We start from the raw sequence: 72,089 nt of genomic DNA on the forward strand, positions 1-72,089 counted from the left end.
TTCGGAGCAAGATATTCTCTAAAGATTTCAACAGATCCATAATTACCTGGATTCTTTGAATATAGGGTATGGTCCTTGTATTTGTCCTTGGTCTCCTTCGTGGTTAGCTCAATCCATTTTCCAGTTCCAACTTTTCTGAGCTTTTCCAACATTCTATTCTTTATCATAAAACTTCCGATGATTAAGGTCGTTTACAGTTTTTGTTGCTTCATTCAACTTTTCAAAATTCAGAGTATTAGTTCGCAGACTGGGTGCTTTTCAGAATTTCAGAATGGAAGATCATTATTCTAAGAGATAAATGTTATACATATAACTGTTGATGTAGATATGCTGTGAGTTTTCAAAGTACTGATTGCCGATTCCTCTACATTTACTGCTACCATATCTGAATCATTGGTTATCGATCTGAGGTGATTTCAAGAGAATTGTGTTTTTAGATGATTAAACGCTGACGGTAATATGGTGGGATATAAAAGGTTCCTCGGTAACAATAAAAGAGCATACATATAAATCAAGGTGATAATAAGGTTGTTTCGAACGAAAAGTCGAAGTTGATTTGCTGGAGCTGTGACAAAATTTGCTACTTTGAAAGGAATTACCAAGTTATTTTGGGTAATAATAACACTAAAGGAATTAGCACAACTATGTGTTAAACGTTTACTCAGTTTCTGAGAGTTTTTCAGATGCATAACTAAATGCATCAATCTTTTCTCCCGTAGATGAAGTGCGGTGGGTTCATCCTCTCGTTTGAGATGTTTTCAAGAATCATGAAAGATTTGAACGTAGATTGTATTTGTCAAGATACAAATGAGGTTTAAGATGAAATCAAGTGGCAAACTTGAAGAATTGTTTAGTTTCATATGTTATAGTCAATATTTTAATTCATTTTAATTGTCCAATGTTATTAGTCCACAGTCGATAGTCCACAGTTGACAATTCAATAATTCATATATAGTTTAATATATAATATTCGAATTAATTAATACGTATCGTGACCCGTATTCGTCTCAGACTCGATCACAACTCAAACTATATATATTATTGTAGAATCAACCTCAACCCTGTATAGAGAACTCGATCATTACTGCATATAGAGTGTCTATGGTGATTCCAAATAATATATATAGATGCGTCGATATGATATGTCAAAACCTTGTATACGTGTCCCGATATTTAAAGTGCGTAAAATGAATAACAGAAAATAAATGACGATAAATAAAGTGCGTAAAGTAAATAACAGAAATTAAATGACGATAAATAAAATTACGAGAATATAAATTGCGATAATTAAATTGCGGTAAATAAACATGTAACCAGTTAGCTAGGAACAGTTAGCTAGGAATAGTTATCGTGGATTCTTAACAATATTTCAATTAGTTAATTCGTTTGTTTCTAACAAATTTTATTTTGTTCACTGTTTTCTTCATTATGCCACTTGTTGGATTCTGAGAAGTCAAAATCCAAATATGAAATTGAATAAAAATGGTTATTCTGTGGTGAACGGATTCGTATATCGGTGGTTGTAAATAGGATAGTAAATGACTGTTGAATCAAATTCGAAGAATGTACAATGTAACTTATTAATATGAAATCTAAATATTCCTCGGGTAAAATATTTTCACCATTAACAGTTTGTACAAAAGAATTTTTAATTACAATCTTTATGAAAACATATATACATATATATTTTCTTCAGACGTAATCATGGATTTAATGAGTCAATGTGATATTAAACTCATCAGATTTACGGCTAAAACTAGAGTACATAATCTCTAAAACATTAAAGATTACATAATTGCCATGAAGGACGAAGATAGTTTATGTAGAACGATTCGTAGAACGATGTTTATATTCGAGGTACCGAATGAGATGTTGAAGCATGGATTGTTGATGGTACTGGTGCTATTACTGATGGTACTGTTGGTGCCAGTGGTGTTGCTGAATCTGGTAAATTTTGCACCGTATTCTCCAAATTGATTATTCGAGCGCGAAGTTCGTTGATTTCTTATATTATCCTAGGATGATTGTCGGTCGGAACGAACGGATGAATAAGGTTTAGAATTATGGATAGAATATAATCGTGTCAAGCTACTCAGGGAATGAGAGAGAAGATGGTATTACGAACAGGTTCGCCGGTAAGTGATTCAGATTTTTCGCCAAGAGGTGAATTCGATTGGTGGAAAGGATTGTCTTCTTCGTGTCTCCATTAATTTAGTAGGCTACGAACCCATCAAATGAATTGGTTGATTCATTCTAGGACACTGCTTTAGAAGCTTAGGTGAATATCCATGTCGGAATAGCTGTCGAAACAACTATCGGAATAGCTATCAGAATCTGAGGGACTCGAACTGGTTGAGGGATTCATCTCGTACGATCAGATGAAGGATTTTCGATAATAAATAGATTATAGGATGTAGATTAGTACCTTACAATACATAGTTTACATATGCATATATAATACTAAAATCCCATAAGTTACAGAGGAATCTACGGAAGCTGTCAGGCAAAGGTAACAATAACAGATACGCTAAGATATGAATTAGCAGATATGCTAAGATATGAATTTTGTCTATACACTAATCATGCAATCAATGCAATAAGATGTGTCTAGACTAAGGATGATAAGCAAGTGATTCTCTAAGAATGATAAGCAGGTAATTTTCGACACGAAATGATAAGCAAAACTTTTGACATGTAGACACGGTCGAAGTACAAACTCACTAATGCATCCTAACGACTTATCAGTTAGACACACTAATGCAGACTTGGTTCGCTAAGACCACCGCTCTGATACCAACTGTAGAGACCCGTCCTAATCCATCCGGACGAAGTCCATATCGATTATAAACGATTCACAACAGTTGATTACATCGCGAGGTACTTGACCTCTATATGATACATTTTACAAACATTGCATTCGTTTTTGAAAAGACAATCTTTCATTACATCGGAAGTTGATGACATGCATATCATTTCATAATAAATCTAACTAAAATTGACTTAATAATAATCTTGATGAACGCAATGACTCGAATGCAACGTCTATTGAAATATGTCATGAATGACTCTAAGTAATATCTCTAAAATGAGCAAATGCACAGCGGAAGATTTCTTTCGTACCTGAGAATAAACATGCTTTTAAGTGTCAACCAAAAAGGTTGGTGAGTTCATTAGTTTATCATAGATAATCATTTCATAATTTTAATAGACCACAAGATTTCATATTCCCAATTCTCATAAATAAACGTCCCATGCATAGAGACAAAAAATATCATTCATATGGATTGAACACCTGGTAACCGACATTAACTAGATGCATATAAGAATATCCCCTATCATTCCGGGATCCTCCTTCGGACATGATATACTGAATTCGAAGTACTAAAGCATCCGGTACTTTGGATGGGGTTCGTTAGGCCCAATAGATCTATCTTTAGGATTCGCGTCAATTAGTAGATCGGTTTACTAATTCTTAGGTTACCAAGCAAAAGGGGCATATTCGGCCTCGATCATTCAACCATATAATGTAGTTTCGATTACTTGTGTCTATTTCATAAAACATTTATAAAAGCAGCGCATGTATTCTCAGTCCCGAAAATATATATTGCAAAAGCATTTAAAAAGGGAGCAAATGAAACTCACCTAATGTATTTTGTAGTAAAAATACATATGACTATATTGAACAAGTGCAGGGTTGGCCTCGGATTCACGAACCTATATCATTTGTATATTTATTAATATACATAGTTATAATCGAACAATATATATTGTAACTTTATATATTGTTTATTTAATTTGTATATGTATATATATATGTTTGAAAATGATTATTATATATATATATATATATATATATATATATATATATATAAATTGTTATATATATATATATATATATATATATATATATATATATATATATATATATATATATATATATATATATATATATATATATATATATATATATATATATAAATTGTTAATATAAGCTATTCATACTTGTGTGTAATATTATTTATGAGTATATTTTTATATACTTAATAATATGGTAATTTAAAGTTGTATTTGATTATAATGCTAATATTAATAATGAAATTATTTATAATAATAATTATAATAAGAATCATAGTAATAATAATAGTGACAATAATAATAATATTAATATCTTAAGATTTTAACAATTTTATGTCTGCATGTACATATATATAAATACTCTGTTTATAAATTTTCATGTTCATAGCTATGTTATTCATATCCTAATCAGTATAAACTTTATAGTTATATACATATTTACTTATTCAATATCATACGATTTTTAGTTCATAAACTTTTAATACTTAACTATAATCTTAATTGTAACAATAATCGTAATAATAATAGTAAATGATCTGATTGATAATAATTTTAATAGTAACAATAATTATAAGGATATTAATAATAGTAATGATATTATTAGTGATTATACTTATGTTAATAATAATCAAAATTTTCATGTTAAGTTTCTAAACTAATAACTAAGGCTTCTATAGCATCAATTTGTAATTTTAATCATAATAATAATGATGATACTTATTTTAATAATAATCATTCTAATAATAATATTTAGTGATATAATGATAATAATAATACTAGTAACTAGTAATAATTTCATTTATAACGATAATAAGAATTATATTAATAATGTTAATAACTAATACTAATGAATATAGTAATAATAATAACAATAATAATAATAATAATAACAATTAATAATAATAATAATAATAATAATAATAATAATAATAATAATAATAATAAGATAAATAAGATAGACTACCTTCAAAGAAATTCGGCCTAAAAAGAAGAATACTGCCTCCCCACAGACTCGAACCCAAGACCTCTCGCTCCCCGACACATGCCTTAACCATCCATCCGTCCTAACATTTCTATTATAAAGCTCAGACTAAAAGTTTATAACCCGAGTTATATTATCATCATCTTCATCGGATTACACAGTCGACCAGGAAACCCAATCGATTTTAAGATTCAGTAGTTAACATCTAACGACTTATCTGTGATTAGTTGAAAAGAAAAGAAAAATTTAACATGACAGAACCCCAACAAACTGTTCGCCGTGACTGTTTACAAAGGAAGATTTGATTTTGAATTTGGTAGTGTTTTAGCCAAAGATTATAATACCAAACCTATTTCAAATCACCTATAAAATGTTTATGGATTATTAACATAACTCAATTTTAAACAGAACAACCGAATTTTACTGATGAACACGAATTTGACTTTTTGAAATTAACCTTGACTTCGAAAATTCAATCTCGATATTAAAAATTGGAAACTGAGATTATGCACTCACATTCACGACATGTTTTAGATCAACTCTGCATTTATGGATTTTGAATTAAAACTTGAATTCCTATTTTGGCTAAAAAGCATGAAGAACAGAGGGGAAAAGCTCGTTTTTTTTAAAAAAAAATACATTCACAGCTACCTCTAATTTTTGGACTGTTATATTTGTTAGTGAGGGTTGAGAGTTAAAAGGTTTTAATTAATAATACTGAGTAATCGATCAATTTGAAAATATGAGATATGATCGACATCTATTATTTGTTTAGTACAGAAATATATATAAAAAAAGAGAGAATCCATAACTAACGGATTTTGTTTGTTTGCTATGATCTTATTTGACTTTGTAGATAGAAACCAAAACTAGTACACTGTGATTTTGACAAAAGCAGATTCCAATTTGTATATAACTGATTCTTTATAATTGGTATACTATAACTAATATTAATAAATAATTAAGTATTAAGTATATTAATAATAATAATCCTAATAATAATAATGATAAATATTAATGATAATGATAGTAATAATAAAAATGTTAACAATAATAAAAGGTATTAGTTCCTAATAATAATATCAGTTAATAATTCTTAATAATAATAATAATATCTAATAATACAAGTGATACAAAAAAAAATATAACAAGTTACATGTATTCTATTTTCATATTAGAATAATGATATTAATAATACTGATATAGATATTAATGTTAATATCAATAAAAGTAATCATAATATTATACAATATATTTCCAACTTATAATTATATTTAATATATTAATATTATAGTTTACTAATTATATCATATTACTAATAACATATATTGAATATTTAGTATTTATATATATATTATAAATGTTATAATATAATAATTACTATTAGAGATCTTATATATATATATATATATATATATATATATATATATATATATATATATATATATATATATATACATATATATATATATATATATATAATAGTAACTTATTAATTCTATTTATTAATTTACATATTAAGTTCTAATGATTAAATTATATCTTATTATTTCCACTACTTACATTTATATTTAAATACATACATATATATATATATATATATATATATATATATATATATATATATATATATATATATATATATATATATATATATATATATATATGTGTGTGTGTGTGTGTGTGTGTGTGTTTATTTATAGTAATTGTTCGTGAATCGTCGGAATTGGTCAAAGGTTAAATGAATCCATGAAAATAGTTCACATGTTTTGAGACTCAACAGTACAGACTCTGCTTATCATGTCGAACTTCATATAAAGATTAAGTTTAAATTTGATCGGAAATTCCCGGGTCATCACAGTTCCCACATGTGTTAGGTGACTCACATGGGCTGCTAAGAGCTAATTATTGGAGTGTATATACCAATAGTACATACATCTAAAAGCTGTGTATTGTACGAGTACGAATACGGGTGCATACGAGTAGAATGGTTGATGAAACTGAACGAGGATGTAATTGTAAGCATTTTTGTTAAGTAGAAGTACTTTGATATGTGTCTTGAAGTCTTTCAAAAGTGTAAGAATACATATCAAAACACAACATGTATATACATTCTAATGGAGTCGTTAAGTCTTCGTTAGTCGTTACATGTAAGTGTTGTTTTGAAACCTTTAAGTTAACGATCTTGATAATGCTAAAAACGAACATATATTTCATAGCATTATTCCTCAAGAAAGACAAGCTTTTAGTTGCAATTGTTCTATTTACAAGTGATATTCATTTAAATAATAAAAGGTGAAGACAAAAGACAGATTCGACGAATTGAAGACGCAAACGACCAAAAAGCTCAAAAGTACATAATACAATCAAAGTAGTTCCAATTATTGATAAGAAACGTCTCGAAATTACAAGAGTACAGGATTCAAATTGCAAAGTACAAGATATTAAATTGTACGCAAGGACGTTCGAAAATCCGGAACCGGGACCAGAGTCAACTCTCAACGCTCGACGCAACGGACTAAAAATTACAAGTTAACCATGTATATAAATATAATATAATATATAATTAATTTTTAAAATTAATATATATATTATAATATATTTATAATTCGTCGGCAAACAAAGAGCCAAAGCTGGGTGAGCTGTAATTTCAAACTTCGCGACTTGCGGAGTTTGAAGAAGGAAAATGCAGTGAGTCGCGGAGTTCCCCTGGACTCAATTCCCTATAAAAGCCAACGCAGTTCGATGAGTTTTAAGATCGAAAAAAATCTCTCTTTCTCTATATGTAAACGTAATATATATATATATATATATATATATATATATATATATATGTATATGTATATATATATATATATATATATATATATATTTATATTTTAATTTTAATTTTAATTCTAATAATAAGGGTATGTTAGCGAATGTTGTAAGGGTGTAAGTCGAAATTCTGTCCGTGTAACGCTACGCTATTTTTAATCATTGTAAGTTATGTTCAACCTTTTTAATTTAATGTCTCGTAGGTAAGTTATTATTATGCTTATTTAAAACTAAGTAATCATGATGTTGGGCTAATTACTAAAATTGGGTAATTGGGCTTTGTACCATAATTGGGGTTTGGACAAAAGAACGACACTTGTGGAAATTAGACTATTGGCTATTAATGGGCTTTATATTTTTTTAACTAAATGATAATTTGTTAATGTTAATATAAAGATTTACAATTGGACGTCCCTATAAATAACCATATACACTCGATCGGATACGATGGGCAGGGTATTTATATGTACGAATAATCGTTCATTTAACCGGACACGGGAATGGATTAATAACCACTAGAATTATTAAAACAGGGGTGAAATTATGTAGAAGGACACTTGGCATAATTGATAACAAAGTATTAAAACCTTGGGTTACACGCAGTCGACATCCTGGTGTAATTATTAAACAAAGTATTAAAATCTTGTTACAGTTTAAGTCCCCAATTAGTTAGAATATTTGACTTCGGGTATAAGGATAATTTGACGAGGACACTCGCACTTTATATTTATGACTGATGGACTGTTATGGACAAAAACCAGACGGACATATTAAATAATCCAGGACAAAGGACAATTAACCCATGGGCATAAAACTAAAATCAACACGTCAAACATCATGATTACGGAAGTTTAAATAAGCATAATTATTTTATTTCATATTTAATTTCCTTTATTTTATATTTAATTTGCACTTCTAATTATCGCACTTTTATTTATTGTTATTGTATTTAATTGCACTTTTAATTATCGTACTTTTTAATTATCGCAAGTTTATTTTATCGCACTTTTATTTATCGCAATTTCATTATCGTTATTTACTTTACATTAAGTCTTGTATTTATTTTTAATTTTGGTTTTAACTGCGACTAAAGTTTTAAAATCGACAAACCGGTCATTAAACGGTAAAACCCCCCCTTTATAATAATAATATTACTTATATATATATTTGTATTTTTATAAATTTAAACTAATATAGCGTTAAGCTTTGTGAAAAAGATTCCCTGTGGAACAAACCGGACTTACTAAAAACTACACTACTGTACGATTAGGTACACTGCCTATAAGTGCTGTAGCAAGGTTTAAGTATATCCATTCTATAAATAAATAAATATCTTGTGTAAAATTGTATCGTATTTAATAGTATTTCCTAGTAAAATTATAAGCTATTTTATATACCCCTAGCGAAAACATCAAGTATTTTTGGCGCCGCTGCCGGGGACAATCTAGCTTAAAAGCTGGAAGCGCAACGCTAATAAATATATAAAAAAAAGATTTTTTTAGTTTACTTTTATAAAAAATACGCTTTTGTAAAAATACGTTTTAAATATTCGAAAACATAAAAAGAAAACAAAAATATAAATATTTTTAAGAGTTTGTTAAATATTTAAGTTTTATAAAGTTTCTTTATTTTTATTTTATAAAAATATAAGTTTTATTTAAATATTTTGTTTTTATTTAAAACATAAAATCAAAGAAAAAAATATATATATATAAATCTATTTTTAAGATTTTTATAAAATTATAGAGTATTTCTATTTTTTTTAGTTTTTAAAACATAAGTTTTTATTTAGTTTTTATAAATATTTTATTTAATTATTAAAACAGAAAATATAATTTAAAAAAAAATATAATTACGTAAAAACGCGTCGAATTTGAAACAGCCTGTCATCTGGAATCTCGAACCCCGCGACTCGCGGAGATTTTTGCCAGGTGGAACCGCGACTCGCGGAGGAACCCTGACACGGGTACACAGAACCCTAATCAGGCATTAATTACAGGTTTTTATTTTTATTATTTAAATTTAACCCTAATTAGGTTTAATTATTTTAATTAATTTAGTTTAGTTTATTTACTATTTTGTATTTTTAGTTAAATTAGTTTAATTAAAATTTAAAATTAATAGTTTTATAAAATAAATAATATAAAAATAATATTTTTATAAAAATTGTAATTTTTACAACTTTTAGTATATTTTTATATTTTGTCCCTTTTTAATTGTTTTAGCGTAATATTTGTGTTTTTCGCTCATATTTAGTTTTAAACATAGTTTTTGCCATAGTTATTTTTACTTCTAGATTTTTAGGCTTTGCCGTAAAATCCCTTAAGTGCCTTTTCTTTAGACTAAGATTTAAGTGCTTTAGAATTTTGTGACACCTTTTTAAGTTTTAGTACCTTTTTAAGATATTGCCATTTGGGATATAGTTTTTCCTATAAGCTTTAATATTTTTAGACGCCTTTTACTATGTATCAATTATCATTCCAATTAGTAATCTCAATTTGCGATTATAATTTTAAGTTAGTAATAGTAATAAGGTTGGGTTAGTCAAGTGTTTTTAAGTTTTATAGTCACTCTTTTTCAATCTTTTTTCTTTTTCGACCTTTTTCGACGCGCTCTTTTTCTTTCTTATTTCTCGCTATTCTAGTTTCAGGACATAGATTTTTATTCTACTTCTTATCTAAATTTCTTAAAATTACGAAAATTTATTTTAAGTGGTTAAATTGATAGACATCAAAATTTTCTGGTTCGTAGTAATAGTTAGATTTGTACGTGGACCGGGTTATTGGAGCTAAACAGTCCTCAATTATATTGAGACCAAACGAATCCTGCCCCTCTGCTGCATCTTTTGGCTATTCGAAACGTGGGCAAAATCAGAAAAGTCTATTGATTGGATAACTTATATAATTTTTCTTTCCTTTTAAAAACTAATAGGATATTCAGTGAATGCACCGAGCAAGACGTTCACCACCTTTTGTACGTTCACCACCTGTAACTAGATCAAGACATCTAGCTAATATTACCGCCGTTAATTTTTCTTTAGAATCGTCATCCAGTCAACCAAGTACTCCAAGTCAAATTTCCGATAATCCATTTTTTGAACCCGACCTCACAATTGAGAATCCGGAGAATATTCAGGGATGATTCATAGATCCTGAACCATTAATTTTTCCTCCGGAACCACCAATCATTCAAACAGAAATTGTTGAGGAACGAACCATTAAATCAGAATCCTCTAGTGATTTAGATTCAACAAATTCAATTATGGAAGTAACAGAACCTTTAAGTATGGAAGACCGAATGAGAGCTAAACGCACTGGCCAAGGTCACGCAATTACTCATCCAGACATTAATGCGCCAGATTATGAAATCAAAGGACAAATTCTACTTATGGTGACTAATCAATGCCAATTTAGTGGTGCGCCGAAGGAAGATCCAAACGAACATCTTCGTACCTTCAAGGAGAAATTGTTGCGTTCACACAGAAACCAAATGAAACTCTATATGAGGCGTGGACAAGATTTGGAAAGTTATTAAGAGGATGTCCGCAACATGGTTTAGACACCTGTCAAACAGTACAAATATTTTACCAAGGATGCGACATCACTACAAGAAAAGACATAGATATAGCAGCTGGTGGTTCTATTATGAAGAAAACCAAAACTGATGCTTACAAAATTATTGATAACACTGCTTCCCACTCACATGAGTGGCACCAAGAAAAAGATATCGTTAGATCATCTAAAGCAGCTAGAGCCGATTCTAGCCATGACTTAGATTCCATTTCAGCAAAGATAGATGCTGTCGAGAGATGAATGGAAAAGATGACTAAAGATATACACTCAATACGAATTAGTTGTGAGCAATGTGGAGGACCACATTTGACAAAAGATTGTCTCAGTATTGAATTAACAATGGAACAAAGAGAGAATGTTTCATATCTAAACCAAAGGCCTGGAAATAATTATCAGAATAATTATCAACCGCCAAGACCAATTTACAATCAAAATCAGAATTATAACCGAAATATTCCATACAACAACCAACAAGGTCCTAGTAATCAACAAGTATCCAATAATACTTACAATCAGCAAAGACCTAATTTTCAAAACAAACCACCACAAACCGATGATAAAAAGCCGAATTTAGAAGATATGATGACAAAGCTAGTTGAAACTCAAACGCAGTTTTTCACATCTCAAAAACAAACTAATGAACAAAATGCTCAAGCATTTAGAAATCAACAAGCTTCTATTCAAAACTTGGAACAAGAAGTAAGTAACCTAGCAAGGTTAATAGGTGAAAGAAAACCGGGAAGTTTACCTAGTGATACAAATGCTAACCCCCGGAATGAAACAGCTAAAGCCATTACCACAAGAAGTGGTACAACACTTAAACCACCTGAAATACCTGTAACTTCTGATGAAGCTATTCCTACTCCACAAGAACCACAACCTGATCAAGATAAGGAAAAAGAACCGGTAGTTGAAAAGGTTAATGAAGATAACACAGTTAAGGATAAACCTTATGTTAAACCATACCAACAACCACTTCCTTACCCAAGTAAAATGAAAAAAGAAAAACTTGAAGCCGAGCAATCCAAATTCTTGGATATGTTTAAACAAATAAATGTCAATCTTCCTTTCATTGATGTTATTTCAGGAATGCCTAGATATGCTAAATTTCTGAAAGATCTAATCACAAATAGAAAGAAAATGGAAGAACTCTCGGCTGTTACTATGAATACTAATTGTTCTGCAGTGCTGTTGAATAAGATACCAGAAAAATTATCTGATCCAGGAAGTTTCACAATTCCATATTTTCTGGGTAGTCTTAGTTCAATAGAAGCATTGGTACACTTAGGTCCTAGTATAAATTTAATGCCGTATTCACTTGTAAGACCCAAATATTTATTGTACATAATGTATTCATGGTGTACGATGCGTATATGAAGTGTACGAAGCATGTACGTGTTGCTTGCTCGAATGTCGAAGAAAACTGGACGTTGTTTGAGGTACAAAGTGTGTACGTATCTTCTCAACCCCAAATAAAGTTTGAATTGATGTTTCCAAGCCTTACCATTGGATAGAATATCTTATTACGTTTCCAACGATATTTGATTCATCGAAAACGGAGTTACGGTCGAAAAGTTATGGCCAAAACAAGTTGCTGAAACCTGTTTTGGGCTCGACCACAATTTCCAGTTATTTGGAGCGGCGCTCCACCTTCTGGCGGGGCGCGCCGATTGCTGCAGAGGCAATTTTCAGCCTTTTTAAAAGGTTTAAATGAGGGGTACTTTGGTCTTTTCAATTAGGGTCGGTTTGGGGTCATCAAAACTGATCTAGAGCTCCATTGGAGCTCATTTTCACTCATCAAACACTCTCATTTTCAAACCCTAGAGTGAGAGGAGAGTTTTAGAGAGAGAGAGCTCCAATTGGAGAAGAAGAAGGGTGTTTCGGGTCAAACCTCGGGTATTAAAGTTGTTCTACTCGTCAACGGCATCATTTTGGCGGTATTGGTAAGTTCAAACTCCGAACTTCATCTTTGTAATTTAATATTCAAGTTTAGAGTTTTGAACTAGTTAGTTATAAAACTCTTTTAGGAGGTGAAATGGGTAATTGTAACTAGTTATTGTTGATGTTGGTGGGTTTAGGATTGGATGATGATATTGTTAGTTTGTAAACTAATTTTATTGATGAAATCACTAGCTAACTTGGATTATTAGTGATTTGGGGTGTAAGTTCACAAATTGGGTGTTTTGACTAGTTTTAGGTCAAAATGGGTTTTTGTGTAAATGTTGGTCTAAAATGCGTTTAAATCCTAAAATAGGTGTATTTAGGTATTTCGGGAACGCGGGAAATGGTCTCGTTAGTTTTGGACTTTCGAGTATCGTTAAAAGTGCAAAAAGGCGTAGATTGCACTTTATGTCAATTTGGGCGGGTCGTGAGTCCAAATGGGGGATTGGTTGATCAAACCTTGTGCAAAATGTATTAGTGGGACATAATCACTATTCGATTGTGATTATGAGTGGTTCGGGTGAGATTTGACTTAGTCAAAGTTGGTCAAGTGTATATAGTCGAAATTACACTTGTGATGTGTTAAGTCGAATAGGCTTAAGTTGTAGCTTATTTGCATGTATGATTTGCGTAGGTGATATACGTGAAGTCGGTGGAAGGAGTTCAAGTTTGTGAGTTGCACTTCTTCAAGTAATCGAGGTGAGTGGAATATTTATACATGTATGTATGTGGTTTATTTACTCGTACGCGATGTGGGCCTTTGGTGCCACATCGTGAGTAGTGGGCGTTATGTCACAAGATGGTGACATATTTGTTGGTATGATGGGATGGGAACTACAAGTCGGTAGTGTCTCGACAGGTTATTCACAAGTCAGTGACACCTCATAGTGGTTCACGGGGCGGTGACCCTTAGTAGTTGGTTGGTGTTTCACAAGTCGGTGTCACCATAAGTCGGGGAAGTGATTCACGAGTCGGTGACACTTCATAGTGTTCACAAGCCGGTGACACTAGGTGGTGCTTCACAAGTCGGTGATGCCACATGGAAGTTCACAAGTCGGTGACCCATATGTATTGATGGGGGTTCACAAGTCGGTGATACCCTTGGGTGAATCACAAGTCGGTGACACCCTATAGTGTTCACAAGTCGGTGACACTTAGTGGCGCTTCACAAGTCGGTGATGTCACATGGCGTTCACAAGTCGGTGACCCATAAATATTGGTGGGTAGTTCACAAGTCGGTGACACCCTTTGATGAGTCACAATTCGGTGACAACATACGAGTGAGACTTGACGTTATTGGTCGTCTACAAGTCGGTAGTGCCATAGCGGGGAACGGTTTGTTATATTTATGCATTATTGTGATTTAGTATATTATTGTGGCGATTTATATACTAACGTTGTTGCTAGTCGTATGTTTGGTGTTGCTAGCTCGTTTATGCATTTTGTTTGCATGGTATTGTAAGTGGATGCGTGTAGGTAAATTACATATGTATATGTATAAGTATTGCATTCACTAAGCGTTAGCTTACCCTCTCGTTGTTGACTTTTTTTTATAGATTGCATGGATGCGGAGGCTCGGGTAAGCGGGGACTAGTGGACTTGCGTAGTTGCTTTAGAAGGCTTGCTTTTGGATTGATTAGGATTGAGTAGCGTAACCCCAATCGCCATGCTCGGCCTTTATTTTGTATTACAAATCATGTGGTTGAAAACTTGTATTTTCGTACGAAAGTCGTAAAACGGCCGATGTGGGCCCGGTCTCGTAAAACTTATTTTATTAATGGAACGTGTTAGTTTTTTATATATGAATATGTTGTGAATAGCGTTTTGTCTAAATACGTCGGGAAGTGGTCAAACATTTTAGCATTTCAAGACTTTTTGGACATGCCACTTTGGCGCGCCGCGCAAGTTTATGGCGCGCCGCGCCACCTGCTGAACAAAGAATTTTTTTTTATTTTGGTAAATTTCACGTGGTCGATTGTATATCGGGTTGGGTTGTTACAAGTGGTATCAGAGCATGGTCTAAGGGATTTAGGTGACTTGAGATAGGCTCCTAGACTTAGACTTTTTGTGTGGACTATTATGCTGGACTTGTAGGATTACGGGTCGGTTCGGGTTTCTAGTTGGTGCCTTTGAGAATAGGTGCTTTAACTATGTGTTGATTATGTGTTACTAATCATGTTGTGTTGTGTTGAACATCTAGCGAGATGATTGTTGTATTCATGAGTTCGGCATGGCGTGTGAGCGTAATAATGCTTCGCGACCATTATTACGGTTGCAAGCCAAGTCATGCAAGTGATGTACAACAAGTGTTGAACTAGATGGGATGTACGAACGGTGGCATATTATATGTTTGTGAACGATTGATCGTGGTGGTGTGTGTAAGTTATTCATGTTGTGTTCCTAACCGAGTTCATTTCTTAGAATGACGACAAGGAGCAAACAAGCCAACGAAGATCAAGACGAAGACATTGAGTTCACGGCTAAGGTTGAGGCCATCTTTAAACATCAAAAAGCGGAGTTTCTCGAGGATGTTAGAAAGGTTTTCCGGGAATCGGTTGATGGGCAAATAACCGATCTAATTGATGAAAGGGTGAAGGTCGCAATCGAGGAAGCGCTTGATGCTAGAAATATTTATCCCCGAGGTGAAGGGAGTGAAGGAAATGGGAGGCGGGACTTCCATTACAAAAACTTCAAGGATGCATAACCTCCTATGTTTAATGGGGTAAGGGATACGTTGAAGAGTACATGTTGGGTTTCCGACATCGAGGGGGCTTTCCGTACTAGTGAATGTCCTCCCGAGAAGAAAACGAGGTACGGTTCTAGTATGTTACGTGAAGAAGCCAAGTTGTGGTGGGATGACAAGATTCAATTGTATGGCGAGGAACAATGTATGAGCTTGTCATGGGATGAGTTCAAAAAGGAGTTCTTTGATGAATACCGAACTTCTTCCGATCTTGATAGAATCCGGGACAAGTTACACAATTTGCGACAGGGTTCGATGGACTTGGTTACTCTCAAGTCTACCTTTTTAGCAAAGACTCGTTTTTGTCCGGAGTACGTTGGTGACGATCACAAGTTGATGAAAGATTTCTACCGTACACTGAATGACGAATTTAAGGGTAAGATTAGTCGGGGAATGGCTAAGTCTTTTGAAGAGTTGTTTGAGTTGGCTCGGGGTTTCGAACCGGAGGTGTCGAAGCCAAGTGTGTCCGATGTTAGTAAACGGAAGTTCGAAGCGACGGCGTTTTCGAACAAGAAGAGTAAAAGCGCTACCGAAGGTGTCGGAAGCGTAAAGATGAGTGACACGGGTGGTTCTAAATTCGCGTGTTATAATTGTGGACAAACGAGGCATAAGTCTCGTGATTGTCCGTTGAGCAAGGTCACATGTTTTAAGTGCCGGAAGGAGGGACACCGGAAGTCGGAATGTCCCGAGTGGAATAGTGACGGGGCGCGAAAATCTGGAGATGCTTGATTCAGGTACTATTCGATTTTAGTACTATCTATGTGCGGGTGATTTGGGTAATGATTGAGTTTATCCATGTGTTGTAGTGACTAGCTAGGTCGAGTTAGTCCATTGCGGTTTGACTAACCAGGTCGGGTTAATCAATTGTTGTTAGGTGTTGACCGTGTCGGGTTGACCAAGGGTATTTGACTAACCAAGCCGGGTTACTCAAATTGTTTTTAGGGGTTTGACCGAGTCGGGTGGACCGAGATAGTTTGACTAACCGAGTCGGGTTAATCGATAAATTGTTAGGAGTGTTGACCGAGTCGGGTTGACCGAGTGCGTTTGACTAATCAAGACGGGTTAATCAATTATTGTTAGGACTTAACCAAGTCGGGTTGACCGTGTGTGTTGACTTAACCAAGTAGGGATAATCGGTTGTTGCTAGGTGTTGACCGAGGCGGGTCGACATAGTGTATTTGACTTGATCGAGTCGGGTTAATTGGGTTGGTGTTGGAGGTTTAACCAAGTCGGGGGTAACCATGGGATGATTAGAGGGTTACTTGTATTGTTCTCCATAAGGGTTAGCGTAGGATGGCATGCCGTTCGAGAGGCGCTTACGTTGATCATGTAGGTGTGCGGGAAGAGTCACGATTGTTGTCTATCTTTGGTGTGTGTAAGTAACCGTGTTAACGGTTGAGAGGATACGAGTTGGGGTGTAAGTCTTGGTGGCACCAAGCATCACCATTGTAAGTGAAAGGATTGCTAGGCTTGCTTTGCGGCCTAGGCGGATAGTGACAAGCAGGCGTCACTAGAAGGTTGTAGGCGTTGAGCCGTAATGTCCATTGGATTTGTGTGACTTCGAATAGTCAAGTGTCATATGACACCGAGGAGGGACCTGAAAGGGTCGAGTGATTGAGACTCGGTGGTAGTAATGGGAGTTGCATAACACTACGTCAGGTGCCCTCCGTATACCTGCAAGTGGAATGCTTCACTCCGGTGTTGTGATTATTTTGTACTTGGGTACCGACGAGAAAACCCGAAGGTACGAAGATGGTTTATTGTCAAGATTAGCGGGCGTCGACGTTTGACCAATTCGAAAGGTCGAGTTTCATGTATCTTTTGGTAACTCCGCTGAAGATTTTAAGTATGACCAACGTTGATACCGGGCGTGTGTGATGTAGAATGTTGAAATTTCGCAAGGTATTATCATCTTGACGGTGATAGTGTGGGGTTAAAACCCTAAGTGGGGGAGTATGTACCCGGAAAGTACGGTGGTCCCTCGGTTTGGCAGGCGTGTTTGGGTCATTTTCCGGTAGTTGCCTCGTTTTGAGAGCCAATTAGAGACGTAGAGTGTTAGTTTGGACTGTCTCATGTAGGGGCGTGTTAGTGTAGAGTGCGTTCGGGAACGAACTCTCTAGAGTATTGGCGGTGGGCGTTAGAACTCTAAGTCGTGAGTTGGAGTACGCTAAGGAAATCCTGAAGGATAGTTGTGCGATTGGAACGTTGCATGGTGGTAAGGCGTGATCGATAGGATGCAATGGCGGCATCAAAGGGGTCCGAGATTGTGTGAGAACTCGAAGACTTGAGGAAAGTGTGTTGTTTTTGTTCGCGATGAGGTTTAGATCGCGAGGACGCGATCAAATTTAAGTGGGGGAGAGTTGTAAGACCCAAATATTTATTGTACATAATGTATTCATGGTGTACGATGCGTATATGAAGTGTACGAAGCATGTACGTGTTGCTTGCTCGAATGTCGAAGAAAACTGGACGTTGTTTGAGGTACAAAGTGTGTACGTATCTTCTCAACCCCAAATAAAGTTTGAATTGATGTTTCCAAGCCGTACCATTGGATAGAATATCTTATTACGTTTCCAACGATATTTGATTCATCGAAAACGGAGTTACGGTCGAAAAGTTATGGCCAAAACAAGTTGCTGAAACCTGTTTTGGGCTCGACCACAATTTCCAGTTATTTGGAGCGGCACTCCACCTTCTGGCGCGGCGCGCCGATTGCTGCAGAGGCAATTTTCAGCCTTTTTAAAAGGTTTAAATGAGGGGTACTTTGGTCTTTTCAATTAGGGTCGGTTTGGGGTCATCAAAACTGATCTAGAGCTCCATTGGAGCTCATTTTCACTCATCAAACACTCTCATTTTCAAACCCTAGAGTGAGAGGAGAGTTTTAGAGAGAGAGAGAGCTCCAATTGGAGAAGAAGAAGGGTGTTTCGGGTCAAACCTCGGGTATTAAAGTTGTTCTACTCCCCAACGGCATCATTCTGGCGGTATTGGTAAGTTCAAACTCCGAACTTCATCTTTGTAATTTGATATTCAAGTTTAGGGTTTTGAACTAGTTAGTTATAAAACTCTTTTAGGAGGTGAAATGGGTAATTGTAACTAGTTATTGTTGATGTTGGTGGGTTTAGGATTGGATGATGAAATTGTTAGTTTGTAAACTAATTTTATTGATGAAATCACTAGCTAACTTGGATTATTAGTGATTTGGGGTGTAAGTTCACAAATTGGGTGTTTTGACTAGTTTTAGGTCAAAATGGGTTTTTGTGTAAATGTTGGTCTAAAATGCATTTAAAGCCTAAAAGAGGTGTATTTAGGTATTTCGGGAACGCGGGAAATGGTCTCGTTAGTTTTGGACTTTCGAGTATCGTTAAAAGTGCAAAAAGGCGTAGATTGCACTTTATGTCAATTTGGGTGGGTCGTGAGTCCAAATGGGGGATTGGTTGATCAAACCTTGTGCAAAATGTATTAGTGGGACATAATCACTATTCGATTGTGATTATGAGTGGTTCGGGTGAGATTTGACTTAGTCAAAGTTGGTCAAGTGTATATAGTCGAAATTACACTTGTGATGTGTTAAGTCGAATAGGCTTAAGTTGTAGCTTATTTGCATGTATGATTTGCGTAGGTGATATACGTGAAGTCGGTGGAAGGAGTTCAAGTTTGCGAGTTGAACTTCTTCAAGTAATCGAGGTGAGTGGAATATTTATACATGTATGTATGTGGTTTATTTACTCGTACGCGATGTGGGCCTTTGGTGCCACATCGTGAGTAGTGGGCGTTATGTCACAAGATGGTGACATATTTGTTGGTATGATGGGATGGGAACTACAAGTCGGTAGTGTCTCGACAGGTTATTCACAAGTCAGTGACACCTCATAGTGGTTCACGGGGCGGTGACCCTTAGTAGTTGGTTGGTGTTTCACAAGTCGGTGTCACCATAAGTCGGGGAAGTGATTCACGAGTCGGTGACACTTCATAGTGTTCACAAGCCGGTGACACTAGGTGGTGCTTCACAAGTCGGTGATGCCACATGGAAGTTCACAAGTCGGTGGCCCATATGTATTGATGGGGGTTCACAAGCCGGTGATACCCTTGGGTGATTCACAAGTCGGTGACACCCTATAGTGTTCACAAGTCGGTGACACTTAGTGGCGCTTCACAAGTCGGTGATGTCACATGGCGTTCACAAGTCGGTGACCCATAAATATTGGTGGGTAGTTCATAAGTCGGTGACACCCTTTGATGAGTCACAAGTCGGTGACAACATACGAGTGAGACTCGACGTTATTGGTCGTCTACAAGTCGGTAGTGCCATAGCGGGGAACGGTTTGTTATATTTATGCATTATTGTGATTTAGTATATTATTGTGGCGATTTATATACTAACGTTGTTGCTAGTCGTATGTTTGGTGTTGCTAGCTCGTTTATGCATTTTGTTTGCATGGTATTGTAAGTGGATGCGTGTAGGTAAATTACATATGTATATGTATAAGTATTGCATTCACTAAGCGTTAGCTTACCCTCTCGTTGTTGACTTTTTTTATAGATTGCATGGATGCGGAGGCTCGGGTAAGCGGGGACTAGTGGACTTGCGTAGTTGCTTTAGAAGGCTTGCTTTTGGATTGATTAGGATTGAGTAGCGTAACCCCAATCGCCATGCTCGGCCTTTATTTTGTATTACAAATCATATGGTTGAAAACTTGTATTTTCGTACGAAAGTCGTAAAACGGCCGATGTGGGCCCGGTCTCGTAAAACTTATTTTATTAATGGAACGTGTTAGTTTTTTATATATGAATATGTTGTGAATAGCGTTTTGTCTAAATACGTCGGGAAGTGGTCAAACATTTTAGCATTTCAAGACTTTTTGGACAGGCCACTTTGGCGCGCCGCGCAAGATTATGGCACGCCGCTCCACCTGCTGAACAAAGAATTTTTTTTTATTTTGGTAAATTTCACGTGGTCGATTGTATATCGGGTTGGGTTGTTACATCACTATACGCTAAACTAGACCTTGGAGAATTGAAACCAACAAGAATAAGTATACAACTAGCCGATCGATCAATAAAATATCCTAGAGGGATAATGGAGAACGTGCTAGTTAAAGTTGGTACTTTAGTATTTCCAGTAGATTTTGTTGTTCTGGACATGGAAGAAGATTCTCAAGTTCCTCTCATATTAGGAAGACCATTCTTAAACACGGCTAAAGCAATGATAGACGTGTTTAGTAAGAAATTGACCCTAAGTATAGAGGACGAGAGTGTTACCTTTTCTGTTGATAGAGCAATGCAACAACCGCAATCTGCAGATGATACATGTTATTATATTCAAACTATAGATTCACATGCAGAATTGTAAGAAGAATTTCCAGAATTACAAGGAACAGGAGAATGTTCTTTAGGAGAAGGAACTGAACCAATTGATGAAGCTGAAATGTTAGCTACACTTATAGCTAATGGATATGAACCAACAACAGAAGAAATTCAAATGCTAAAAGAAGAAGACAGATATCGATATAAATCATCGATAGAAGAACCACCGAAATTAGAGTTAAAGCCACTTCCAAACCATTTGGAATACGCTTATTTACATGGTGAATCTGAATTACCTGTAATAATATCGTCTTCTCTTACTGAAAATGAGAAATCACAACTCATTTCTGTGTTGAAAGCTCATAAACCAGCCATTGCATGGAAGATTCATGATATAAAAGGAATAAGTCCTTCGTATTGCACACATAAAATCCTTATGGAAGAAGGTCATAAAAAGTATGTGCAACACCAACGAAGACTAAATCCTAATATGCAAGATGTTGTTAAAAAAGAGATTATTAAACTGCTAGATGCAGGTTTAATTTATCCAATTTCTGATAGTCCATGGGTAAGCCCAGTTCAATGCGTGCCTAAGAAGGGTGGCATGACTGTCATCACAAATGAGAAAAATGAGCTTATTCCTACTAGGACTGTAACAGGATGGCGTGTATGTATTGATTATAGAAAATTAAATGACGCCACCAGAAAAGATCACTTTCCCTTACCTTTTATTGATCAAATATTGGAAAGATTAGCCGGAAACAGTTACTATTGTTTTCTTGATGGATTTTTCGGATATTTCCAAATTCCAATAGCACCCGAAGATAAAGAGAAAACCACATTCACGTGCCCTTATGGTACTTTTGCTTACAAACGCATGCCATTTGGACTTTGCAACGCCCCTGCAACCTTTCAAAGGTGCATGATGGCGATTTTTCACGACATGATAGAAGAATGCATGGAAGTTTTCATGGATGACTTTTCAGTCTTCGGTGATACTTTTGAATCATGTCTAGTTAATTTGGAATTAATGCTTATTAGATGCGAACAATCAAATCTAGTACTTAATTGGGAGAAATGCCATTTCATGGTTAAAAAAGGCATCGTTCTTGGACATAAAATTTCAAAAGAAGGAATAGAAGTGGAAAGAGCTAAAGTAGATGTAATTGCTAAACTTCCACATCCCACCAATGTTAGAGGAGTTAGGAGTTTTCTAGGGCATGCCGGTTTTTACCGACATTTCATAAAAGATTTTTCTAAAATTGCCACTCCTATGAATAAACTCCTAGAAAAGGATGCTCCGTTCATCTTTTCAGATGAATGCATTAAATCTTTTAATATTCTTAAAGAGAAACTCACTAATGCGCCAATCATGATAACACCAAATTGGAATCTGCCATTCGAACTAATGTGCGATGCAAGTGATTTTGCAATGGGAGCCGTTTTAGGACAAAGGATTGAAAAACGATTTCAACCTATATATTATGCTAGTAAGACATTACAAGGAGCACAAACAAATTACACAACTACTGAAAAAGAACTCCTTGCTATTGTCTTTGCTTTTGACAAATTTCGTTCATATCTCGTTCTAGCAAAAACGGTGGTCTATACCGACCATTCTGCTCTTAGATACCTATTTTTGAAATAAGATGCCAAACCAAGATTAATCCGTTGGATCTTACTCTTACAAGAGTTCGATATTGAAATCCGAGATAAAAGAGGAGCAGAAAATCTCGCCGCTGATCATCTTTCTCGTCTTGAAAATCCCGAATTAGAAGTTCTAAATGAATCGGCCATACAAGACAACTTTCCTGATGAATATCTATTGAAGATAGATTATAATGAAATTCTATGGTTTGCAGACTATGCAAACTACTTAGTATGTGGATTCCTTGAAAAAGGATTATCGTACCAAAAACGAAAGAAATTCTTCAGTGATATAAAACACTATTTCTGGGAAGATCCACATTTGTTTAAAAGTTGTCCAGATGGAATAATACGCCGATGTGTATTCGGAGATGAAGCTAGTAAAATTTTAAACCATTGTCACACAGGATCAACAGGAGGGCATTATGGGCCTCAACTAACGGCAAGAAAAGTTTATGATGCTGTATTCTATTGGCCTACAATTTACAAAGACGCACACCTTCTTTGCAAATCCTGTGATGCTTTTCAAAGGGCCGGAAAAATAACTCAACGTGATGAAATGCCACAAAATGTCATTCAAGTATGTGAAGTATTTGACATTTGGGGTATTGACTTTATGGGTCCATTTTCAAAATCTCATAATAATCTCTATATTCTCGTAGCCATTGATTATGTATTTAAATGGGCGGAAACACAAGCTCTCCCAACTAACGATGCACGAGTTGTAGTCAACTTTTTAAAACGTCTTTTTGCAAGGTTTGGAACACCGAAAGCTTTAATAAGTGATCGGGGAACTCATTTTTGTAATAATCAACTTGAGAAAGTTCTTAAAAGATATAGAGTAACTCATAAAATCTCCACTGCATATCATCCACAAACAAGTGGACAAGTTGAAAATACCAACCGAGCTTTAAAACGTATTCTAGAGAAAACCGTAGGATCAAATACGAAGGAATGGTCCATTAAGTTGGAGGATGCACTCTGGGCTTTTAGAACAGCCTACAAAACTCCAATTGGATCCACACCTTTTAGACTCATTTACGGAAAAAGCATGTCATCTTCCAGTAGAAATTGAACACAAAGCATTTTGGGCTTTGAAGACATGTAATCTTGATTTACATGAAGCTGGACGTCTACGGTTAAGTCAATTAAACGAATTAGAAGAATTAAGACAAGAAGCATACGAAAATTCGTTAATTTATAAGGAAAGAACGAAGAAATGGCATGACAAAAGAATCAGAAGTTCAAAAGAATTTAAAGAAGGAGACAGAGTTCTTCTTTTCAATTCACGATTCAAGCTATTTCCTGGAAAATTGAAATCAAGATGGTCTAGACCATTCATAGTCAAAAGAGTTTTCCCATACGGAACGATAGAATTAATAAATTCAAATGGAATTGAATTTAAAGTTAATGGTCACAGAGTTAAACACTACATAGATAGTCTGATGGAAGTCAACAACGAAGTTAATCACAATTTCGATACCACAGCTAACTAAGTGTGGGGAGAATCAAGTCTTTAAAGGATATTATGTATTTCTGTTAGAGTTAGATTGTCTGTTTTCGTGTAGTTCTCAAAAATGGAACCCGAATGGTCTTTCCCTAGCAGACCCTAAAGAACTAGTCTTCTCCCCCCATTCTGAATTTTTATTTTTTTTAGGTTTTTACGAAATGAAGACTTCCTGTGAACTAAACCATGGTCTAATGCTACACGCTTTGATCACTAAACGTAATAATGACACACTTCCGAGTGAAATAGTATCAGTAATCAGAGAAAGATTAGACGGAGTAAGAAAAGAATCCAGATGCGAAGATAATAAGTTACAATTTGGTAAAGGAAAATCAAAATCCGCAGCGAAAAGAAGAGCACGACACCTAGAAAGATGTCACAAATGCGGAAAATGGTCACATGGAGGTAAATGTTCAAATAATCAAACCTATTCAAACACCGAATTTGTTACTTTATGAATGGGATATATCATATCACTAAGAATACTATCTCACAGGTAAGTCTGTACAGTTTTTTTTTTTCATTTTTAACCTTTTGATAATAAACGCTAATTTGTTCACTATAAAGTATTAAATTGGTATTCGATGAAATTAGGTTTGGCGACCGAAATTATTGATATCATTTAAAAATTTATTACATCACTGCGAAATTTAACGTTTATTCTTAAGGTATAAATATCTTTAATCAATCAAACCAAAATATTTCAAAAATTCGTCATGAGTTAAATTAGGTCATGGAACCGAAATTACTTTACCGAAAAGAGGGGAGCATATTTTTGATAATATTTGATTGATTAAAGTGGGATAAAAGACCAAAAAGATTTTTAATTTTATTTTTACCATGTTTTTAAAATTAATATATAAATCTTAAATTAATATTGTAAACTTTTTAAATTAATATATTTAAAATTGTAAAAATTTAAACAATTGATATTTTTAAGTTTGTATGTATAAAAACAAAAATATAATATAAGTTTAGTGTGAATTTTTAATATTATGCATTTTTAATTAAGTTTGGTGTAAATTTTTAATTTTATGCATTTTTAAATTTAAGTTGTGTGAATTTAAAAACAAAAATTTACTTTATTTCGTTAAGTTAAAAATATGATTTTTAAAATTCGTCGTAAGTTGAAGACTAGGTCTTTGAACCGAAATTGCTTTACCCGAGGGAGGGACGAGAACTTTTATTATCATTATTTTTAATCTTATTGAACTAAAGTATGCCAAAAACATTAAAAAACCAAAAATCTAAGCTTTTAAAACAATCGCTTGAAAAAGACAAATTTTAAAATTTTGTCGAGGGACGGACTAGGACATCGATCCGAAACGACCTCGTCCTAAAACAAAGGAAAACAAAATTTTAAATTTATTTTATATTTGTTTTATAAGTTAAGGTTTATTTAAAAAAAAAAAAAACACCGCGACTCGCGGTATTTGAAACTGCCAAACGCCGCGACTCGCGGAGAGACCAAAACCCAGAAAAAAATAAAACGAGCTAAACAGCTCAGTTGCACACACCCACCCACTCCAAACTGCGCAAACACCCGAAAAACACACACCAAATTCGCAATTTTTGACCGTTTATCATCAAATCTTTTACTAAAATCATGTTGAGAAGGATGTTATCAAGGAATTACTCAAGAAAAACGGTAAATTTCTATACCTAAACACCATTTAATCAGAAAATTAGTGTTCTTGAGCAATTGTTTATCCAATTCGAGTTTGATGCTTTTTAGTGTAATTATGCTTAAATTGCTTATGTATTGTGCTTGTATAACCTAGATTGATGCTATTTAACATGAATAGAAGCCTTAAACTTCAAATTTTGAGTAATCTAGGGTTTGTGTTCTTGAACAATTTGGGGCTTTTTGATATAAACAGATTATGGCCGATTTTTGTCATGAATTGTTGCTAAATTAAGTAGTGTAACATGTTTAGGTAGTTAAATGATCCAAACTTTGAGCCTAAACATGATTTTGAGAATTAAAGTGGACTTTTTCAAGTCTAAAATTCATGAACTTGATTTTTGAGAAATAATGCCATTTGAAACTTGTTTAGTTGCTAGTAATGATTATTTTGACATGTTATTTGAGTTGAATACTTATGATCTTAACGAACATTCTCGTATATGCTTATTTGAAAAAGTGTAGATTTGATAAAAATATGAAAATGAGCTTAAGTTTGATATAAATTGAACATGTCATTGTAATTATTTTGATTGATGATTTTGCTGACACTAATGCATATTTGGATGCAAAAAAATTGTGTTTGATGTGTTTTGCAGACTGAAAGGGGTGAATCTTCATCCCAAGCTCGCAATGCTCCTGCTGAGAATGCGGAACAACATGAGGTGGATAACTACTACAAACAAGATATACCTCATCCAGTTATGACATTTTCTGATATACACTTGGAAGAGTTGCACCCGAACTTGAGATTTGACAGACGTTGGATAGATTATCCAAAATACCAAAGAGGCTTGCACACTCTTCATTCTAAAGCTGTTGAAGTACCTAGGGTAATAGAATGGAGACCATTAGAAGCTGTAGAATTGGCCGGGCCAATTAGGGAATTACTTACGCAGAGGTATGGTAATTCTACTTTTAACGATTGGGTAAGTTTATTCAACATGCGCAGACCTGTATATAAAGTATGGTGTGAAGAATTGTTGTGTAGTATAGAAATAAATGATCGGGTAGCTAGTTTAACCGATCGATCTTTTATTAGATTTTTGTTAGGAGGTTCGATGCGCCACATGTCTTTACTAGACATGGCTCAGGCCTTACATATATATACGCCTGAGGAGTTAGCATCTGCCGATTGTAGAGGGTTGATATTAAATGGTAGAAAGATTGATGAAAATTTTGATACGCATGGTGTATGGAGTCAAATGACTAGCCATCGCCGATTTAAAGGGGGAAATTACTCTTATTTGAATATAGATAGAGCAGAGTTAAGAGTAATTCATAGGTTTTTAGCTAATTCGATTACACAAAGAGGTAAGAATAAGGAAAAGGTAAATGAACAGGATTTGTTTTACCATATGTGTATTCGAGACCCACAAAGCGCTGTAAGTATACCGTATTATGTGGGTTATTATTTATCAGCTATGGTTAGGGGGATGAGACCGCACAGTATAATAGGAGGTGGTATATTTATTACACTAATTGCTGAGTATCTCAATGTGGATATAAGTCGGGGGGATTATTAGTAGAAGAACCAGAACCCCGCGATACAATAGGTTTAAATGTATACCATGGTGCGAAGGTTTTGAAGAGGCGAAATAACGCTGCAGTACAATACCATGGTAGACATCCACAGGTTGAGAGAAACCAACAGCCAGGTAATGTGGGAGGGGAAATGAAATGACAGAAATGCAAAGGTTTATAGCTTCACAAGAGTATGAAAATGCTAGACATCGAGCATTTGAAGATTGGAAAGTTCATCAAAACCAAATCATAGCTCATTGCCAACATGTAGGTAGAAACTATATTCCTACTCCATCGCCCGTATTTCCTCCCTGGTCTATAGAGATCCAACCACCGTATCCTACGTATAACCTAGCCGAAGCATTTTATAACACATATGGTTATGCATGGAACCCCTACTGGTATCAGTATCATCCCTAGTTTACTTAGTTTTATTTATTTTATAATTTGTAATGTTGATACATTTAATACTTATGTTAATATTGTAATAGTTTTTATAATTTTCTAACTTTTATTATTAAATTTTAATAATTTTTAAATGTGGGGTAATATACCAAACTTCAAAAATATGTATATATGTTTGTAGTTTATCTTATGTACACAACAGGGTAAAACAACGCATTTTCAAAGACTGGCATTAAGTTCAGCAAAAGCAACTAATTTTGACGACAAGATGCAAAATATATGTGAAATAACAACAAGACAGAATGAACAAATGATATGCACCATTTATCATTCAGAAAACAAACGCCAATATGTTTGGAAACTTTGGTAAAATTTAATCATTTCTACGCTAATCACCCTCAATAATTTAAATTGTTACTGATTTCTTGCAAATGAGGGCATTGCAAGATCTTAAGTGTGGGAAGGGGTTAAATTCTTTCGGATTTTTAAAATTTTTAACTTAAAACACTTGGTTACCATTAGAAATACTAGTAAAGTAGTAGTTGTATTAGAATCTAGTGCTCTCTGATAATAAAGAACAGCCCTAGTCTTATATACTGACTACCAAATTCTAGTAAAATTTTTCAAAATTTTCAATTAAATAAACTCAAAATCATGTTTATACATATTTATGAACGATAAAACTAGGTGTTAACACCGAAATTATTGTTACCTCGGAAAGGACATAAATTGAGAAACAAGCCAAAATGTTAAAATTCATTTAAAATGGAATAGAGGACAATAAAAAGGAAAATAAAAGCCAAGTGTGGGAAAAATTACCAAGTTATCTTAAACATATGTCACATATTTCTGTAACAAATAATTGAAGATACTTTTGCTTTGGACTAAACTAAACTGTTTTACCCGATGAAAGAAAAGAAGAGATGGATCTACACGATGAATCAATTCCATCGTTAAAAGGTAGTAAAGTCTTTCGAAAAAGAAACGCGCTTCTTAATTTAGGTCATGAAGTTGTCGTCCAGACCAGCTGTAGATTGACGAAAAATCTAGAAAAGTCATCACTAAAATCAGCAGGAAATCCACGGACCTCAGCATCAAACAGGGTCGCCAAGTGGTCAGATTTATCCTAACCATGAGAAGGATTTATCTCGTACAATGGGGGGCACCGTGCAAATTAGCTTGATAAGACTAATGAATCAGATCCCCAGAAAGGATAATCTCCTTAAAGATCAAAAATCAGCTTTTAAGACTGATATTACTCAATCCTTGAGATTGACCTTAAAGATTGAGAATTCAAACTCATGGAATTCAATGATATCTAAACTCGAGCTTGAACGAGAAAATATTTTGATCAAATTATAAACCGATTTGTTTTCTGAAAACCCATTTTCAATGCATTCATTACCTTTGAACGTAAAATCCTAGGAATTCACCTGGAATTCATTAGGTCACCTGAACCAAATCGGGTGTCAACCGTAAGAACGATGGTTACATAGCATGGTCAAAGATAGGACCTTGTGCCAGACCAAAAAATTATAAGGGTGAGCTTTACTATTGCTCCTACCAAAGATAGTAATTGCGTCCGACACGTTATAAACCATAATTAAAAGCATGTCAGGGGACAATGCCTTAACAGTTGCTTGTTCAACGCTTTCCTTTACAACCGGACGGTAGTTTACCAAAAGGTAATATTCGGAGCAAGTATACTGGACGTGTTGCGTTCCTAATAAAAGGTTAGCAAGTGGGTGACACAAAACCGCAAGTTTTGAGCTAAAATTTTCAAATATGAAACCCACCAAACCCACAAAAATAATTTGCAAACACCGGTGAAGGGTTATTCTGAAAAACTTATCTAGGGTAAAAGCTAGATTTAATTTTCAAAAGATCAAATGTTTTCATAAAGATCCAATTTCCTTAATGGATCTAAATTTTTATAGTCATGTGGGACTGTAAACCATATCGTTACTACCATTGTTTATACCGCCGTATAGAAATCACTGATGTACAAAGTGTGAAGAATAAAGAAGTGATTCTAGTATTTCAAGACTATATTGCTTGAGGACAAGCAACGCTCAAGTGTGGAAATATTTGATAATTCTAAAAACGAACATATATTTCATAGCATTATTCCTCAAGAAAGACAAGCTTTTAGTTGCAATTGTTCTATTTACAAGTGATATTCGTTTAAATAATAAAAGGTGAAGACAAAAGGCAGATTCGACGAATTGAAGACGCAAATGACCAAAAAGCTCAAAAGTACATAATACAATCAAAGTGGTTCCAATTATTGATAAGAAACGTCTCGAAATTACAAGAGTACAAGATTCAAATCGCAAAGTACAAGATATTAAATTGTACGCAAAGACGTTCGAAAATCCGGAACCGGGACCAGAGTCAACTCTCAACGCTCGACGCAACGGACTAAAAATTACAAGTTAACCATGTATATAAATATAATATAATATATAATTAATTCTTAAAATTAATATATATTATAATATATTTATAATTCGTCGGCAAACAAAGAGCCAAAGCTGGGTGAGCTGTAATTTCAAACTCCGCGACTTGCGGAGTTTAAAGAAGGAAAATGCCGCGAGTCGCGGAGTTCCCCTGGACTCAATTCCCTATAAAAGCCAACGCAGTTCGACGAGTTTTAAGATCGATAAAAATCTCTCTTTCTCTATATGTAAACGTAATATATATATATATATATATATATATATATATATATATATATATATATATATATATATATATATATATATTTTAATTTTAATTTTAATTTTAATTTTAATTCTAATAATAAGGGTATGTTAGCGAATGTTGTAAGGGTGTAAGTCGAAATTCTGTCCGTGTAACGCTACGCTATTTTTAATCATTGTAAGTTATGTTCAACCTTTTTAATTTAATGTCTCGTAGCTAAGTTATTATTATGCTTATTTAAAACGAAGTAATCATGATGTTGGGCTAATTACTAAAATTGGGTAATTGGGCTTTGTACCATAATTGGGGTTTGGACAAAAGAACGACACTTATGGAAATTAGACTATTGGCTATTAATGGGCTTTATATTTGTTTAACTAAATGATAATTTGTTAATGTTAATATAAAGATTTACAATTGGACGTCCCTATAAATAACCATATACACTCGATCGGATACGATGGGCAGGGTATTTATATGTACGAATAATCGTTCATTTAACCGGACACGGGAATGGATTAATAACCACTAGAATTATTAAAACAGGGGTGAAATTATGTACAAGGACACTTGGCATAATTGATAACAAAGTATTAAAACCTTGGGTTACACGCAGTCGACATCCTGGTGTAATTATTAAACAAAGTATTAAAATCTTGTTACAGTTTAAGTCCCCAATTAGTTGGAATATTTGACTTCGGGTATAAGGATAATTTGACGAGGACACTCGCACTTTATATTTATGACTGATGAACTGTTATGGACAAAAACTAGACAGACATATTAAATAATCCAGGACAAAGGACAATTAACCCATGGGCATAAAACTAAAATCAACACGTCAAACATCATGATTACGGAAGTTTAAATAAGCATAATTATTTTATTTCATATTTAATTTCCTTTATTTTATATTTAATTGCACTTCTAATTATCGCACTTTTATTTATTGTTATTGTATTTAATTGCACTTTTAATTATCGTACTTTTTAATTATCGCAAGTTTATTTTATCGCACTTTTATTTATCGCAATTTCATTATCGTTATTTACTTTACATTAAGTCTTGTACTTATTTTTAATTTTGGTTTTAACTGCGACTAAAGTTTTAAAATAGACAAACCGGTCATTAAACGGTAAAAACCCCCCTTTATAATAATAATATTACTTATATATATATATATTTGTATTTTTATAAATTTAAACTAATATAGCGTTAAGCTTTGTTTAAAGACTTTCCCTGTGGAACGAACCGGACTTACTAAAAACTACACTACTGTACGATTAGGTACACTGCCTATAAGTGTTGTAGCAAGGTTTAAGTATATCCATTCTATAAATAAATAAATATCTTGTGTAAAATTGTATCGTATTTAATAGTATTTCCTAGTAAAATTATAAGCTATTTTATATACCCCTAGCGAAAACATCAGATCTCAATTAATGTTGTTAACCCAATGTTTATTATATCAAATGAGATGTTAAATTATTATGTTATCATGATATTATGATGTATGAATATCTCTTAATATGATATATACATTAAAATATCGTTAAAACGATAATCGTTACATATAAGTCTCGTTTTGTAATTCTTGAGTTAGTAGTCTTGTTTTTACATATGTAGTTCATTGTTAACACACTTAATGATATATTTAAATATCATTTTATCATGTTAAATATAGTGTATCAATATCTTAGTATGATACATATGTATTTAGTAGACGTTATCATAACGATAATCGTTATATATATCATTTCGAGTTTCTTAACTTAGTAATCTCATTTCTTATGTATATCACACATTGTTAATATACTTAGTGAGACACTTACTTATCATAATCTCATGTCAACCATATATATATGTCTATATATACCACAACATGTAGTTTTTACAAATTTGTAACGTTCGTGAATCCCCGGTCAACTTGGGTGATCAATTGTCTATATGAAACTTATTTCATTTAATCAAGTCTTAACAAGTTTGATTGCTTAACACGTTGGAAACATTTAGTCATGTAAATATCAATCTCAATTAATATATATAAACATGGAAAAGTTCGGGTCACTACAAGTGACGACCCCATCAAAACACTTAACGGATCCGTCAGTTGGTCCCATAGCTTGATCGGACTTAAATGAATTAAATAAACAAAGTTGCATTATTTTATTTCAAAAGTTTCCCAAATAGGAAACAAACCAAAATATGTAGTTTCAAAACAACCAACCATAATAATGAACCAAAAGTTGACAAAAAACCTTGCCAACAAACCCACAAGTTTAAATTATCCAAAAATAGAATGGAAGCTTAAGTTTCATAAGTTGTTTCATAAAATCTGCCCAAATGCATGCAGACTCTTCTAAATACAGCGGAAGCATCACAAAACTCAAGTACCTGTGAAAACATGCAAGTAAACTGTCAACACAAAGGTTGAGTGAATTATAGGTTTAAATAATAAGTAAACTTTAGACCACAAGATTTAAAAATGTTAGAAAATATTAAACATTATTCCATTATCAATGAGCCACCTGGTAACCACTTAACCCTTTATTTACCCTTGCCAAACACAATAAAAATATACACTTGGAAAGTGTATCTACAACAAATTACGAAGTACTAAACATTCCGATTATAAACTGCTAGCGCGACTAGCTCTAAATGGGGTTGTCAAACCCGATAGATCTATCCGTAGGATTCGCGTTCACCGGTAGAAACCAATGATTACAGTTACCAGACTATGGAATATTTTTGTCCAACTCACAATGAATAATTAAATTTAACTGTTACTTGTGTCTAAACGTAAATAAAAATGCATGTAATCACATCCCAAAAATATACTTTGAAAAGTATGTAAAAACGGGACTATAACTCACCTTAAAAGCAACTGAAGAAACCACACAAACAAGCGAACATCAAATAGAGTAAAGTGATCAGGAATGATCACAACGCCGACCTATAAATAAAGCAGGTCGATATAAATAACTAACTTAGGTCAAGTCTTAGTATGATAGCTATTGTGCATGTTGCAAGTAGACATAGAACAATACTCGGCAAGCATCGGTTTGACTGGAACATCGTACGGACACATACTTTCTATTTATAGAAAGTTTCTATTTTTAGCAGGTTTCCATTTTTGGAAAGTTTCTATTTTAGGAAAGTTTCTATTTTTGAAAAGTTTCTATTTTTGGAAAGTTTCTATTTTTGGAAAGTTTCCAAATTTAGAAAGTTCTATTTTTAGAAAGTTTTTAAGTTAGGAAAGTTTCCTTATTTAGAAAGTCAACAAAAGTCAACTGAAAGTCAAAGTCAACCGAAAGTCAACTCAAAAGTTAACCTTGGTCAAACATAGTCAACGTTAATTTGAAAAGTGTGAATTATAATAATAACATAAGTTATAATGTTTATTAAAGTTAAAAGTGTATAATTAAGTCATAACATAAGTTTAATTAAATAAAATGAATTATTAAAGTTAATATAAGTTGAAGTGATATAATTAATATATCATAAGTATTTAATTAATTAATTAAATATTAATCATAATATAAGTATTATTAATTAATAATAAATTTTTAAATCATATCATAAGTATTATTAATTAATAATGAATTATTAACCATATCATAAGTTTCTAATTATAATTATTAAATCATAAGTATTTAATAATTAAATCATAATTAAATAATTAAGTCTTATAATAATTAAATAATTATTTAATCTTTATTATAAGTCTTATAATAATATTCTCATAAAATAAATTTAATACTTATCATAAGTATTTTCCAATAATAATAAAAGTATTATTAACCGTAAGTTAAATTAAAATGTTAATTAAATCATAAATAATAATTAAATGATATAATAAATATTTATATCATAAGTCTTAAATAATAATAATTACTTCTTTTATCATAAGTAATTAATTAATAATGAAATTCATTATTTTTATCATAAGTTTTAGAATTAATCATAAGTTTTAATTCAAAAGTTCCTCGGGTCGTATCTTGAGCCCCGGGTGTCGGTTTCTGGCGAGCCTTATATGCATCTCCGCCTATTTAAACCACCCGACACAGTGGTGCACTCAATAACACACCAAGAACAGTCTACAAGTCGTGGTAATCAGCCATGACACCACTTGGACCTTCAATTTTCTCAAAACCGTGTTTTAGTCATAACGGGTGAACCGTGGCTCGGATTTAGGTGACCCGAACATGAAAGTTCGTCCCACCATCAGTCCTAACACACTAACACACCCTAAAGACTCCAAGGAAGGTCACAAAGTCGGACCAAACTTGGTTTCTGTAGCGACCCGACCAAAATCGTCATTGACGGCGTCGCTAACTGAGGTCCCGAAACGTGGTCGTAGTCCCTATATGAGACTCGTTTGACCAAAATTATGTCGCATTCTTTTGAAACGTATCATGCTTGCAAAGTTTAGTTTACAAAATCGTTCGACAACAATTTTAAGTTTGCAAAAGTATAAATTATAAATGAGGTAACTTGCGACATAATTAGTTTAAAATCGCGGTTGCTATAAATAGCGTAAGTATGTAAACAATATGTTTGAATCCAAAGGTGCTATCACTAGCGTATGTATGTATGTATGTATGCTTGACCCCAAGCAAGAAATCAGAGTGTATGCATGCATGCTTGACTCCAAGCAAGTATGAGTGTACGCGGAAGCATGTATCAAATAGCCAAGTATGAACCTGAGAAACATATAGAAAACTGTCAACGAAAAACGTTGGTGAAATCATAGGTGTTTTAGTAAACGTTGTATTTGAACTACAAGATTTAGTATAAGATGATTATCAAAATCATTTGCATTCCAAAGTTGTTGTTTGTATCGCGGGCACCCAATTATCAAACTTAACTGTTTTGCACCCTTTGCGTAGTGTTAGAACATACACTAGACCCGAAAATATATTTCATCCGCTAACTGTAGCGAACCATTCGAATGAGGCTCGTCAAGCCCATGTGATCACATAATATAAGTTCACATTTACACCCTGCAAGTGTAACTAATGATAATTAAATTGAGGATTTTTGTTCAAACCCGTACGTGGAATGTTCGTTTTCGTACTTGTGTTCAATGTATAAAAGTATGATACGTATATGTTTCTCATCCCATAGTTTAAAGCATAAAAGTTGTTTGAAAGATGGGACTATGATCTCACCTCGAGTGCACGAGTATAAATGTACTTCACAAAGTAAACGTGTGCATGATAGTTGCTTAGCCTTGACCTAAACAAATAAGTTGTATCAATTAACCGGTTACGACACAAGGTCGGGTGAAATGTGTTCAATTAGTCCTATGGCTCGTTACGACTCGATTATGTAGCATGTGAATCAATTTGTCAAGTTTCATGCAAGATACAAGTATAGAAACAAGTTAGGAAGATTACACAATCATTTGGTTAAGTTTGACAAAAAGTCGAACTTCGGTCGGTCAAAGTCAACGAAAAGTCAACACGTTCGGGTCGGGTCCGAACTATTTTTCTGAGGTTTTTAATCATATATGAGCATGTTAGAACAAGTTACATGTGAATCGGAGGTGCGTAGCATAGCAAACATTATTCAAAAATTGACAAAGTTGGACAGACCACTTTGGCGCGCCGCGCGGGTATATGGCGCGCCGCGCCATTACCTGTGCAGAGAATTCTGGCAGTTTTTAAGTTTTATGCACGAACCTAACTTCAACCAATCACCATTTATGACCCGCAAACAACCAAAGCATGTATCTTATATCATCGGAAAGGTATTTTGATAAGGAATACAACTAACCACTTTTCATCAAGCAAAAACATCATTTACAATAGCCGAAATCTCGTCAAGTGGTCATTAAATGTTCAAAACCATCGTTTCAAGTTTACAAAACGCATTTTAAGATTCGGGAATGCAATTCACACATATGATATGCCGTTTTGAAGGTAATGAAACATACAATACAACTAATCACTAACTAATAACATTTCATGGCATTCAAAGCATCAAAATTTCCTTTTAGAGTTCATCAAACCCTAATCAAGAATCACAAAACCAATAATCATGTTAATGATGTTTTCCAAATCAACCTACACATCAAATTGATGCTAAAGATGCTAGTAACACTTTTAAAACATAAACTCTAACAATTTAACAACATTAACTCATCCAAAATTAAGGATTAAGCACACCCATTTCAAATGTTCAAACTAGTTACTCAAAACAACGAATCGAGCAAACAAAACATATATTCATGTTATACACGAGCCATAGACACTAACTAACACCATTTCAAGTCAAAAACACGAATTTAGAGAAATCTAGAGTTTTTAGAAACTTTACCCCAAGCTATGAAATTGGTACCAAATCGAAGAGGATGAAGAGAGGATCACGAAAATGTAATTTGTTTTGATGTTTGCTTCTCCAATCGGATTTAGATGATGAATTTGTGAGTTGGGTGTTTATGGTTCAAAAATGGAAGAGAGAAAGGAGGTAGAAGGAGAAGAGGAAAAATGAATGGATGAGATGGGGAGGTGGTGACTAGTCACCAAACATTTGGCCAAATGCCAAGATTAGTCCCTCAAGTTTGTTGTCGGGTGCGGGAGTTAACCAAACGAATATTTCTTAAAACGCTCGAGTAAACGAGTGATGTTATAATTAAATAACGGGAATATTAAGAACGTTAGTCATCGAAAAATATGAATTTAAATAACGAAAGATATTATTTAAAAAAAAAATAGTGTTAAAAATAAATTTAACGGAAAAACGCGGGATGTTACATTACCTACACCTTAAAAGAAATTTCGTCCCGAAATTTAGTTGGAAGTAGTAGTCGTTGTTTCTTCCTCGAGATCTTGCGTTGTCGGTTCTACAAATAAGTGAAGGTACTCCCTCGGGTATTTCAACGAACTTCGAAAGTCGCGATTTTACGTTGGTTTAAAGTTTGGTTCCACGATTTATAGTTTCAATCGGTCCTTCTTGGAAGTGAGGTTTATCGTTGATAGTAAGTTCATTGAAGAGGATAACAAGTTCTTGTCTCGCAAGACACACCTTTAAGTTTGATACACAGAATGTAGGATGAACGGAATTTGTTTGAGTCGGAAGTTCGAAGCAGTAAGCAACGGGCGCAACACACCCCAAAATTTCAAAAGGACTAAAAATATCTCGGATTTAGCTTTCTACGTTTCCGAAACGGACTACACCTTTTCAAGGTGCGACTTTTAACGTTACGCGGTTTTCCACATGGAATTTGAAAAGTTTACGTCTAACAGTGGCATAGCTCCTTTGGCAACTACGGTCGTCTCGAGCCTTTCTGAAGTTAAAGAAGTTTCTTGGTTGTTCCATGAATTAGCTCGGGTTCGGTGGTTTGATTATCATTAACTTGGTTCTACAAAAGGAGAATGACGTTTCCGGTCACATAAGATTTCAAAAGGTCTGACGTTAAGACTTGAATGATAACCATCGGCGTAAGAGAATTTAGTAAAGGCAATGACTTTTCTCAAGAAATTTTGAAGTCGATAACACGAATTTGTTTTATGATTTCCAAGATTTGAATCGTATGCTTGCTCGGTCCGTCGGGTTGTGGTTGATGTGTTGTACTCATGTTTAAGCGTGGTCCCGAGGCTTTTTGTAAGGCACTCCGAAATCTAGAAGTGAAATGAGAATCTCGATCCAAAACGAGGTACATTTCTTTAAGGTATATTTGAACGGGTACATCAGGACTCGAAAACGTTAGTTAGAACAAATTTCTCAAGAAATTTGCGTCGCGAAAGATTTATCTGTTTCCAAAAACGTTTGTCGAAGCAAGTTCTCATCGGTTTCTGAAAACGTTCATCGGGGCTATTCACCCTCGAGGCGAGTACTAGTATAACGTGAAGAGTCTATCTCTCCATTGAAAATTTAGAATCAAAGATTTCCTTATACGGAAGTACGAGTGTAATACGAGAGAAGTTTTCCACCTCGGTGTGAGCATAACAGGTATATTGTAGTTCGTTGATAAAACTGTGCGAGGACGAGATAGTATTCATGTATAACGTATGTTTGAAGTTGAAAGAATTCGTCATTCATTCGGAAGCATAAATATGGTTCGACAATATTCGAAGGTGTGTCCCCGGTATGGTTGTTGTCAGTACTTTCGGAGTTTTCAAATGTCCAAACATGAATAGATGAAATCATGTACATGGCATATGGTGGTGATTAGGTTGATCGAGTCTAACCACCATCACGTGTCATTAGAACTTTGGTATGTCTTACCGTAATATAACCACGTTGATCGAGTGTCGTTATATTACGCTAACTCATACCTCCATTCCCACATCACTCCATAACATCAAGTTCGTGTAACTGTGAAGATCTAAAATGAACAAAATGTAACGACATCTCAAACGTGACTCGTATTAAATCGAAAGAATTTCTGCAACTCTAAAGAAGCGTTCCCCGAGGGAAGTGTATAAATGATTGTTCACGTCAATGCGGTTCGAGTCAGACAATAATGTATTTAGGTATGAAAAGAGTAACGAGTCATGATAACGAGTAGTACGCAACCGTAGTGATAAATAGTGATGACGATACTCATCTAGAGTGGTGGTGGTAACTTTACAACACTTGTGGATAGTAAGCTGAGACGGGGTGGATAACAACCAAGGAGTCAGAATTCCCGAACTAGAGTGACTAACGAAGTCGTGGTCATCTGTACGCGTATAAACCTTGAATTCACGTGTGTTACCAAAAAGTGGCAGAATACGAGTTCGTATGATGAAGGTTGGGTACCATTAAAAAATTTGCCTAAGAATGATTCAAGTATAATGCACAAGTAGTCAAGTAAGTGCTATCTATAGCAAATGTATGTCAGAATGCAATGGCTAACTTTCCGGTTGTAGTCTGGATTCACTAATGCGTCCCAACGACTCTGTCATACACACTAATGCACATCCTAGTTCCCTACAACCAACGCTCTGATACCATCTGTGGCGACCCGACTAAAATCGTCATTGACGGCGTCGCTAACTGAGGTCCCGAAACGTGGTCGTAGTCCCTATATGAGACTCGTTTGACCAAAATTATGTCGCATTCTTTTGAAACGTATCATGCTCGCAAAGTTTAGTTTACAAAATCGTTCGACAACAATTTTAAGTTTGCAAAAGTATAAATTATAAATGAGGTAACTTGCGACATAATTAGTTTAAAATCGCGGTTGCTATAAATAGTGTAAGTATGTAAACAATATGTTTGAATCCAAAGGTGCTATCACTAGCGTATGTATGTATGTATGCTTGACCCCAAGCAAGAAATCAGAGTGTATGCATGCATGCTTGACTCCAAGCAAGTATGAGTGTACGCGGAAGCATGTATCAAATAGCCAAGTATGAACCTGAGAAACATATAGAAAACTGTCAACGAAAAACGTTGGTGAAATCATAGGTGTTTTAGTAAACGTTGTATTTGAACCACAAGATTTAGTATAAGATGATTATCAAAATCATTTGCATTCCAAAGTTGTTGTTTGTATCGCGGGCACCCAATTATCAAACTTAACTGTTTTGCACCCTTTGCGTAGTGTTAGAACATACACTAGACCCGAAAATATATTTCATCCGCTAACGGTAGCGAACTGTCCGAATGAGGCTCGTCAAGCCCATGTGATCACATAATATAAGTTCACGTTTACACCCTGCAAGTGTAACTAATGATAATTGAATTGAGGATTTTTGTTCAAACCCGTACGTGGAATGTTCGTTTTCGTACTTGTGTTCAATGTATAAAAGTATGATACGTATATGTTTCTCATCCCATAGTTTAAAGCATAAAAGTTGTTTGAAAGATGGGACTATGATCTCACCTCGAGTGCACGAGTATAAAAGTACTTCACAAAGTAAACGTGTGCATGATAGTTGCTTAGCCTTAACCTAAACAAATAAGTTGTATCAATTAACCGGTTACGACACAAGGTCGGGTGAAATGTGTTCAATTAGTCCTATGGCTCGTTACGACTCGATTATGTAGCATGTGAATCAATTTGTCAAGTTTCATGCAAGATACAAGTATAGAAACAAGTTAGTAAGATTGCACAATCATTTGGTTTAGTTTGAAAAAAAGTCGAACTTCGGTCGGTCAAAGTCAACGAAAAGTCAACACGTTCGGGTCGGGTCCCGAACTATTTTTCTGAGGTTTTTAATCATATATGAGCATGTTAGAACAAGTTACATGTGAATCGGAGGTGCGTAGCATAGCAAACATTATTCAAAAATCGACAAAGTTGGACATACCACTTTGGCGCGCCGCGCGGGTATATGGCGCGCCGCGTCATTACCTGTGCAGAGAATTCTGGCAGTTTTTAAGTTTTATGCACGAACCTAACTTCAACCAATCACCATTTATGACCCGCAAACAACCAAAGCATGTATCTTATATCATCGGAAAGGTATTTTGACAAGGAATACAACTAACCACTTTTCATCAAGCAAAAACATCATTTACAATAGCCGAAATCTCGTCAAGTGGTCATTAAATGTTCAAAACCATCGTTTCAAGTTTACAAAACGCATTTTAAGATTCGGGAATGCAATTCACACATATGATATGCCGTTTTGAAGGTAATGAAACATACAATACAACTAATCACTAACTAATAACATTTCATGGCATTCAAAGCATCAAAATTTCCTTTTAGAGTTCATCAAACCCTAATCAAGAATCACAAAACCAATAATCATGTTAATGATGTTTTCCAAATCAACCTACACATCAAATTGATGCTAAAGATGCTAGTAACACTTTTAAAACATAAACTCTAACAATTTAACAACATTAACTCATCCAAAATTAAGGATTAAGCACACCCATTTCAAATGTTCAAACTAGTTACTCAAAACAACGAATCGAGCAAACAAAACATATATTCATGTTATACACGAGCCATAGACACTAACTAACACCATTTCAAGTCAAAAACACGAATTTAGAGAAATCAAGAGTTTTTAGAAACTTTACCCCAAGCTATGAAATTGGTACCAAATCGAAGAGGATGAAGAGAGGATCACGAAAATGTAATTTGTTTTGACGTTTGCTTCTCCAATCGGATTTAGATGATGAATTTGTGAGTTGGATGTTTATGGTTCAAAAATGGAAGAGAGAAAGGAGGTAGAAGGAGAAGAGGAAAAATGAATGGATGAGATGGGGAGGTGGTGACTAGTCACCAAACATTTGGCCAAATGCCAAGATTAGTCGCTCAAGTTTGTTGTCGGGTGCGGGAGTTAACCAAACGGATATTTCTTAAAACGCTCGAGTAAACGAGTGATGTTATAATTAAATAATGGGAATATTAAGAACGTTAGTCATCGAAAAATACGAATTTAAATAACAAAAGATATTATTTAAAAAAAATAGTGTTAAAAATAAATTTAACGGAAAAACACGGGATGTTACAGTTTCATGTCAATCCACATTTCAATTTTAACAAAATAGTAATACGATCATAACTAGGGCTCCGGGAATCGAAACGACATCAATCCGGAGTCTAAAATTAATGTCTTAATAAGAGGAACTCATCTAAATAGTTTATTTTAACATTTATATCAGTCACAAACTCAGAATACAAGAATTAGCTGCTGTCCAGAATTTTACAAACCGAAAACATGTGATTTTGAGTACATTTATGCATACAAACACCATTACAATAATCCACAAACATCATACTACTAAATAAACATCAAAATACAGAAAATAATTGAAAAATTGAAAATTCTAGGGTTAGGGTTTATACCCTAATCGAGAAATAATCTATGTAATCGCGTAGAGAATGAAGGGAGGAACGCGTTTATACTAATCAATCCTTGATCCAAGCTTGAAAAATGATGAAGATGGTGATATTGGTGGTGGATGGCAATGGCCAAAGGGGAAGGGAGAAGGGAGAGCACAAAATAAATCTTTAGGTTTTGATAAAATGAAACAAAAATTGTAAATGGAAAAATGGGAAACAAAATGCAAAGTGGAAAGGGGTTTACCCCTTTGGTTCGGCCGAAAATATTAGTGGGGTGGGCCCCACTTGGTCCATCTTACTCAAATGTAATTTCCTTATGGCCCGAAAGCCCGAACGAGTCCCGAAACGCGAAAACACACTTACGCGATTAAAAATCCGGAAAGATAACAAACGCGCGACGAAAAATAAATATAAATACACTATATAATAATATGATCTTAAAATATCATATTTAAAATATTTAGGATTTAAATGTCCCAAAAACTCGACAATTAGTTTGAAAACCAAAAAGATTCGCCGGATGGAAATTCGCGAGACGTAGAAACGTATAAATTTAAAATATGAATACAAATATTCACATAACACATAATAATTAATATATATATATTATTAAAAAAATAATAATATAGGTCATAGAAATGACGTGGCACACTAACAGTTAACGGCCGTTAAATAATTAACTGAAAAAGATAACGGAAAAAGTAGGGTCGTGATAGTACCTTCCCGTTACGAAAATTTCGTCCCGAAATTTAAGCAGGCGCAGGGGTTGACTCGACATCTGGGAACAAATGCGGGTATTTCTGCTTCATCTGGTCTTCACGCTCCCAAGTGAACTCGGGACCGCGTCTAGCGTTCCATCTGACCCGAACAATAGGAATTCTGCCCTGTTTAAGAGTCTTAACCTCTCGGTCCATGATTTCAACAGGCTCCTCAATAAAATGCAATTGCTTATCAACTTGAAGTTCCTCCAAAGGAATAGTCTGATCAAATTCAGCCAAGCACTTCTTTAAATTCGAAATATGGAAAACATCGTGAACAGCACTGAGTTCTTGTGGCAATTTCAAACGATAAGCCACCGGTCCAACTCTTTCAATGATCTCAAAAGGTCCTACGAAACGAGGACTTAACTTTCCCCTTTTACCAAAACGGATTACGCCCTTCCAAGGCGAAACCTTTAACATAACACGATCACCAACTTGAAATTCAACATCTTTCCTTCCCTTATCGGCATAACTCTTTTGCCGACTTCTAGCAGTTCTCAACCTTTCTTTAATTTGTACAATCTTCTCAGTAGTCTCGTGAATAATCTCTGGACCTGTAAGTTGAGCATTGATAAGGCTAAAAAGGAACATATATTTCATAGCAATATCCCTCCTAAATAATAGGTTTTCATATGTAATTGTATTATATTTTCATTGTAATTGTTTAAATAAATAAGTGCGAAGACAAAAGGCAAAAACGAAGATTTGAAGACACAAACGTCCAAAAAGTTCAAATGTACAAGATACAATTCAAAAGATTCAATTTATTGATGAGAAAAGTCTAAAAATGACAAGAGTACAAGTTGCGAAACGTAAAGTGCACGATATAAAATAGTACGAAAGGACGTTTGAAAATCCGGAACCAGGACATGAGTCAACTCTCAACGCTCGACGCAACGGACTAAAAATTACGAGTCAACTATGCACGAGAATATAATATAATATTTAAATAATTATATTAATTATTTAAATATTATAATTATATAAATAATATGTCGGCAAAGCAAAGTTCCAAACTTGGATGAGCTGTATTCACGATCTCCGCGACTCGCGAAGATCCCAGCCTTTTTCTATCGCGACTCGCGGAGCACAAGATTTCAGAAATGCCTATAAAAGGCTCGAGCATTTGGGCGAGTAAAAGAACATAATAATAATAATACTCCCTAGTATAATATAAATAAATATATATAATATATATATATATATATATATATATATATATATATATATATATATATAAAATATAGATTAGTGTTATATTAGATTAGTTCGGGTTATGTAAAGGTTATTTTACGGGTTTTAAAGTCGGAGCTCTGTCCGTGTAACACTACGCGATAAATAATCAATGTAAGCTATGTTCTCCTTTTTAAATTAATGTCTCGTACTTAAGTTATTATTATGCTTATTTAAGACGAAGTAATCATGATGTTGGGCTAAAAATATTAAAATTGGGTAATTGGGCTTTGTACCATAATTGGGGTTTGGACAAAAGAACGACACTTGTGGAAATTAGATTATGGGCTATTAATGGGCTTTATATTTGTTTAACTAAATGATAGTTTGTTAATTTTAATATAAAGATTTACAATTGGACGTCCCTATAAATAACCATATACACTCGATCGGACACGATGGGCGGGGTATTTATATGTATGAATAATCGTTCATTTAACCGGACACGGGAATGGATTAATAGTCACTAGAATTATTAAAACAGGGGTGAAATTATGTACAAGGACACTTGGCATAATTGATAACAAAGTATTAAAACCTTGGGTTACACGCAGTCGATATCCTGGTGTAATTATTAAACAAAGTAATAAAACCTTGTTACAGTTTAAGTCCCCAATTAGTTGGAATATTTGACTTCGGGTATAAGGATAATTTGACGAGGACACTCGCACTTTAAATTTATGATCGATGAACTGTTATGGACAAAAACCAGACGGACATATTAAATAATCCAGGACAAAGGACAATTAACCCATGGGCATAAAACTAAAATCAACACGTCAAACATCATGATTACGGAAGTTTAAATAAGCATAATATATTTTATTTCATTTTTCCTCGTACTTTTATTTATTGTCATTTTAATTATTGTTATTTATTTTATATTGTTAGTTAAATATCGTCATTTACTATACGCTTCACTTAAAATATAAAATCGACAAACCGGTCATTAAACGGTAAACTCCCCTTTTATATATTATTATATATAATTATATATTTTTGTACAAATATAGTTAATTAAAATATAGTGTGAAATAAGCCAGCTCCCTGTGGAACGAACCGGACTTACTAAAAACTATACTACTCTACGATTAGGTACACTACCTATAGTGTTGTAGCAAGGTTTAGGTATATCCCATCTGTAAATAAATAATTAAAACTTGCGTAATTTGTAACGTATTTCGTAGTAAAATATAGTACTATCACGTACCCCCACGCTATGACATCAAGTTTTTGGCGCCGCTGCCGGGGACTCGGCGAAACTCTATATTTTTAATTCATTTTTGTATAAATATATATTATTTTTAGAAAAACAATATAAAATCCTAAAAAAAAAATATAATAAAAAAAAAATTTAAAAAAAAACCGAAAAAAACATATATATATATAAATTTTTAAGATTTTTATAAAATTATAAAGTATTTCTATTTTTAATTTAGTTTTTTTAAAAAAAAATAAGTTTTTATTTAATTTATATATTTTATTTAACTATTAAAATAGAAAATATAAAACAGAAAAATAAAAAAAATATATATAATAAAAATGACCTGTCGAAACTTGACCTGTTTTTGAACTGGAATTGAACCCTCCGCGACTCGCGGAGATTTTGAACTGGGTCACCGCGACTCGCGGAGCCGCCACCGACAGAAACCCTAAACATCATTAATTACGGGGTATTTATTATTTATTATTATTATTAACCCTATTTACTTATTATTATTATAATTAGTTTTAAGTTTTTAATTTAATTTGTATTTTAAATATTAATTAGTATTATTAAATATATATATAAATTAATACTTTTATAAAATAAATAATATAAAAATAATATTTTTATAAAAATAAATAATTTTTATAACTTTAAGTTTATTTTTATATTTTGTATCTTTTCATTTGTTTTAGCGTAATATTTGTATATTTTTCGTTCGTAGCTAGTTTTAAGACATAGTTTTTGCCGTAGCTTATTTTTATTTTCTAGATTTTTAGGCTTTGCCGTAAAATCTCTTAAGTGCTTTTTCTTTAGACTAAGATTTAGGTGCTTTAGAATTTTGCGACGATTTTAAAATTTTAGTGCCTTTTAAGTCACGACTCGCTACTTTCTTATTTTTATTTTTCGACGTTTGTCGACGCGCACTCTTTTTCTTTCTTATTTCTCGACGCTTTAGTTTTTAGGACTTAGAAATTTTCTCTATTTCTTATCTAATATCTCAAACGGAAAGAAAAATTATTTAAGTGGTTAAATTAATGGACGTTGACAATTTTCTGCTTCGTAGTAATAGTTGGATTTGTTAGTGGCTGAGTTGTGAGCTTCCGATTTAAAGGGTTCTGGCTCCCTGCTGCATCTTTTGACTATTCGAAACGTGGGCAAAAGCAGAAAAGTCTATTAATTGGACAACTTATATAAGTTTTTCTATTTTTATAACTAATAGGATAATTAGTAAATGCACCACATTGTAGCTAAAATTTGGCCATCGCAATAAAATGGAAAATTTTGAAAACAAGGCTATGGAAACTCTTTTTGATATACCAAATCAATTAAATCAATACTCTCAAACGAGTGTTGATGACAATTCGATCAGTCAATCTTGGATCACGAATGACGAAACAATAACTGGTTGTGAAATCTGTGGAGATTATCACTCAACATGGGAATGTTATTATTACGTTCCTATGGAAAATTACGCACCCACGGAACCTGAATGGAATGATTATGAAGAATACAATTCAAATTGGGATTATTCCCAAGAATATATCCAAACTCAACAACCAGTAGACGAGGAAAATTACGTGCCTGAAAATTTATTAGACAATATGAAAATCAAACTCGAAGAACTCAATGCTCAAAATGAACAAATGAGAGAGTTTGTAAACCGGCAAGCTCAAACTCTATCAGACTACACACCTGTTGATCTGAGGAGTATTGTGCAAGAAAATCTCATATCATCGAATTTTGATGAATTCGAGAGCTCCGAAATTGCCAACTATCCCGATGATACTTTTTATTCAGTCTTACCAATTTCACAACATATCGACACATTAGCCTCTACCGACGAAATCATCGATCCATCAATGGATAAAGAAGAAGTAAGGGTGACAAATTGGTACTCTTGGGAAAACGATAACGTTGAAAATTTTACCCCCGAGACCAAAATAGTGAGACCAATAAGTACCGTTAATGAAGAAGAATCTACTCCAATCCCGAAATTCACCATTCCACAACCTTCCAACCCAATATTCTCAATAGACGAGTCATCTACCGGAAATGAACTACGAGCTGTAATAGATAATGACACCTCGGATTTCACCCAATTGGGTAATAGAGGTGAAAACTTTGATCTCGAGAATAAAAGGAAGGAAATGTTAGGAATTGTCCGCCCTATAATATGTATGTCGATGTATATCGATCCATTTGACCAAGAAACAGAAAAGAGACATATCCATTTACTAAAAGCTACACTTAAAAAAGAATTAAGTAGTAATATTCGGGTGGGTCTAAACTTTAAACCCATTGATATATTTTATACCACCCGAGATGTAAATAACTGGCTCACTATTTTAATTCGTGGAACTTATTCTACCGACTTCACATGTCGTCAGCTAAGTGTGGGGAAGTCTAACCCCACTTAACGTTAAATTAGGGGTTCGGTTTAGTGCATAACTCGTTAATAAAAATGCACAATTAGGGTAAAAGACGCATTTTCAAATATTAGCAAACAGTTCAGAAAAGCAACCGTTTTTGAAGAAAAACATGTGTGAAATAACAAAAGAAGGAATGAACGATGAGGCGCGCCATCTATCATTCGACGAGCTTTGTAATTACAAACTGGGTATTTTCAATCACTTTTCTACACTAATCACCCTCATGAATTTACAATTAGAGTCTGATTTCATGCAAATGAGGGCATTGCATGATCTCAAGTGTGAGGAAGGGTTATAAATTCTTTCGGGTTTACACTTGGTTTATTTGCCAAATTTTGTGAAAATTTGAAAATTTTTCAACTAAATGAAGTCAAAATCATGTTTATACATATTTATGAAAGATGAAAACTAGGTGTTAATACCGAAATTATCGTTACCTTGAAAAGGACATAAATTGAGAAACAACCAAAAACGTTTGAATTCATTTAAAATGGAATAAAGGAGAATAAAAAGGTAAAGAAAGAAACTAAGTATGGGGAGAATGTACCAAGTTAATTAAAAACTATCTATCACATGTTTGTGCAAAGTTATTGCAGGTGTTTTTGTTTTGGACTAAATTAACTGTTTTACCCGATGAAAGAAAAGAAAAGATGGATCTACACGATGAATCAATTCCATCATTAAAAGGAAGTAAAGTCTTCCGAAAAAGACACGCGCTTCTTGATTTAGGTCAGGAAGTTGTCGTCCAGACCAGCTGTAGGTTGACGAAAAATCGAGAAAAGTCATCACTAAAATCAGCAGGAAATCCACGGACCTCAGCATCAAACAGGGTCGCCAAGTGGTCAGACTTATCCTAACCATGAGAGGATATGTCTCGTAAAATAGGGAGGGCGCCGTGCAAATTAGCTTGATAAGACTAATGAATCAGACCCCCAGAAAGGATAATCTCCTTAAAGATTAAAAATCAGCTTCTAAGACTAATATTACTCAATCCTTGAGATTGACCTTAAAGATTGAGAATTATAAACTCATGGAATTCAATGATATCTAAATTCGAGCTTGAACGAGAAAATATTTTGATCAAAAATAAAACCGATTTGTTTTCTGAAAATCCATTTTCAATGCGTTCATTACCATTAAACGTAAAATCCTAGGAATTCACCTGGAATTCATTAGGTCACCTGAACCAAATCGGGTGTCAACCGTAAGAACGGTGGTTGCATAGCATGGTCAAAGACAGGACCTTGTGCCAGACCGAAAAATCATAGGATGATCTTTACTATTGCTCCTACAAAGGATAGTAATAGCATCCGACACGTTTTGGGACCATAATCAAATGCATGTCATTAGACATTGCCTTAACAGTTTCTTGTTGATCGCTTTCCCTTACAACCGGACGGTAGTTTGCCGGAAGGTAATATACGGGACAAGTAAACTGGACGTGTTGCTTTCCTAATACAAGGTTAGCAAGTGGGTGACACAAAACCACAAGTGTTGAGCTAAAATTTTCAAATCTGAAACCCACCCAACCCACAAAAATATTTTGCAAACACCGGTAAAGGGTTATTCCGGAAAACTTATCTAGTGTAAAAGCTAGATTGAATTTTCAAAAGATCAAATATTTTCATAAAGATCCAATTTCCTTAAGGATCTACATTTTCATAGTCATGTGGGACTGTAAATCGCCTTTAAAATGTGCACTTTGCTTTGGAAACCGAAAGTAAATCGACTATTTGATTGCAAGTGTCGTTGACCTAAACCCGAGGCAACTGTGGATGACACACCCACCTTTAACCATGGTTCTATCGTTACTATCATTTTTTATACCACCGTATCAAAATCACTGATGTATAAAGTGTGAGAATAAAAAAGTGATTCGAGTGAAGTGTGATTTTATTTCAAGTTATGTATTGCTTGAGGACAAGCAACACTCAAGTGTGGGGATATTTGATAAGGCTAAAAAGGAACATATATTTCATAGCAATATCCCTCCTAAATAATAGGTTTTCATATGTAATTGTATTATATTTTCATTGTAATTGTTTAAATAAATAAGTGCGAAGACAAAAGGCAAAAACGAAGATTTGAAGACACAAACGTCCAAAAAGTTCAAATGTACAAGATACAATTCAAAAGGTTCAATTTATTGATGAGAAAAGTCTAAAAATGACAAGAGTACAAGTTGCGAAATGTAAAGTGCACGATATAAAATAGTACGAAAGGACGTTTGAAAATCCGGAACCAGGACATGAGTCAACTCTCAACGCTCGACGCAACGGACTAAAAATTACGAGTCAACTATGCACGAGAATATAATATAATATTTAAATAATTATATTAATTATTTAAATATTATAATTATATAAATAATATGTCGGCAAAGCAAAGTTCCAAACTTGGATGAGCTGTATTCACGATCTCCGCGACTCGCGGAGATCCCAGCCTTTTTCTATCGTGACTCGCGGAGCACAAGATTTCAGAAATGCCTATAAAAGGCTCGAGCATTTGGCCGAGTAAAAGAACATAATAATAATAATACTCCCTAGTATAATATAAATAAATATATATAATATATATATATATATATATATAATATAGATTAGTGTTATATTAGATTAGTTCGGGTTATGTAAAGGTTATTTTACGGGTTTTAAAGTCGGAGCTCTGTCCGTGTAACACTACGCGATAAATAATCAATGTAAGCTATGTTCTCCTTTTTAAATTAATGTCTCGTAATTAAGTTATTATTATGCTTATTTAAGACGAAGTAATCATGATGTTGGGCTAAAAATATTAAAATTGGGTAATTGGGCTTTGTACCATAATTGGGATTTGGACAAAAGAACGACACTTGTGGAAATTAGACTATGGGCTATTAATGGGCTTTATATTTGTTTAACTAAATGATAGTTTGTTAATTTTAATATAAAGATTTACAATTGGACGTCCCTATAAATAACCATATACACTCGATCAGACACGATGGGCGGGGTATTTATATGTACGAATAATCGTTCATTTAACCAGACACGGGAATGGATTAATAGTCACTAGAATTATTAAAACAGGGGTGAAATTATGTACAAGGACACTTGGCATAATTGATAACAAAGTATTAAAACCTTGGGTTACACGCAGTCGATATCCTGGTGTAATTATTAAACAAAGTAATAAAACCTTGTTACAGTTTAAGTCCCCAATTAGTTGGAATATTTGACTTCGGGTATAAGGATAATTTGACGAGGACACTCGCACTTTAAATTTATGACCGATGAACTGTTATGGACAAAAACCAGACGGACATATTAAATAATCCAGGATAAAGGACAATTAACCCATGGGCATAAAACTAAAATCAACACGTCAAACATCATGATTACGGAAGTTTAAATAAGCATAATATATTTTATTTCATTTTTCCTCGTACTTTTATTTATTGTCATTTATTTTATATTGTTAGTTAAATATCGTCATTTACTATACGCTTCACTTAAAATATAAAATCGATAAACCGGTCATTAAACGGTAAACTCCCCTTTTATATATTATTATATATAATTATATATTTTTGTACAAATATAGTTAATTAAAATATAGTGTGAAATAAGCCAGCTCCCTGTGGAACGAACCGGACTTACTAAAAACTATACTACTCTACGATTAGGTACACTGCCTATAGTGTTGTAGCAAGGTTTAGGTATATCCCATCTGTAAATAAATAATTAAAACTTGCGTAATTTGTAACGTATTTCGTAGTAAAATATAGTACTATCACGTACCCCCACGCTACGACATCAAGCATCCCCAACCTCATTCCAAAAAATAGGAGACCTACATTTCCTACCGTACAAAGCTTCAAACGGTGCGGCTTTAATACTTGCGTGGTAAATGTTGTTATAAGAAAACTCAGCTAGCGGCAAATATTTATCCCACCCATTTCCAAAATCAATGATGCACGCTCGCAACATATCTTCTAATGTCTGAATGGTCCTTTCACTTTGACCATCCGTTTGAGGATGATAATCGGTGCTCATATCCAACCTAGTACCCAAGGCTTCCTGTAAAGATCGCCAAAACCTCGACACAAATCGACTGTCTCGGTCGAAAATAATGGACACGGGGATACCATGCCTAGAAATAATCTCTTTCAAATACAAACGGGTGAGTTTCTCCATCGAATCGGTTTCCCTAATCGGCAAAAAGTGAGCCGACTTAGTGAGTTGACCTACAATCACCCAAATTGCATCATAGCCACCCGAAACTCTTGGTAACTTAGTAATAAAATCCATAGTGATACCTTCCCACTTCCATTCGGGAATTTCTGGTTGCACCAAAAGTCCAGACGGTTTTTGATGTTCCGCTTTGACCTTAGCACAGGTCAAACACTTAGTCACATACTTAGCTACATCACCTTTCAAATTATGCCACCAATACAGCTCCTTAAGATCCTGATACATCTTTCCTGAACCAGGATGAATAGAGTATCTAGACTTATGAGCCTCATCCAAAACAAGTTGTCAAAGACCTCCAAATTTCGGAACCCATAGACGTCCCACAAAATACCTAGTACCATCAGCTCGTACTTCAAACTTCTTAGCTACCTTTTCTACATTCTCCTTCACGAAATTCTCCTCCTTTAAGGCTTCTTGTTGTGCCTCAAGAATATGCCTAACGAGGTTTGATCTAACTGTCATATTCAAGGCCCTAACCCTGTGAGGTTCAGTCCTTTCTTTACGACTCAATGCATCAACCACAACATTGGCCTTACCCGGGTGATACAAAAGGTCACAATTATAATCATTCAACGTCTCAATCCATCTTCGTTGTCTCATGTTCAACTGTTTCTGATCGAGGATATGTTGAAGACTCTTGTGATCGGTGTACACAGTACTCTTAACACCATAAAGATAGTGTCTCCAAATTTTAAGCGCAAAAACAACAGCCCCCAACTCTAAATCATGAGTTGTATAGTTCTGTTCGTGAATCTTCAACTGTCGTGACGCATACGCAATAACCTTCTTTTGTTGCATCAAAACGCAACCATAGCCTTATTGCGATGCATCACAATAAACAACAAAATCGTCATTACCCTCCGGTAGTGACAAAATCGGAGCGGTAGTCAACTTCTTCTTCAAAATCTGAAAAGCATTCTCTTGTTCATCCTTCCACTCATACTTCTTCCCCTTATGCGTTAAAGCAGTCAGAGGTTTCGCAATACGAGAGAAATCCTGAATGAACCTTCGATAGTAACCTGCCAACCCTAAGAACTGATGAATCTGAGTAGGAGTTTTCGGGGTTTCCCACTTTTCAATCGCCTTAATTTTAGCAGGATCAACTTGTATTCCCTGTTTATTAACAATATGACCAAGGAACTGAACTTCTCTTAACCAAAAAGCACACTTAGAGAACTTAGCGTACAACTCTTATTTATTTAACAAATCAAGCACTAACCTCAAGTGTTCTTCGTGCTCTTCATCACTCTTAGAATAGATAAGGATGTCGTCGATGAAAACAATAACGAACTTGTCTAGATAGGGTCTACACACACGGTTCATGAGGTCCATGAACACAGCAGGTGTATTTGTCAATCCGAACGGCATAATAAGAAATTCAAAGTGACCGTAACGGGTGCGAAAAGCAGTTTTTTGAAACATCATATTCTTTAACACGCAACTGATGATAGCCAGAACGAAGATCAATTTTTGAATAAACAGAAGAACCCTGAAGCTGATCGAACAGATCATCGATTCTCGGTAGAGGATAACGATTTTTAACAGTGAGCTTATTCAGTTCATGATAATCAATGCATAAACGAAAAGAACCATCCTTCTTCTTAACAAACAGAACGGGAGCTCCCCAAGGGGATGAACTAGGATGAATAAAACCTTTGTCTAACAACTCACGGAGTTGACTCGACAATTCTTGAAGTTTGGAAGGCGCAAGACGATAAGGAGCACGTGCTACAGGAGCAGCGCAGGGAACAAGATCAATTTGAAATTCTACCGCGCGTTGCGGCGGAAGGCCAGGTAAGTCATCGGGAAACACCTCGGGAAAATCCCTAACAATGTGAACGTCATCAACGTTCTTCACTTCCTTACTAGGATCAACAACATGAGCAAGAATAGCATGACAGCCTTTGCGGAGATGTTTACGAACTTTCATACAGCTAATAAGATTTAACTGTGTGCATTTCTTATCTCCAAAGACCATCAGTGGCTCTCCAATCACATCAGTAATACGAATAGCCTTATCATAACACACGATCTCAGCACGGTTCGCAGATAACCAATCCATACCAATAACAATATCAAAACTACCAAGTTCAATCGGTATCAAGTCTATCTCAAAATCCCTACCACCCAGATTAATGTTACATTTACGATGTACAGCCTTAGCAGTAAGTTCTTTACCATTAGCTACTTCAACAACATAAGTATTGTCTAAGGGAGTTAACGGCGTTTTGATTCTCGGACTTAATTTACTCGACACGAAACTTAAATCAGCCCCTGAATCAAATAATACATAAACTGATAAATCGTTGACTGAGAACGTACCAGTAACTAGCTTAGAATCTTCCTTCGCATCCTTTGCATTAATGTTGAACGCTCGGCCGCGTGCAGTTTCAGCAGTCTTCTTGTTGGGACAAGCATCTCGAAAATGCCCCGGCTTCCCACAATCATAACAAACCCTTTGATTACCTCCATTATTCGATTTCCCATTACCATTGTGACGACCCGAGAATTTTCAACCAAATTTAAACTTTAATCTTAATATGAATTCGACACGATAAGCAAAGTCTGTAAAGTTGAGTCTCAAAATTTTGGAACAGTTTACATGAATGCATTGGCCCTTTGACTATTACCAACAATTCACGAACAATTGTTTGTAAATAAATCTGTATATATATGTGTAAATATAGGGATGTATAATAATTAGAGGTAATGAAACATAACTCAAATAATATGTAAACTAAAATACAATTTAATCAATTGTGTTGAATATGTAAAGTAGTATATAAAACAACGAAGTTGCTTTTAAAATAAATATTTATATATACATGAATCTATATATTTCTATATTACTATATTTATATTATTACTAACATACATGAACTTGAATTAAAAAAAAACCAGACAAAACCAAATTTTGCAAGTTGTAAAGTGAAGATTGATAAATTGTTTCTTTCAAACATTCAAATCTTATTACTATTACATATCTCTATCTGTGAGCTGTAAACCCGTTTGAAATATTATGTAATTCATGAAACTATAGTGTGTTTATTTTTTCAACTTAATAATATTACATATACAACCATCTTTAATTATCATCAAACACCACTGTATACGATTGATGAAAACTGTTTTAAATTGATACTTTGATCATTATATTTGTTTTACTAATTTATACATTAAACAACATTTCCATCACCATTATCTAAACCCGCACACCATCCTTGGAATTTCTCTCTTTACTTCTTCTTTGTTTGTCCAAAAACCACCATTTCATCATTCCACTTTTATTCTCTATTTTTCTGCTCGATGAAACTACGATATACCATCTCTAGTTTCTTTCTGTTTGTTCGAAAACCAAACTAAACCCACCTCACTGCCGACATCGTCTCCTTGTTGATCGATACCATGAATCACCACCATCGAAACCATTTAACTGACCACCACCCTCAATCTCCTTCTACTACTCATTCGGTTTCAACCAAGACCATTGAAACTTTTCTTCCTTTGTTGTAGCTATCTCATCGATCACCAACAAGAGACCACATCACTACTAAGTCAGGACCACAACTTTTGAAGAAAATCTTTAGTCCAATAAATCAATAATGGCAATAACAACCATTGAAACCCATGCTTTCTAGGCTCGATCGTCTAGATAATATGGTAAGTTCACAAATTCCTTTCTTGCTTTTGAATCATTGAACAACCCATCTAATTCTATTTCATTTTTTCCACCTGCTACTACTCGCATTTTATTTCCGTTTTGATCGTATAAATAAACCAAACCCTTTCCAATAGTGAACTGCTACTTGAAGCTGGAAAACAACCCACACAAAACCATTTTTATTTAATTATATGTTCCTGCTGTTAATTCACCATGAACCCATCTTAAAACAAAATCCACAAACTACCTTTGATTCCTGTTTGCTGCCTCAAATGAAAACACAACCCAAATATTTAACCGTGATCCCATGAACACCATACCTGCTTGTTTGCTACTGCCATCCACTTGCTATATACCATCTGTGTTCCTATTTTCTTTATTGAGAATAACCACTTATCACCTTTGAATTCTTTTGTTTTCGTTTGCTGTACTAGTGAATACACCGCCCATCAAACACTTCTGTTACTATTTTGCAGTTCAACTATCATCTAAAACGCCACCCATCGATGCTGCTATCCTGTTATCTGTTTCTATTTAATTCGAAAGCCAAGGACACCTTACAGCTCCTTCTGCATTTATTTTTTTTTATCACTGTAACCACTATGGTGATATTATAATAATTAGATGTTGAAGATAATGGTGGAGATGTTATCAATAAAGATGATTACTTGAAAATTATAAAAAGAAAAGAGTTTACATTAAAATCTTGTAGGTCTCACACAATTTGATAATATGTTGAAGGCATGGACATTTTTTTTAATATCATTTACTTTATTATGATTGAGATGTGGGACATGCACATGAGGAGAAGAGGTGTACAGCTTTTTATCCTGTTCGGTTTAAAAAAAAAACAAAAAAAAAAAAAACAAATGGGGCGGCTGTGTTGATTCTAATTGAGCAAAACCGACACCCCATGATGTTATTTTGGGCTTCAATTTGTAACTAGGCTTTGATTAAACCATTTCAAGTATTGGGCCGAGTTCCTTTGTTTAATTGGGCCGTGATCCATTTTTGATGATTTTCGGGTGGACTAAAAATAAAGGATAAAAGAATTTAAACCCGTGGTATGTAAGAAGAGGTTAAGCAGAGCAGTTGGTTTGGGTGTGTGGTTGTTGAGCGGGAGGTTGTGGGTTCAAGTCTCGGCGATGGCATTTTTTTAAGCCTTTTCTTTTGGAGGTTTGTGAATCCGAGGCCATCCCTGCATTGTTCAGTATCGTCGTATGCATATTTTTACTACAAAATATCGTATTGTGAGTTTCATTTGCCTTTTTACCCTTTATATTTTTGGGCTGAGAATACATGCGCAATTTTTATAAATGTTTTACGAAATAGACACAAGTAATCGAAACTACATTATGAAATGTCCCGTTCTTATTGATTAAAAACGTTCCATATTAATTGATTTCGTTGCGAGGTTTTGACCTCTATATGAGACGTTTTTCAAAGACTGCATTCATTTTAAAACAAACCATAACCTTTATTTCATCAATAAAGGTTTAAAAAGCTTTACGTAGATTATCAAATAATGATAATCTAAAATATCATGTTTACACACGACCATTACATAATGGTTTACAATACAAATATGTTACAACAAAATAAGTTTCTTGAATGCAGTTTTTACACAATATCATACAAGCATGGACTCCAAATCTCGTCCTTATTTAAGTATGCCACAGCGGAAGCTCTTAATAATCACCTGAGAATAAACATGCTTAAAACGTCAACAAAAATGTTTGTGAGTTATAGGTTTAACCTATATATATCAAATCGTAACAATAGACCACAAGATTTCATATTTCAATATACATCCCATACATAGAGATAAAAATCATTCATATGGTGAACACCTGGTAACCGACATTAACAAGATGCATATATAAGAATATCCCCATCATTCCGGGACACCCTTCGGATATGATATAAATTTCGAAGTACTAAAGCATCCGGTACTTTGGATGGGGTTTGTTAGGCCCAATAGATCTATCTTTAGGATTCGCGTCAATTAGGGTGTCTGTTCCCTAATTCTTAGATTACCAGACTTAATAAAAAGGGGCATATTCGATTTCGATAATTCAACCATAGAATGTAGTTTCACGTACTTGTGTATATTTTGTAAATCATTTATAAAACCTGCATGTATTCTCATCCCAAAAATATTAGATTTTAAAAGTGGGACTATAACTCACTTTCACAGATTTTAACTTCGTCGGGAAGTAAGACTTGGCCACTGGTTGATTCACGAACCTATAACAATATATACATATATATCAAAGTATGTTCAAAATATATTTATAACACTTTTAATATATTTTGATGTTTTAGGTTTATTAAGTCAGCTGTCCTCGTTAGTAACCTACAACTAGTTGTCCACAGTTAGATGTACAGAAATAAATCGATAAATATTATCTTGAATCAATCCACGACCCAGTGTATACGTATCTCAGTATTGATCACAACTCAAACTATATATATTTTGGAATCAACCTCAACCCTGTATAGCTAACTCCAACATTCACATATAGAGTGTCTATGGTTGTTCCGAAATATATATAGATGTGTCGACATGATAGGTCAAAACATTGTATACGTGTCTACGGTATCTCAAGATTACATAATATACAATACAAGTTGATTAAGTTATGGTTGGAATAGATTTGTTACCAATTTTCACGTTGCTAAAATGAGAAAAATTATCCAATCTTGTTTTACCCATAACTTCTTCATTTTAAATCCGTTTTGAGTGAATCAAATTGCTATGGTTTCATATTGAACTCTATTTTATGAATCTAAACAGAAAAATTATAGGTTTATAGTCGGAAAAATAAGTTACAAGCCGTTTTTGTAAAGGTAGTCATTTCAGTCGAAAGAACGACGTCTAGATGACCATTTTAGAAAACATACTTCCACTTTGAGTTTAACCATAATTTTTGGATATAGTTTCATGTTCATAATAAAAATCATTTTCTCATAATAACAACTTTTAAATCAAAGTTTATCATAGTTTTTAATTAACTAACCCAAAACAGCCCGTGGTGTTACTACGACGGCGTAAATCCGGTTTTACGGTGTTTTTCGTGTTTCCAGATTTTAAATCATTAAGTTAGCATATAATATAGATATAGAACATGTGTTTAGTTGATTTTAAAAGTCAAGTTAGAAGGATTAACTTTTATTTGCGAACAAGTTTAGAATTAACTAAACTATGTTCTAGTGATTACAAGTTTAAACCTTCGAATAAAATAGCTTTATATGTATGAATCGAATGATGTTATGAACATCATTACTACCTTAAGTTCCTTGGATAAACCTACTGGAAAAGAGAAAAGTGGATCTAGCTTCAACGGATCCTTGGATGGCTCGAAGTTCTTGAAGCAGAATCATGACACGAAAACAAGTTCAAGTAAGATCATCACTTGAAATAAGATTGTTATAGTTATAGAAATTGAACCAAAGTTTGAATATGATTATTACCTTGTATTAGAATGATAACCTACTGTAAGAAACAAAGATTTCTTGAGGTTGGATGATCACCTTACAAGATTGGAAGTGAGCTAGCAAACTTGAAAGTATTCTTGATTTTATGAAACTAGAACTTTTGGAATTTATGAAGAACACTTAGAACTTGAAGATATAACTTGAGAAAGATCAATAAGATGAATAAAATTGAAGAATAAAAGTGTTTGTAGGTGTTTTTGGTCGTTGGTGTATGGATTAGATATAAAGGATATGTAATTTTGTTTTCATGTAAATAAGTCATGAATGATTACTCATATTTTTGTAATTTTATGAGATATTTCATGCTAGTTGCCAAATGATGGTTCCCACATGTGTTAGGTGACTCACATGGGCTGCTAAGAGCTGATCATTGGAGTGTATATACCAATAGTACATACATCTAAAAGCTGTGTATTGTACGAGTACGAATACGGATGCATACGAGTAGAATTGTTGATGAAATTGAACGAGGATGTAATTGTAAGCATTTTTGTTAAGTAGAAGTATTTTGATAAGTGTCTTGAAGTCTTTCAAAAGTGTATGAATACATATTAAAACACTACATGTATATACATTTTAACTGAGTCGTTAAGTCATCGTTAGCCGTTACATGTAAGTGTTGTTTTGAAACCTTTAGGTTAACGATCTTGTTAAATGTTGTTAACCCAATGTTTATAATATCAAATGAGATTTTAAATTATTATATTATCATGATATTATGATGTACAAATATCTCTTAATATGATATATATACATTAAATGTCGTTACAACGATAATCGTTACATATATGTCTCGTTTAAAAATCATTAAGTTAGTAGTCTTGTTTTTACATATGTAGTTCATTGTTAATATACTTAATGATATGTTTACTTATCATAGTATCATGTTAACTATATATATATCCATATATATGTCCTCATATAGTTTTTACAAGTTTTAACGTTCGTGAATCACCGGTCAACTTGGGTGGTCAATTGTCTATATGAAACATATTTCAATTAATCAAGTCTTAAAAAGTTTGATTGCTTAGCATGTTGGAAACATTTAATCATGTAAATATCAATCTCAATTAATATATATAAACATGGAAAAGTTCGGGTCACTACAGTACCTACCCGTTAAATAAATTTCGTCCCGAAATTTTAAGCTGTTGAAGGTGTTGACGAATCTTCTGGAAATAGATGCGGGTATTTCTTCTTCATCTGATCTTCACGCTCCCAGGTGAACTCGGGTCCTCTACGAGCATTCCATCGAACCTTAACAATTGGTATCTTGTTTTGCTTAAGTCTTTTAACCTCACGATCCATTATTTCGACGGGTTCTTCGATGAATTGAAGTTTTTCATTGATTTGGATTTGGTCCATCGGAATAGTGAGATCTTCTTTAGCAAAACATTTCTTCAAATTTGAGACGTGGAAAGTGTTATGTACAGCCGCGAGTTGTTGAGGTAACTCAAGTCGGTAAGCTACTGGTCCGACACGATCAATAATCTTGAATGGTCCAATATACCTTGGATTTAATTTCCCTCGTTTACCAAATCGAACAACGCCTTTCCAAGGAGCAACTTTAAGCATGACCATCTCTCCAATTTCAAATTCTATATCTTTTCTTTTAATGTCAGCGTAGCTCTTTTGTCGACTTTGGGCGGTTTTCAACCGTTGTTGAATTTGGATGATCTTCTCGGTAGTTTCTTGTATAATCTCCGGACCCGTAATCTGTCTATCCCCCACTTCACTCCAACAAATCGGAGACCTGCACTTTCTACCATAAAGTGCTTCAAACGGCGCCATCTCAATGCTTGAATGGTAGCTGTTGTTGTAGGAAAATTCTGCTAACGGTAGATGTCGATCCCAACTGTTTCCGAAATCAATAACACATGCTCGTAGCATGTCTTCAAGCGTTTGTATCATCCTTTCGCTCTGCCCATCAGTTTGTGGATGATAGGCAGTACTCATGTCTAGACGAGTTCCTAATGCTTGCTGTAATGTCTGCTAGAATCTTGAAATAATCTGCCATCCCTATCAGAGATAATAGAGATTGGTATTCCATGTCTGGAGACGACTTCCTTCAAATACAGTCGTGCTAACTTCTCCATCTTGTCATCTTCTCTTATTGGCAGGAAGTGTGCTGATTTGGTGAGACGATCAACTATTACCCAAATAGTATCAAAACCACTTGCAGTCCTTGGCAATTTAGTGATGAAATCCATGATAATGTTTTCCCATTTCCATTCCGGGATTTTGGGTTGTTGAAGTAGACCTGATGGTTTTTGATGCTCAGCTTTGACCTTAGAACACGTCAAACATTCTCCTACGTATTTAGCAACATCGGCTTTCATACCCGGCCACCAAAAATGTTTCTTGAGATCCTTGTACATCTTCCCCGTTCCAGGATGTATTGAGTATCTGGTTTTATGAGCTTCTCTAAGTACCATTTCTCTCATATCTCCAAATTTTGGTACCCAAATTCTTTCAGCCCTATACCGGGTTCCGTCTTCCCGAATATTAAGATGCTTCTCCGATCCTTTGGGTATTTCATCCTTTAAATTTCCCTCTTTCAAAACTCCTTGTTGCGCCTCCTTTATTTGAGTAGTAAGGTTAGTGTGAATCATTATATTCATAGATTTTACTCGAATGGGTTCTCTGTCCTTTCTGCTCAAGGCGTCGGCTACCACATTTGCCTTCCTCGGGTGGTAACGAATCTCAAAGTCGTAATCATTCAACAATTCTATCCACCTACGCTGCCTCATATTCAGTTGTTTCTGATTAAATATGTGTTGAAGACTTTTATGGTCGGTATATATAATACTTTTGACCCCATATAAGTAGTGCCTCCAAGTCTTTAATGCAAAAACAACCGCGCCTAATTCCAAATCATGCGTAGTATAATTTTGTTCGTGAATCTTCAATTGTCTAGACGCATAAGCAATCACCTTCGTTCGTTGCATTAATACACAACCGAGACCTTGCTTTGATGCGTCACAATAAATCACAAAAATCATCATTCCCTTCAGGCAATGACAATATAGGTGCCGTAGTTAGCTTTTTCTTCAATAACTGAAACGCTTTCTCTTGTTCATCATTCCATTCAAATTTCTTCCCTTTATGCGTTAATGCAGTCAAGGGTTTTGCTATTATGGAAAAGTCTTGGATGAACCTTCTGTAGTAACCAGCTAGTCCTAAAAACTGGCGTATGTGTTTCGGAGTTTTCGGGGTTTCACACTTTTCAACAGTTTCTATCTTTGCCGGATCCACCTTAATACCTTCTTTGTTCACTATGTGACCGAGGAATTGAACTTCTTCCAACCAAAATACACACTTTGAAAACTTAGCGTACAATTCTTCCTTCCTCAATACTTCTAACACCTTTCTCAAATGTTCACCATGTTCTTGGTCATTCTTTGAGTAAATAAGTATGTCATCAATGAAAACAATGACAAACTTGTCAAGGTATGGTCCACACACTCGGTTCATAAGGTCCATGAACACAGCTGGTGCATTAGTTAAACCAAACGGCATGACCATAAACTCGTAATGACCGTAACGTGTTCTGAAAGCAGTCTTTGGAATATCATCTTCTTTCACCCGCATTTGATGATACCCGGAACGTAAGTCAATCTTTGAATAAACAGACGAGCCTTGTAGTTGATCAAATAAGTCGTCGATTCTCGATAGTGGGTAGCGGTTCTTGATGGTAAGTTTGTTCAACTCTCGGTAGTCGATACACAACCTGAATGCACCATCTTTCTTCTTGACAAACAAAACAGGAGCTCCCCACGGTGATGTGCTTGGTCGAATGAAACCACGCTCTAAAAGTTCTTGTAATTGGCTTTGCAGTTCTTTGATCTCGCTGGGTGCGAGTCTGTAAGGAGCACGAGCTATTGGTGCAGCTCCTGGTACAAGATCTATTTGAAATTCTACTGATCGATGTGGGGGTAATCCCGGTAATTCTTTTGGAAATACATCGGGAAATTCTTTTGCAACGGGAACATCATTGATGCTCTTTTCTTCAGTTTGTACTTTCTCGACGTGTGCTAGAACAGCATAACAATCTTTTCTTATTAGTTTTTGTGCCTTCAAATTACTAATAAGATGTAGCTTCGTGTTGCCCTTTTCTCCGTACACCATTAAGGGTTTTCCTTTTTCTCGTATAATGCGAATTGCATTTTTGTAACAAACGATCTCTGCTTTCACTTCTTTCAACCATTCCATACCGATTATCACATCAAAACTCCGTAACTCTACTGGTATCAAATCAATCTTAAATGTTTCGCTAACCAGTTTAATTTCTCGATTCCGACATATATTATCTGCTGAAATTAATTTACCATTTGCTAATTCGAGTAAAAATTTACTATCCAAAGGCGTCAATGGACAATTTAATTTAGCACAAAAATCTCTACTCATATAGCTTCTATCCGCACCCGAATCAAATAAAACGTAAGCAGATTTATTGTCAATAAGAAACGTACCCGTAACAAGCTCCGGGTCTTCCTGTGCCTCTGCCGCATTAATATTGAAAACTCTTCCGCGGCCTTGTCCATTCGTGTTCTCCTGGTTCGGGCAATTTCTAATAATGTGGCCTGCTTTTCCACATTTATAACAAACTACATTGGCATAACTTGCTCCGACACTACTTGCTCCGCCATTACTCGTTCCGACACCATTTGTTCCTTTCGTTCTATTAACCCCTGGTCCGTAGACCTCACACTTCGCCGCGCTATGACCATTTCTTTTACACTTGTTGCAAAATTTGGTGCAGAACCCCGAGTGATTCTTTTCACACCTTTGGCATAGCTGCTTCTGATTGTTGTTGTTGTTACGGTTATTATTGTTGTTGGGATGATTGTTGTAGTTGCTGTTGTTGTTGTTGTTGTTGTTGTTGTTGTTGTTGTTGTTGGGCCGTTTGTGGTAGTTGCGATTGATGTTGCGATTGTTGGGATAATTGTTGCGATTATTGTTGTAATTGCTGTTGTTGTTGTATTGGTGATTCTTATCACCGTTTTCCTCCCACTTTCTTTTGACTTGCTTCACATTGGCCTCTTCAGCAGTCTGTTCTTTAATTCTTTCTTCAATCTGGTTCACGAGTTTGTGAGCCATTCTACATGCCTGTTGTATGGAGGCGGGCTCGTGTGAACTTATATCTTCTTGGATTCTTTCCGGTAATCCTTTCACAAACGCGTCGATCTTCTCTTCCTCATCTTCGAATGCTCCCAGACACAATAGGCACAATTCTGTGAATTGTCTTTCGTACGTGGTAATATCAAATCCTTGGGTTCGTAACCCTCTAAGTTCTGTCTTGAGCTTATTGACCTCGGTTCTGGGACGGTACTTCTCGTTCATCAAGTGCTTGAATGCTGACCACGGTAGTGCGTACGCATCGTCTTGTCCCACTTGCTCTAGATAGGTATTCCACCATGTTAATGCAGAACCTGTGAAGGTATGCGTAGCGTACTTCACTTTGACCTCTTCAGTACACTTACTTATGGCAAACACCGATTCAACCTTCTCGGTCCACCGTTTCAATCCGATCGGTCCTTCGGTTCCATCAAATTCCAAAGGTTTGCAGGCAGTGAATTCTTTGTAGGTGCATCCTACACGATTTCCTGTACTGCTAGATCCAAGGTTATTGTTGGTATGTAGCGCAGCCTGTACTGCGGCTATGTTTGAAGCTAGAAAAGTACGGAATTCCTCTTCATTCATATTCACGGTGTGTCGAGTAGTCGGTGCCATTTCCTTCAAAATAGTCAAATGGAACAAGTTAATCATACAGAATATTAAGAGTAGTTAATAGTATTTCGTAGCATAATATGAACTCATTTATAAAAGCTTTTTCTTCATATTAGCATTTTATAAGTTTAAATTCGGGTAGTACCTACCCGTTAAGTTCATACTTAGTAGCTAATATACAATTCAACTACTACAATTCTATATGAAAAACTGATTATAATAATATTTCGCGTTCAAACTTTTACACAATATTTTACAAACTTACAATACTGCTTATTTTACATATAGCATGAAATATAGCACACAATAAATTTGATACAAGATGGTTGTGAAGATAATTCTAGCTAGTACACAAGTCGTTCAGCAAAGGCAATAAAGACACGTAATTCATACGTCCAGAAACAAGTCATGCATTCTGGTTTTACTAGGATTACTTCCCATCCTTGGTCTTGTGGAACATAACCGTTATGGCCGTTGATAAGACAGCGTGTTGTAACGTCGTCAAAGGGACGAGGGTTACGTAATGTCCAACAGTCCCGTAACAATCTAAAAACCTCATTTCTTACCCCAATTACCGACTCCGTCACTTGTGGGAACGTTTTGTTTAATTCGAAAGCCAAGGACACCTTACAGCTCCTTCTGCATTTATTTTTTTTATCACTGTAACCACTATGGTGATATTATAATAATTAGATGTTGAAGATAATGGTGGAGATGTTATCAATAAAGATGATTACTTGAAAATTATAAAAAGAAAAGAGTTTACATTAAAATCTTGTAGGTCTCACACAATTTGATAATTCGTTGAAGACATGGACATTTTTTTTAATATCATTTACTTTATTATGATTGAGATGTGGGACATGCACATGAGGAGAAGAGGTGTACAGCTTTTTATCCTGTTCGGTTTAAAAAAAAACAAAAAAAAAACAAATGGGGCGGCTGTGTTGATTCTAATCGAGTAAAACCGACACCCCATGATGTTATTTTGGGCTTCAATTTGTAACTAGGCTTTGATTAAACCATTTCAAGTATTGGGCCGAGTTCCTTTGTTTAATTGGGCCGTGATCCATTTTTGATGATTTTCGGGTGGACTAAAAATAAAGGATAAAAGAATTTAAACCCGTGGTATGTAAGGAGAGGTTAAGCAGAGTAGTTGGTTTGGGTGTGTGGTTGTTGAGCGGGAGGTTGTGGGTTCAAGTCTCGGCGATGGCATTTTTTAAGCCTTTTCTTTTGGAGGTTTGTGAATCCGAGGCCAACCCTGCATTGTTCAGTATCGTCGTATGCATATTTTTACTACAAAATATCGTATTGTGAGTTTCATTTGCCTTTTTACCCTTTATATTTTTGGGCTGAGAATACATGCGCAATTTTTATAAATGTTTTACGAAATAGACACAAGTAATCGAAACTACATTATGAAATGTCCCGTTCTTATTGATTAAAAACGTTCCATATTAATTGATTTCGTTGCGAGGTTTTGACAACTATATGAGACGTTTTTCAAAGACTGCATTCATTTTAAAACAAACCATAACCTTTATTTCATCAATAAAGGTTTAAAAAGCTTTACGTAGATTATCAAATAATGATAATCTAAAATATCCTGTTTACACACGACCATTACATAATGGTTTACAATACAAATATGTTACAACAAAATAAGTTTCTTGAATGCAGTTTTTACACAATATCATACAAGCATGGACTCCAAATCTCGTTCTTATTTAAGTATGCGATAGCGGAAGCTCTTAATAATCACCTGAGAATAAACATGCTTAAAACGTCAACAAAAATGTTGGTGAGTTATAGGTTTAACCTATATATATCAAATCGTAACAATAGACCACAAGATTTCATATTTCAATATACATCCCATATATAGAGATAAAAATCATTCATATGGTGAACACCTGGTAACCGACATTAACAAGATGCATATATAAGAATATCCCCATCATTCCGGGACACCCTTCGGATATGATATAAATTTCGAAGTACTAAAGCATCCGGTACTTTGGATGGGGTTTGTTAGGCCCAATAGATCTATCTTTAGGATTCGCGTCAATTAGGGTGTCTGTTCCCTAATTCTTAGATTACCAGACTTAATAAAAAGGGGCATATTCGATTTCGATAATTCAACCATAGAATGTAGTTTCACGTACTTGTGTCTATTTTGTAAATCATATATAAAACCTGCATGTATTCTCATCCCAAAAATATTAGATTTTAAAAGTGGGACTATAACTCACTTTCACAGATTTTAACTTCGTCGGGAAGTAAGACTTGGCCACTGGTTGATTCACGAACCTATAACAATATATACATATATATCAAAGTATGTTCAAAATATATTTATAACACTTTTAATATATTTTGATGTTTTAAGTTTATTAAGTCAGTTGTCCTCGTAAGTAACCTACAACTAGTTGTCCACAGTTAGATGTACAGAAATAAATCGATAAATATTATCTTGAATCAATCCACGACCCAGTGTATACGTATCTCAGTATTGATCACAACTCAAACTATATATATTTTGGAATCAACCTCAACCCTGTATAGCTAACTCCAACATTCACATATAGAGTGTCTATGGTTGTTCCGAAATATATATAGATGTGTCGACATGATAGGTCGAAACATTGTATACGTGTCTACGGTATCTCAAGATTACATAATATACAATACAAGTTGATTAAGTTATGGTTGGAATAGATTTGTTACCAATTTTCACGTAGCTAAAATGAGAAAAATTATCCAATCTTGTTTTACCCATAACTTCTTCATTTTAAATCCGTTTTGAGTGAATCAAATTGCTATGGTTTCATATTGAACTCTATTTTATGAATCTAAACAGAAAAAGTATAGGTTTATAGTCGGAAAAATAAGTTACAAGCCATTTTTGTAAAGGTAGTCATTTCAGTCGAAAGAACGACGTCTAGATGACCATTTTAGAAAACATACTTCCACTTTGAGTTTAACCATAATTTTTGGATATAGTTTCATGTTCATAATAAAAATCATTTTCTCAGAATAACAACTTTTAAATCAAAGTTTATCATAGTTTTTAATTAACTAACCCAAAACAGCCCGTGGTGTTACTACGACGGAGTAAATCCGGTTTTACGGTGTTTTTCGTGTTTCCAGATTTTAAATCATTAAGTTAGCATATAATATAGATATAGAACATGTGTTTAGTTGATTTTAAAAGTCAAGTTAGAAGGATTAACTTTTATTTGCGAACAAGTTTAGAATTAACTAAACTATGTTCTAGTAATTACAAGTTTAAACCTTCGAATAAGATAGCTTTATATGTATGAATCAAATGATGTTATGAACATCATTACTACCTTAAGTTCCTTGGATAAACCTACTGGAAAAGAGAAAAGTGGATCTAGCTTCAACGGATCCTTGGATGGCTCGAAGTTCTTAAAGCAGAATCATGACACGAAAATAAGTTCAAGTAAGATCATCACTTGAAATAAGATTGTTATAGTTATAGAAATTGAACCAAAGTTTGAATATGATTATTACCTTGTATTAGAATGATAACCTACTGTAAGAAACAAAGATTTCTTGAGGTTGGATGATCACCTTACAAGATTAGAAGTGAGCTAGCAAACTTGAAAGTATTCTTGATTTTATGAAACTAGAAGTTTTGGAATTTATGAAGAACACTTAGAACTTGAAGATAGAACTTGAAGTGTTCTTCATATATTCTACAAGTTCTAGTTACATAAAATCAAGAATACTTTCAAGTTTGCTAGCTCACTTCCAATCTTGTAAGGTGATCATCCAACCTCAAGAAATCTTTGTTTCTTACAGTAGGTTATCATTCTAATACAAGGTAATAATCATATTCAAACTTTGGTTCAATTTCTATAACTATAACAATCTTATTTCAAGTGATGATCTTACTTGAACTTGTTTTCGTGTCATGATTCTGCTTCAAGAACTTTGAGCCATCCAAGGATCCGTTGAAGCTAGATCCATTTTTCTCTTTTCCAGTAGGTTTATCCAAGGAACTTAAGGTAGTAATGATGTTCATAACATCATTCGATTCATACATATAAAGCTATCTTATTCGAAGGTTTAAACTTGTAATCACTAGAACATAGTTTAGTTAATTCTAAACTTGTTCGCAAACAAAAGTTAATCCTTCTAACTTGACTTTAAAAATCAACTAAACACATGTTCTATATCTATATGATATGCTAACTTAATGATTTAAAACCTAGAAACACGAAAAACACCGTAAAACCGGATTTACGCCGTCGTAGTAACACCGCGGGCTGTTTTGGGTTAGTTAATTAAAAACTATGATAAACTTTGATTTAAAAGTTGTTATTCTGTGAAAATGATTTTTATTATGAACATGAAACTATATCCAAAAATTATGGTTAAACTCAAAGTGGAAGTATGTTTTCTAAAATGGTCATCTAGACGTCGTTCTTTTGACTGTAATGACTACCTTTACAAAAACGACTTGTAACTTATTTTTCCGACTATAAACCTATACTTTTTCTGTTTAGATTCATAAAATAGAGTTCAATATGAAACCATAGCAATTTGATTCACTCAAAACGGATTTAAAATGAAGAAGTTATGGGTAAAACAAGATTGGATAATTTTTCTCATTTTAGCTACGTGAAAATTGGTAACAAATCTATTCCAACCATAACTTAATCAACTTGTATTGTATATTATGTAATCTTGAGATACCATAGACACGTATACAATGTTTTGACCTATCATGTCGACACATCTATATATATTTCGGAACAACCATAGACACTCTATATGTGAATGTTGGAGTTAGCTATACAGGGTTGAGGTTGATTCCAAAATATATATAGTTTGAGTTGTGATCAATACTGAGATACGTATACACTGGGTCGTGGATTGATTCAAGATAATATTTATTGATTTATTTCTGTACATCTAACTGTGGACAACTAGTTGTAGGTTACTAACGAGGACAGCTGACTTAATAAACTTAAAAAATCAAAATATATTAAAAGTGTTGTAAATATATTTTGAACATACTTTGATATATATGTATATATTGTTATAGGTTCGTGAATCAACCAGTGGCCAAGTCTTACTTCCCGATGAAGTAAAAATCTGTGAAAGTGAGTTATAGTCCCACTTTTAAAATCTAATATTTTTGGGATGAGAATACATGCAGGTTTTATAAATGATTTACAAAATAGACACAAGTACGTGAAACTACATTCTATGGTTGAATTATTGAAATCGAATATGACCATTTTTATTAAGTCTGGTAATCTAAGAATTAGGGAACAGACACCCTAATTGACGCGAATCCTAAAGATAGATCTATTGGGCCTAACTAACCCCATCCAAAGTACCAGATGCTTTAGTACTTCGAAATTTATATCATATCCGAAGGGTGTCCCGGAATGATGGGGATATTCTTATATATGCATCTTGTTAATGTCGGTTACCAGGTGTTCACCATATGAATAATTTTTATCTCTATGTATGGGATGTATATTGAAATATGAAATCTTGTGGTCTATTATTATGATTTGATATATATAGGTTAAACCTATAACTCACCAACATTTTTGTTGACATTTTAAGCATGTTTATTCTCAGGTGATTATTAAGAGCTTCCGCTGTCGCATACTTAAATAAGGACGAGATTTGGAGTCCATGCTTGTATGATATTGTTTAAAAACTGCATTCAAGAAACTTATTTTGTTGTAACATATTTGTATTGTAAACCATTATGTAATGGTCGTGTGTAAACAGGATATTTTATATTATCATTATTTGATAATCTACGTAAAGCTTTTTAAAACCTTTATCTATGAAATAAAGGTTATGGTTTGTTTTAAAAATGAATGCAGTCTTTGAAAAACGTCTCATATAGAGGTCAAAACCTCGCAACGAAATCAATTAATATGGAACGTTTTTAATCAATAAGAACGGAACATTTCACTTAGCATATCTGCTAATTCATATCTTAGCGTATCTATTACTGTAGACTTTGCCTGATATCTCTCGTAAATTTCTCCTTAATTTAAGGGATCCTGGTACTATATATATCTATGCAAATTATGCATTGAGAATACCATCCAATTATCAATTGATGTCACTAAACTCTTCATACCAAAAATCTTTTCTGAGATCACGTAAGATGGCCTCTACGAATCGACCAAGTTCCTCTGACTCCGAAGACAATGTGACAGGAGCACACCAACCAATCAACTACCGTGATTACTGGAGAAAATGGGAGTGGGTTCGCGACATACTCACCCTCTGGAGAAGGGAAGAAGGTACTCCATATCATGAATCGAATCTACCACCTAACCTTGGAGTACTTGACCCGCTCACCGGTGAACCCGTTCGCAACACCGTTTATACCCTATTTGCAAGAATTTTTCATCTTGAAGCTACCATTAACGGAACTAGAGAAGATATCTGACCTCTACCTCACATTGATAATCAACCAGGGTTAATAGAAGAAATTAGAGAACTCCGAGCTCGAGTATTAACTTTAGAGAGCACGGTATACAATTTGCAAGCACCAGCAGTATCACCAATACTGGTAACATCACCAGCCTCAGCACCAATGGCACCAGTACCACCAACAATCCAAGTTTCAACAATCCATGCCTCAACATCTCATTCTGTACCTTGAGTATAATTATTGTTCTACGAATCGTGCTACATCATTTATCTTCGTTCGACATGGCGATTATGTAATCTCTAATGTTTTAGAGATTATATATTCTTGTTCTAACGTTAAATCAAATGAGTTTAATGTCATATTGACTCATTAAATCCATGGTTACATCTGAAGAAAATATATATGTATATATATTTTCATAAAGATTGTAATTAAAAAAAAAATAAAAAATTCTTTCGTACAAACTGTTAAT

Source organism: Rutidosis leptorrhynchoides, chromosome 3 (assembly GCF_046630445.1).
Source record: "Rutidosis leptorrhynchoides isolate AG116_Rl617_1_P2 chromosome 3, CSIRO_AGI_Rlap_v1, whole genome shotgun sequence".
In the NCBI taxonomy this organism is placed as follows: Eukaryota; Viridiplantae; Streptophyta; class Magnoliopsida; order Asterales; family Asteraceae; genus Rutidosis; species Rutidosis leptorrhynchoides.